Source organism: Triticum aestivum, chromosome 4D (genome assembly GCF_018294505.1).
Source record: "Triticum aestivum cultivar Chinese Spring chromosome 4D, IWGSC CS RefSeq v2.1, whole genome shotgun sequence".
Lineage (NCBI taxonomy): Eukaryota > Viridiplantae > Streptophyta > Magnoliopsida > Poales > Poaceae > Triticum > Triticum aestivum.
Window position 1 is genome coordinate 337,604,992 of NC_057805.1, and position 72,089 is coordinate 337,677,080.

At 44.6% G+C, this 72,089-nt stretch overlaps 1 protein-coding gene across 1 annotated transcript; it reads right to left on the minus strand.

Moving 5' to 3' along the window:
• Positions 1-21,324: 21,324 nt before the first annotated feature.
• LOC123097773 (mitochondrial succinate-fumarate transporter 1) lies at positions 21,325-24,691 on the minus strand. Its single transcript, XM_044519596.1, has 2 exons — positions 24,129-24,691; positions 21,325-22,052 (listed from the first exon to the last, which is right to left on the minus strand). Exons 1-2 carry the CDS (start codon positions 24,573-24,575, stop codon positions 21,519-21,521), a joined length of 981 nt encoding a protein of 326 aa, XP_044375531.1. The 5' UTR covers positions 24,576-24,691; the 3' UTR covers positions 21,325-21,518.
• Positions 24,692-72,089: the final 47,398 nt, after the last annotated feature.

Here is a 72,089-nt window from a genome sequence, read left to right on the forward strand (position 1 = left end):
CTGAGTGGGAGTTCATTTAATAATCAGATGAACTTAATTATCATGAACATAGTCAAAAGGTCTTTGCAAATTATGTCATAGCTTACGCTTTAGTTCTACTGTTTAAGATATGTTCCTAGAGAAAATTTAGTTGAAAGTTGATAGTAGCAATTATGCGGACTGGGTCCGTAAACTGAGGATTGTCCTCATTGCTGCACAGAAGGCTTATGTCCTTAATGCACCGCTCGGTGTGCTGAACCTCGAGCGTCGTCTGTAGATGTTACGAAACATCTGACATACACGTTTTGATGACTACGTGATAGTTCAGTGTGTGATGCTAACGGTTTAAAATTGTGGCGACAAGACGGTTTTGAAACGTCGCAGAACATATGAGATGTTCCAAAGACTGAAATTGAGATTTCAGACTAATGCCCACGTCAAGAGGTATGAGACCTCTGACAAGTTTAAGCCTGCAAACTAAGGGAGAAAAGCTCAATCGTTGAGCATGTGCTCAGATTGTCTGAGTACTACAATCACTTGAATCGAGTGGGAGTTAATCTTCCAGATGAGATAGTAATGGTTCTCCATAGTCACTGCCACCAAGCTATTAGAGCTTCGTGATGAACTATAACATATCAGGGATAGACATGATGATCCTTGAGCAACTCGCGATGTTTGACACCGCGAAAGTAGAAATCAAGAAGGAGCATCAATTGTTGATGGTTAGTAAAACCACTAGTTTCTAGAAGGGCAAGGGCAAAAGGGATACTTCATGAAACAGCAAATCATTTGCTGCTCTAGTGAAGAATCCTAAGGTTGAACCCAAACCCGAGACTAAGTGCTTCTGTAATGAGGGGAACGGTCACTGAAGCAGAACTACCCTAGATACTTGGTAGATGAGAAGGCAGGCAAGGTCGACAGAAGTATATTGGATATACATTATATGAATGTGTACTTTACTAGTACTCCTAGCAAAACCAGGGTATTAGATACTGGTTCGGTTGCTAAGTGTTAGTAACTCGAAATAAAAGCTGCGGAATAAACGGAGACTAGCTAAAGGTGAGATGACGATATGTGTTGGAAGTGTTTCCAAGGTTGATGTGATCAAGCATCGCATGCTCCCTCTACCATCGAGATTGGTGTTAAACCTAAATAATTATTATTTGGTGTTTGCGTTGAGCATAAACATGATTGGATTATGTTTATCACAATACGGTTATTCATTTAAGGAGAATAATGGTTACTCTGTTTATTTGAATAATACCTTCAATGGTCTTGCACCTAAAATGAGTCTCGATCGCAGTGATACACATGTTCGTGCCAAAAGATATAAAATAGTAATGATAGTACCACATACTTGTGGCACTGCCATTTGAGTCATATTGGTATAGAACGCATGAAGAAGCTCCATGTAGATGGATCTTTGGACTCACTCATTTTTGAGAAGATTGAGACATGCGAACCATGTCTATTGGTATATATGCATGAAGAAACTCCATGCAGATGGATCGTTTGGACTCACTTGATTTTGAATCACTTGAGACATGCAAATCATACCACATGGGCAAGATGACTGAAAGGCCTCGTTTTCAATAAGATGGAACAAGAGAGCAACTTGTTGGAAGTAATACAATTGATGTGTGCAGTCCAATGAGTGCTGAAGCACGCAGTGGATATCAATATGTTCTTACTTCACAGATGATTGGAGTAGATGCTGAGAATATTTACTTGATGAAACACAAGTCTGAATTATTGAAAGGTTCAAGTAATTTCAGAGTGAAGTTGAAGATCGTCGTGACAAGAGGATAAAATGTCTATGATATGATCATAGAGATATCTGAGTTACGAGTTTGGCACACAATTAAGACATTGTGGAAAGTGTTTCACAATTAATACCGCCTGGAACACCACAATGTGATGGTGTGTCCGAACATCATAACTGCACCCTATTGGATATGGTGCATACCATGATGTATCTTTACCACTATCGTTTATGGGTTAGGCATTAGAGACAACCGCATTCACTTTAAATAGGGCACCACGCAATTCCGTTGAGACAACACCGTTTAGAGAAAGCTAAGTTGTCGTTTCTTAAAAGTTTGGGGCTGCGATGCTTATGTGAAAAAGTTTCAGGCTGATAAGCTCGAACCCAAAGCGGATAAATGCATCTTCATAGAATACCCAAATAGTTGGGTATACCTCCTGTTTCAGATCTGGAAGTAAACATGTCCTTTCTCGAGAAAAAGTTTCTCTCGAAAGAATTGAGTGGGAGGATGGTGGAGACTTGATGAGGTTATTGAACCATGACTTCAACTAGTGTGTAGCAGGGCACAAGAAGTTGTTCCTGTGGCACCTACACCAATTGAAGTGGAAGCTTATGATAGTGATCATGAAACTTCGGATCAAGTCACTACCAAACCTCGTAGGACGACGAGGATGCGTACTACTTCAGAGTAGTACGTGATCCTGTCTTGGAAGTCATGTTGCTAGACAACAATGAACCTACGAGCTATGGAGAAGCGATGGTGGGCCCGGATTCCGACGAATGGCTCGAGGCCATGAAATCCGAGAGAGGATCCATGTATAAAAAGCAAAGTATAGACTTTGGAAGAACTACTTGATGGTCGTAAGGCTGTTGGGTGCAGACGGATTTTAAAAGGAAGACAGACAATGATGGTAAGTGTCACCATTAAGAAAGCTCCACTTGTCGTTAAGATGTTTTCCGGCAAGTTCAAGGAGTTGACTGCGATGAGACTTTCTCACTCGTTGCGATGCTAAGAGTCTGTTGGAATTATATTAGCAGTTACTGCATTATTTATGAAATCTTGCAGATAGGATGTCAAAACATTGTTTCCTCGACGATTTTCTTGAGGAAAGGTTGTATGTGATACAACCAGAAGGTTTTGTCAATCCTGAAAGATGCTAACAAGTATGCAAAGCTCCAGCGATCCTTCTAAGGACTGGAGTAAGCATCTCGGAGTTGGAATGTACGCATTGATGAGATGATCAAAGATTTTGGGTTTATACAAAGTTTATGAGAAACTTGTATTTCCAAAGAAGTGAGTGGGAGCACTATAGAATTTTTGATGAGTATATGTTGTTAACATATTGTTGATCAGAAATGATGTAGAATTTCTGGAAAGCATCCAGGGTTATTTGAAAAGTGTTTTTTAATGGAAAACCTGGATTAAGCTACTTGAACATTGAGCATCAAGATCTATAAGGATAGATAAAAAATGCTTAATAGTACTTTCAAATGAATACATACCGTGACAAGATTTTGAAGGAGTTCAAAATAGACCAGCAAAGAAGGAGTTCTTGGCTGTGTTACAAGGTGTAAGTATTGAGTAAGACTCAAGACCTGACCACGACAGAAGAGAGAGAAAGGACGAAGGTCGTCCCCTATGCTTTAGACGTAGGCTCTACAGTATGCTATGCTGTGTACCGCACCTGAAGTGTGCCTTGCCATGAGTTAGTCAAGGGGTAAAATAGTGATCCAGGAATAGATCACATGACAGCGGTCGAACTTATCCTTAGTAACTAGTGGACTAAGGAATTTTCTCGATTATGGAGGTGGTAAAAGAGTTCGTCGTAAAGGGTTACGACGATGCAAACTTTGACACTAATCCGGATGACTCTGAGTAGTAAACCGGATTCGTATAGTAGAGCAGTTATTTGGAACAGCTCCAAGTAGCGCGTGGTAGCTGCATCTACAAGATGACATAGAGATTTGTAAAGCACACACGGATCTGAATGTTGCAGACTCGTTGACTAAAACCTCTCTCGTAAGCATAACATGATCAAACCCTAGAGTGTCAATCACATGGTGATGTGAACTAGATTATTGACTCTAGTAAACTCTTGGGTATTAGTCACATGGCGATGTGAACTTTGAGTGTTAATCGCATGGTGATGTGAACTAGATTATTGACTCTAGTGCAAGTGGGAGACTGTTGGAAATATGCCCTAGAGGCAATAATAAAATGGTTATTATTATATTTCCTTGTTCATGATAATTGTCTATTGTTCATGCTATAATTGTATTAACTGGAAACCGTGATACATGTGTGGATACATAGACAACACCATGTCCCTAGTAAGCCTCTAGTTGACTAGCTCGTTGATCAATAGATGGTTATGGTTTCCTGACCATGGACATTGGATGTCGTTGATAACGGGATCACATCATTAGGAGAATGATGTGATGGACAAGACCCAATCCTAAGCCTAGAACAAGATCGTGTAGTTCGTCTGCTAAAGCTTTTCTAATGTCAAGTATCATTTCCTTAGACCATGAGATTGTGCAACTCCCGGATACCGTAGGAATGCTTTGGGTGTACCAAACGTCACAACGTAACTGGGTGGCTATAAAGGTGCACTACAGATATCTCCGAAAGTGTCTGTTGGGTTGGCACGAATCGAGACTGGGATTTTTCACTCCGTGTAAACGAAGAGGTATCTCTGGGCCCACTCGGTAGGACGTCATCATAATGTGCACAATGTGACCAAGGAGTTGATCATGGGATGATGTGTTACGGAACGAGTAAAGAGACTTGCCGGTAACGAGATTGAACAAGGTATCGGGATACCGACGATCGAATCTCGGGCAAGTACTATACCGGTAGACAAAGGGAATTGTATACGAGATTGATTGAATCCTCGACATCGTGGTTCATCTGATGAGATCATCGAGGAGCATGTGGGAGCCAACATGGGTATCCAGATCCCGCTGTTGGTTATTGACCGGAGAGTCGTCTCGGTCATGTCTGCATGTCTCCCGAACCCGTAGGGTCTACACACTTAAGGTTCGGTGACGCTAGGGTTATAGAGATATTAGTATGCGGTAACCTGAAAGTTGTTCGGAGTCCCGGATGAGATCCCGGACGTCACGAGGAGTTCCGGAATGGTCCGGATGTAAAGATTTATATATGGGAAGTCTTATTTTGGTCGCCGGAAAAGTTTCGCGCATTATCGGTATTATACCAGGAGTGCCGAAAGGGGTCCGGGGGTCCACCAAGGGGGTCCACCAGCCCCGGGGGGCCACATGGGCTGTAGGGGTGTGCGCCTTGGCCTATATGGGCCAAGGGCACCAGCCCCAAGAGGCCCATGCGCCAAGAGATAAGGGAAAGGGAGAGTCCTAAAGGGGGAAGGCACCTCCGAGGTGCCTTGGGGAGGATGGACTCCTCCCTGGCCGCACCCTTCCTTGGAGGAAGGGCCAAGGCTGCGCCCCCCCTCTCCCTTGGCCCTATATATAGTGCGGGGGGAGGGAGGGCAGCAATACCTAAGCCTTGGCGCCTCCCTCTCCCTCCCATGACACATCTCCCTCCTCCCGCAGCGCTTGGCGAAGCCCTGTTGGAATCCCGCTACTTCCACCACCACGCCGTCGTGCTGCTGGATCTCCATCAACCTCTCCTCCCCCCTTACTGGATCAAGAAGGAGGAGACGTCGCTGCTCCGTACGTGTGTTGAACGCGGAGGTGCCGTCCGTTCGGCGCTAGGATCATCGGTGATTTGGATCACGACGAGTACGACTCCATCAACCCCGTTCTCTTGAATGCTTCCGTTCGCGATCTACAAGGGTATGTAGATGCACTCCCTTCCCTCGGTGCTATAATACTCCATAGATTGATCTTGGTGATGCGTAGAAAATTTTGAATTTCTGCTACGTTCCCCAACAGAACATTGTATCAGGATCTCGTTTAATTCGAGATGGCTACTCATTTAAATCCAAGAATAATGGTTGTTCTATTTATATGAGAGATATGTTTTATGGTCATGCCCCGCTGGTCAATGGTTTATTCTTAATGAATCTCGAACGTGATGTTACACATATTCATAGTGTGAATACCAAAAGATGTAAAGTTGATAACGATAGTCCCACATACTTGTGGCACTGCCGCCTTGGTCACATTGGTGTCAAACGCATGAAGAAGCTCCATGCAGATGGACTTTTGGAGTCTCTTGATTACGAATCATTTGACACGTGCGAACCATGCCTCATGGGTAAGATGACCAAGACTCCGTTCTCCAGAACAATGGAGCGAGCAACCAACTTATTGGAAATCATACATACTGATGTGTGCGGTCCAATGAGTGTTGAGGCTCGCGGTGGCCATCGTTATGTTCTCACTCTCACTCATGACTTGAGTAGATATGGGTATGTCTACCTAATGAAACACAAGTCTGAAACCTTTGAAAAGTTCAAGGAATTTTAGAGTGAGTTTGAGAATCAACGTGACAGGAAAATAAAGTTCTTACGATCAGATCGTGGAGGAGAATATTTGAGTCACGAATTTGGCACACACTTAAGGACATGTGGAATAGTTTCACAACTCACGCCGCCTGGAACACCTCAGCGAAATGGTGTGTCCGAATGTCGTAATCGCACTCTATTGGATATGGTGCGATCTATGATGTCTGTTACCGATCTACCGCTCTCATTTTGGGGCTATGCTTTAGAGATTGCCGCATTCACTATAAATAGGGCTCCGTCGAAATCCGTTGAGACGACATCGTATGTGTCGTGAAATTAACACGTCAGATGTCCTAGGTGTAAGGACTTAGTCGTGAGGCCAACGCATCTTTGTAGTAGCTTGAGAGGGGTTGATTGGGATGAGAGACGCAGGGCGGTTCAATGCACAAGACAAGGGTTTAGACAGCTTCGGGCCCCGGGAAACATCATCCGGTAACAACCCTACGTGCTGTTTGAGGCTAGGTCTCGTTATGGTTACGGGAGAGTCGCCGGCTCCGGCTCTCGGTGTTTAGCCCTAGGGATTCTTTCTTGTTGCCTCCCTCGCCTTTGGGGAGCCCTGCCCCTCCTTATATAAGTTAGAGGGGCGGGTTACATGTGGAGTCCTAGTAGGACTAGGACTAGTCTATCTTCTCTTACAAGTTAATTACAAGTCCGGGTCTTGCTCCCTCGTAAAGGAAATATTCGTCATCCCTTTCTCCTTAAGCCGGCCCATCATAAACGTGAGCCGGCCTTCTGGGCCTTGGGCCTTGTCTTCTATCTGACCCTCCATCGGGGTCATCCGTGAGTCGTCCGGCTCATGAGTCATCTGACAGTGAGCCGCCAGACCCGTGAGTCGCCAGTCCTCCGGCGGGTCACGGTGAAGCGCCAAGTCCGACCGGGTCATTCCGCGGGGTATATCCCCGACATTAGCCCCCAGTTTAATTTGGATTTATCCATGTTAAACTAATCTGCAATATAAACACAAGAACAAATTTGACAGGTTGTGTTCCGGGTTAAATATTCTTTGTAAGCCGGCACTTGATCATCCTTAAGTCCTTGTCATCTTCCTTCTTGATATGTATCCATAATCTCATAGCAAATCTCTTTAGCAGATATGTTCAAATTTTGCCAATGCAAAAAAATCCAGATACTTCCTTTGAAAATCCGGGTCAACAGGCCAGCTTCAGAGTCGATTTGCTGACATTGGTCTCTTGTTGAGAAATATTGTAAGAGATAATCCACTTGAGTCGGCTTTCAATGCTCTGACTTGACAAAAATATTGGTCTTCAAATATTCAACTTATATTCATCCGGCTTAAAGATATAAAACTTGCCGGTTTATGAGTACCAAAATTGCCGGGTTATAAATAGATGATGCCAAGTCATAATTGTCGCCGACGCCGGTTTATGATTTTTGCAGACACCAGGTCAATCTGATTTACTCAAAACTAAGAATTTGAAGATATTTCTCCCTTATATCCATATTACCTGTAGCCCCCAAGGGCCGGTTTAATCAGCATGAATAAGCCGGGACTTATCACCATGGCTTTAAATAAAATCCAGTTGTGTAGCCCCCATGAGTCGGCTATAGTCATAGTAGTGTAGCCGGGTCATCCTAGAATTGTCTTGAATTGTTGCCAGGAGCAATTGGTAGCCCCCAAGGGCCGGCTCATTACGATGTGATGATTCGGGTCTTCAATGAAGTGAGCAAAAAATGACTTTGCATTAGCCCCCAAGTGCCATGGTGCATGCTGGCAGTGACATGGGACTTGCATATTTGATGTAATCTCAACTTGAATAATGTAGCCCCCAAGTGCCGGGTTGTAAGCCTGCAGCGACTCGGGACTATTCCTATCATTGTAGAATAAATCATATCCATTGATAAAATAATAGCCATTGCGCTGAAGCGACTTTGAAAACCTCAATCATAATATTAGTTTCTGATAACCATAAAAATCCAGCCATGTTGGCTATTAAAGATTTGACTAACCCGGTTGGAAAACCTCAATCATTCAAATCATAATGAAAATCCAGCCAAGTTTGGCTATTTAAAGATTTCAAATACCTTATCTGTTGACAAGTAAATCCGGAGTTTAAATACCCGGCGGCTCTTGGCCGATGGTGATTTATTACGCCTCCATTATAAGCCGGAATTTTTATAACCCGGCTATTTATAGCCTTTGAGAAAATCAAGAATTGATACCCTTTTGAGACACCAATGCCAATCTTTGATGATGGGCTTGAACTTAATCAGCTCTGTAAATCCTGCATAGATTTTAAACAACATACGCCCTGGCGACTTAATGTCAAAAGCCAGGGCGGGTAACTACCCAAATGTAGTCTTATCCTGCACACAAGTAGATCACAAGAAACCTTGGCGGTTTACCGCAGGGCGGGTCATAATATCTTACATATGACCACTGATGTGTAAAAAAGGAGTCACAGATAAGCCTGTTACGAATCATAACTTTGAAACATAACTATAATATCATACTTGTGATATTGAATTTGCATTGTCGGTTATATGACCTGCACAATAAGGGTGATAACCCAATCTTTGATACGCGCATAATTCCAATGGCGCAATTCAAAACATACCGGCGGCTTAAAGTCCATAGCCAGGGCCGGTTTAAACATAATCATGTATAAACAATATCATACCTGTGATATTGAATTGTACTGCCGGCTTATGATACCTGTGTAGTAAGTGTGATAACCCAATCCTTAGAAGCCAATGCTTCCACATAGATGATGATTGTCATAAGCCGGCGACTTATCATCAAAAATCAAGCCGGGTTAAATAGCAACCACTCATATACACTTTAGATATGATCAAAAGAGCTTCAAATAAAATCCGAAAGCTGTTTGCAAAAAGAGACTTCAAAAATTTTGAGGCTTCTGATTCGAATACGATCAGAAAACCGTCCCAAAGGGGTTAAGCTAAGATTCGAATACGATCATATAGCCCCCAGTGGCTTTGGCGTTGCCGATCAAGAGGGTACCGACAGCTATGTTCTCTTTGGTTCGAATACGACCTATGTTTGAACAGGAAGCCCCCAAATGACCTTGAGAGTTGTTTAACGACGCTGATTCAAATACGATCCACGTCGGTTCCCAAAGGGGGTTGAGCTATGGTTCAAATATGACCAAGAAGCTCCCCAATGAGCTCGGCAGTGTGCCGATCAAAAGGGTATCGACAGCTATGTTCTCTTTGGTTCGAATACGACCTATGTTTGAACAGGAAGCCCCCTAGTGATCATGAGAATATTTAACGACTCTGATTCGAATACGATCAGGGTCACACCAAAAGGGTTAAGCTAAATTCAAATACGATCAGCTCCCAATGGTCATTAAAGCAGGGTACCTATATTTGAGTTGTGCTTTGTAACAGACTCTCTTTGGTCCCTTTAATTTTTCCTGAGAACTCGAACTTTGCGAGAGATAACCTCTTTTTGAACCGGAAATTTGTAAACCGGATATTAAGAGCTTCAAAGCTTTATAAGATACAAATTTACCTTGAGCCGGACGTTTGAACCGGATTTGAGAGCTTCCAAACTTTGCGGGAGAAAGATATCTCTTGAACCGGATTTTAAACCGGAATCTTTATTTGAACCGGCAATTTTCTGACGGCCTTTAAAGTTTCATCAATATGTTAGCAGCCTCCGGAACCGGGTTGTCATTCCCTCCAACGACCCGGGGTTCCCGAGTCATGTCATTGTAGCCCCCGAGTCTCAAGATGACTCGAGGAGTTGGCTTGATATTCTCCATATTTAACCGTGATATAAACCGGCATAACTTGTATATCATTGGTGTTGATAACACGATGTGTATCCACAGAAGGTTGAGGTGACTGCGGCGGGTTACAAATGATCCCGTATGAGCCGTGTCAGCAACACGGCCAATGGTTCCTTCCAACTGGCTGTTTGAATTTTAACCAAACTGTAGTGATGGCGACTTGTGCGCATGTCCATTGAGCCGTCCAGGTGCAGACGGCGGTTGATAGTATATGATAATTTGCTTCCATTTTGTTGAAAGAAAACTAGGCTACCCAAGCTGTGACTTGCTCATACTCAATAAACAGCTCATGCACACGGGTGCTGCCCGGTGTGTTGATGTAGACCAGGCCGCGAGAGACGGATGGAAAAGACAACCGCCGCGTCAGAGGCAGCTCAAACAGATGATCCGGCCGTGGCGTTGTAAGCCAGCGCGGATGAGCGAGTTAACCACATCGTTTTGACATAGTGAACAATTGTCCTGCATCAACACTAGGGTGAACCGGCCGCGGCGTGGTAAACCGGTGTAGACGGGTGAGTCGACCGTGGCGTTGTAAGCCGGCACGGACAGCGAGTCGGCCACGGCGTTGTAAGCTAGCACAGACACGTGAACCAGCCGCGAGGGCGGACGGGCGAGTCGTCTGTGGCGTTGTAAGCCGGTGCAAACAAGCAAATTGTCCTCCTCATTGTAAACCGGCGCGGTCGCAAGAAACGGCCACGGCGTGGTAAGCCGGCGCGGTCGCAAGAGACGGCTACGGTGTTGTAAGCCGGTGCGGGGGTCCGTTGAATAACGAAGACCACCTGTGCCAAAAGATGTTGGCGTGCCTCCATCTCCGCAGTATAATATCACTTTTTGTCATAAATAATTGCCCTGCATAAACAATATTGCAGATCAAGGCAGAGATAAGCTTGTTCTTTGACAAAACAACATGTGCTAATAAAACAAACTTGGATGGATATCACCTGATTTGTTTGGACGACGGATGATCCGTTTATCATGACAGAGGTGGCTCAGGTAGACCAGCGACTCCATATAGTTCCAGCGGCTCAGAGCGGCAAGGGCGGCTCAACACGGCTCCGGCGGGTTGATGTAAATTAAGCTGCACGGGCGGCGACTTGCGCACACCTATGCACGTCTACTGTAGCACCAGCACCCACATGAGTCTTCCTCTGTCCCCCTTTTCTGAATAACAATCGGCTTTGAATGCCTTGAGATCCAAGTCACCCTTGGCCTGTCCCTTGTTCACATGCTAATGCACCAGAGAAGTAGCCCACAGCGCGAGCGTCCATCAAGAAAACTGTCACAATTTTTCCATGCCCGCACCTCCGCGCGGGGCGAACCCAGCGGCTCAGAGGCCATAGGCACGGCGGCTCAGCGCAGGACCACAGTAGAGGTGGAAGTGACGTGTAAGACCCAGTCGGCGGCTCCATGCAACGGTGCATTTGTTTTACGCGGCAATCTGCAAGTACTACTTCAGGGAGACACCTTTCTGATGGATTTGACGTTGACCCGGAGTACTAGTAGTATTGTTTGACCAATCAATTGGCTGGTGTACGTAAAGACCATGTCCAACTCATATTCTGATTAGCCTACGCATCACGTCACTGATTAGGAAAATGAAAATCAATTGACCCGCAGGTGACAGATAGACGATTATCAAACGGAGTTTTTTGGAAGCCGGTGCGGACGTGGTTGCTGGCACGACCCGGTTCCAAATCCTGGCATAACCGTGCGGTTTGTTGGAGTTTGCACGGGGCGGTGCACACCGGTGCACTGTTGATCTGATTCTTCCTCCATGGGTTCTGTCCCAGTTGGGATCTCTGGATCTCATAACTCCACGCTGTAGTATTTTCTTGTCTCCACTAATAATAGTCCACCGATATGGTGTGGAGGTTGTACGAGAAAAAGCAACCAAAACACGCGGAGTCACCCGGCGTCCGCAACAAAAATACACGGGGTGTCAACGCGCCGGTAAAAAACAGGCTGCCACCGAACGCTGCCACGGGACTTGATCCGGTATGTTCTGGCATACAGAGTAATATTCGGACTACTGCACCGGAATCTGTTGACCCTCTCCGATCAGCAACTTGCGGCGGCCTTTCGAAACGATCTGGCTGGCGGATCACCACAACGCGTGCGGCGATTTATGCAACCCTAGCTTGCCTCGATCTCAAATCTTGTATATGCCGTTTTGACTATTCATCGCCGATGTAGATTCTTCCTTACCGGCTCTTCTTCATCCGGAAAGTTGTGAATTTCTCGATCCCTAGGAAAAATCCCTCCAAGAACTCAACACCACCATGCACAGCCCCACGGTGGGCGCCAACTGTCGTGGAATTAACACGTCAGATGTCCTAGGTGTAAGGACTTAGTCGTGAGGCCAACGCATCTTTGTAGTAGCTTGAGAGGGGTTGATTGGGATGAGAGACGCAGGGCGGATCAACGCACAAGACAAGGGTTTAGACAGCTTCGGGCCCTGGGAAACATCATCCGGTAACAACCCTACGTGCTGTTTGAGGCTAGGTCTCGTTATGGTTACGGGAGAGTCGCCGGCTCCGGCTCTCGGTGTTTAGCCCTAGGGATTCTTTCTTGTTTCCTCCCTCCCCTTTGGGGAGCCCTGCCCCTCCTTATATAAGTTAGAGGGGCGGGTTACATGTGGAGTCCTAGTAGGACTAGGACTAGTCTATCTTCTCTTACAAGTTAATTACAAGTCCGGGTCTTGCTCCCTCGTAAAGGAAATATTCGTCATCCCTTTCTCCTTAAGACGGCCCCATAAATGTGAGCCGGCCTTCTGGGCCTTGGGCCTTTTCTTCTATCTGACCCGCCATCGGGGTCATCCGTGAGTCGTCCGGCTCGTGAGTCATCTGACAGTGAGCCGCCAGACCCGTGAGTCGCCAGTCCTCCGGCGGTTCACGGTGAAGCGCCAAGTCCGGCCGGGTCATTCCGCGGGGTATATCCCCGACAGTATGAATTATGGTTTGGGAAGAAACCTAAGCTGTCGTTTCTAAAAGTTTGGGGATGCGATGCTTATGTCAAGAAACTTCAACCTGAAAAGCTCGAACCCAAGTCGGAAAAATGTGTCTTCATAGGATACCCTAAGGAAACCATTGGGTATACCTTCTACCTCAGATCCGAAGGCAAAATCTTTGTTGCCAAGAACGGGTCCTTTCTGGAGAAAGAGTTTCTCTCGAAAGAAGTGAGTGGGAGGAAAGTGGAACTTGATGAGGTGATAGTCACCCCTTCCGAACCGGAAAGTAGCGTAGCGCGGGAAGATGTTCCTGTGGTGCCTGCACCAACTGGGGAGGAAGTTAATGATGATGATCATGAAGCTTCAGATCAAGTTACTGCTGAACTTCGTAGGTCCACAAGGACACGTTCCGCACCAGAGTGGTACGGCAACCCTGTCATGGAAATCATGTTGTTAGACAACGGTGAACCTTCGAACTATGAAGAAGCGATGGCGGGCCCGGATTCCAACAAATGGCTTGAAGGCATGCAATCCGAGATAGGATCCATGTATGAAAACAAAGTGTGGACTTTGACAGACTTGCCCGATGATCGGCGAGCAATAGAAAACAAATGGATCTTTAAGAAGAAGACAGACGCGGATGGTAACGTGACCATCTATAAGGCTCGACTTGTCGCTGAGGGTTATCGACAAGTTCAAGGGGTTGACTACGATGAGACTTTCTCACCCGTAGCGAAGCTGAAGTCCGTCCGAATCATGTTAGCAATTGCCGCATTCTATGATTATGAGATATGGCAAATGGACGTCAAAACGGCATTCCTTAACGGCTTTCTTAAGGAAGAATTGTATATGATGCAGCCGGAAGGTTTTGTCGATCCTAAGAATGCTAACAAGGTATGCAAGCTCCAGCACTCCATCTATGGGCTGGTGCAAGCATCTCGGAGTTGGAACATTCGATTTGATGAGATGATCAAAGCGTTTGGGTTTACACAGACTTATGGAGAAGCATGTGTTTACAAGAAAGTGAGTGGGAGCTCTGTAGCATTTCTCTTATTATATGTGGATGACATACTATTGATGGGAAATGATATAGAATTCTTGGAAAGTATAAAGGCCTATTTGAATAAGTGTTTTTCAATGAAGGACCTTGGAGAAGCTGCTTATATAATAGGCATCAAGATCTATAGATATAGATCAAGACGCCTCATTGGTCTTTCACAAAGTACGTACCTTGACAAGATATTGAAGAAGTTCAATAGGGATCAGTCCAAGAAAGGGTTCTTGCCTGTATTGCAAGGTGTGCAATTGAGCACGGCTCAATGCCCGACCACGGTAGAAGATAGAGAAAAGATGGGTGTCATTCCCTATGCCTCGGCCATAGGGTCTATTATGTATGCCATGCTATGTACCAGACCTGATGTAAACCTTGCCGTAAGTTTGGTAGGAAGGTACCAAAGTAATCCCGGCATGGAACACTGCACAGCGGTCAAGAATATCCTGAAGTACCTGAAAAGGACTAAGGATATGTTTCTCGTATATGGAGGTGACGAAGAGCTCGTCGTAAAGGGTTACGTCGACGCTAGCTTCGACACAGATCTGGATGACTCGAAGTCACAAACCGGATACGTGTATATTTTGAATGGAGGGGCAGTAAGCTGGTGCAGTTGCAAGCAAAGCGTCGTGGCGGGATCTACTTGTGAAGCGGAGTACATGGCGGCCTCAGAGGCAGCGCAAGAAGCAATCTGGATGAAGGAGTTCATTACTGACCTAGGGGTGATTCCCAATGCGTCGGGCCCGATGACTCTCTTCTGTGACAACACTGGAGCTATTGCCCTTGCCAAGGAGCCCAGGTTTCACAGGAAGACAAGGCATATCAAGCGTCGCTTCAACTCCATTCGAGAAAGTGTTCAAAATGGAGACATAGATATTTGTAAAGTACATACGGACCTGAATGTAGCAGATCCGTTGACTAAACCTCTCCCTAGAGCAAAACATGATCAACACCAGAACTCTATGGGTGTTCGATTCATCACAATGTAACTAGATTATTGACTCTAGTGCAAGTGGGAGACTGTTGGAAATATGCCCTAGAGGCAATAATAAAATGGTTATTATTATTATTATATTTCCTTGTTCATGATAATTGTCTATTGTTCATGCTATAATTGTGTTATCCGGAAATCGTAATACATGTGTGAATACATAGACCACAACATGTCCCTAGTGAGCCTCTAGTTGACTAGCTCGTTGATCAACAGATAGTCATGGTTTCCTGACTATGGACATTGGATGTCATTGATAACGGGATCACATCATTAGGAGAATGATGTGATGGACAAGACCCAATCTTAAGCATAGCACAAAGATCGTGTAGTTCGTTTGCTAGAGCTTTCCCAATGTCAAGTATCATTTCCTTAGACCATGAGATCGTGTAACTCCCGGATGCCGTAGGAGTGCTTTGGGTGTACCAAACGTCACAACGTAACTGGGTGACTATAAAGGTACACTACAGGTATCTCTGAAAGTGTCTGTTGGGTTGACACGGATCGAGACTGGGATTTGTCACTCCGTATGACAGAGAGGTATCTCTGGGCCCACTCGGTAATGCATCATCATAATGAGCTCAAAGTGACCAAGTGGTTGGTCACGGGATCATGCATTACGGTACGAGTAAAGTGACTTGCCGGTAACGAGATTGAACAAGGTATTGGGATACCGACGATCGAATCTCGGGCAAGTACTATACCGGTAGACAAAGGGAATTGTATACGAGATTGATTGAATCCTCGACATCGTGGTTCATCTGATGAGATCATCGAGGAGCATGTGGGAGCCAACATGGGTATCCAGATCCCGCTGTTGGTTATTGACCGGAGAGTCTTCTCGGTCATGTCTGCATGTCTCCCGAACCCGTAGGGTCTACACACTTAAGGTTCGGTGACGCTAGGGTTGTAGAGATATTAGTATGCGGAAATCCGAAAGTTGTTCGGAGTCCCGGATGAGATCCCGGACGTCACGAGGAGTTCCGGAATGGTCCGGAGGTGAAGAATTATATATAGGAAGTCCAGTTTCGGCCAACGAGAAAGTTTCGGGGGTCACCGCTATTGTACCGGGACCACCGGAAGGGTCCCGGGGGTCCACCGGGTGGGGTCACCTATCCCGGAGGGCCCCATGGGCTGAAGTGGGAGGGGAACCAGCCCCTGGTGGGCTGGTTCGCCCCCCTTGGGCCTCCCCTGCGCCTAGGGTTGGAAACCCTAGGGGTGGGGGCGCCTCCCACTTGGCTTGGGGGGAAGCCACCCCCTTGGCCGCCGCCCCCCTTGGAGATCAGATCTCCTAGGGCCGGCGCCCCTCCAGGGGCCTATATATAGGAGGGGGAGGAAGGGCAGCCGCACCACAGCCCCTGGCGCCTCCCTCTCCCCCACGCTGAGCTTGGCGAAGCCCTGCTGAGATCCCCGCTGCTTCCACCACCACGCCGTCGTGCTGCTGGATCTCCATCAACCTCTCCTTCCACCTTGCTGGATCAAGAAGGAGGAGACGTCACTGCTCCGTACGTGTGTTGAACGCGGAGGTGCCGTCCGTTCGGCGCTCGGTCATCGGTGATTTGGATCACGACGAGTACGACTCCATCAACCCCGTTCACTTGAACCCTTCCGCTCGCGATCTATAAGTGTATGTAGATGCACTCCTCTCTCTCGTTGCTAGATGACTCCATAGATTGATCTTGGTGATGCGTAGAAAATTTTAAATTTCTGCTACGATCCCCAACAACTCGCATCTTCTATGATGTTTTCGATGTTGGCGGTTATGCCGGTTCTTCTCGCTGTTTTGATGCTACTCGTTGTCTTGTATCCAACAAGCTTGAGTTTGCTCAATTCGGAGCTCATATGAAGAAGTTTTGGCAGTTCTGTTTTTCTCCCTGCGGTAGTACCGCGGTGGCTGCGGTAGTACCGCTTGTAGCGTCAATCGGTAGTACCGCTCCAGTACCGCTCTACTACCGCCTCGATTTTGGGTCTGCTCTTTTCGTGTCGGGTTCAGCGGTAGTCGCGCGTCAGTAAGGCACGGTAGTTCCGCCTATAAGCGGTAGTACCGCTCCGGTCGAGCGTAGTACCGCTACTGCACTACTGCCACCGTACTCTGCCCTATCCTGCCTCCTTTTGTCCCGTGTTCTGCTCCTCCAGCGGTAGTACCGCTTATCGGCGGTACTACCGCCCCAAGGTTCTTGTTGTTGCTCCTTTTCACTGCTTCTTCCGCCCGAGCGGTAGTACCGCTCGTGGAGCGGTAGTACCGCTCGTGTGCGGGCTGAACACTTAACGGTTGGATTTTCCCCCTCCTGTAAAAGGGGGTCTTCTTCCCCAATGAACCTTATCCTTTGAGCTCGTGTTCTTCTCCCATTGTTGACCTTCTTCGAGCTTGCTATCTCTCAATCCCTCCATGGATTCTTGCTAGTTTTTGGGGGAAAAGAGAGAGGAGATCTAGATCCATATTTCCACCAATCACTTTCTCCTCTTGGTGAGGGGAACCCCTTGGATCTAGATCTTGGAGTTCTTTGTGTTCTCCTTCTTGTTCTTCCTCTCTTTTCCCTCCCTAGCATTAGTTGCTTTGGTGGGATTTGAGAGAGAAGGACTTGGGCACTCCGTGTGCCCTTACCATTGCATTTGGTGCATCGGTTTGAGTTCTCCACGGTGATACGTGGAAGTCACAAGTTGAGAAGCTTATTACTCTTGGGTGCTTGGTACCCTTGAGCTTGTTCTTCTTGGGTGCTTGGGCGCCCTAGACGGTTGGTGGTGTTCGGAGCTCAATAATTGTGGTGTAAAGCTCCGGGCAAGCGTCGGGGTCTCCAATTAGGTTGTGGAGATCGCCCCGAGCAATTTGACGGGTTTCGGTGACCGCCCCCAAGGTTGCCAAAGTGTACGGGTTCGGTGACCGCCCCCAAGGGTTGCCATTTGTACGGGTTCGGTGACCGCCCTCAAGGGTCCCTTAGTGGAATCACGGCATCTTGCATTGTGCGAGGGCGTGAGGAGATTACGGTGGCCCTAGTGGCTTCTTGGGAAGCATTGTGCCTCCACACCGCTCCAAACGGAGATTAGCATCCGCAAGGGTGTGAACTTCGGGATACATCGTCGTCTCCGCGTGCCTCGGTTATCTCTTACCCGAGCCCCTTTACTTATGCACTTTACTTTGTGATAGCCGTAGTGTTCCTTGTTATATATCTTGCTATCACCTAAGTAGTTTTTCTTGCTTAGCATAAGTTGTTGGTGCACATAGGTGAGCCTAGTTGTTGTAGGTTTTGTGCTTGACAAATTAACCGCTAGGTTTATTCCGCATTTGTTCAAGCCTCAACCGTAATTATTTTAAAGCGCCTATTCACCCCCCCCCCCCCCCCTCTAGGCGACATCCACGATCTTTTAGCATCCTATCTTGATAACTTTGGCAACCGGGGAGAGGGCGGGGGCTTGATGAAATATCCCCTTGATATTTGTACATAAGCTACCGGGGGTAGATAAAACATCCCCTCGATAGCTTTTGTGTGAATAGCATGGTAAGTCACACATCGCATACTTGATAACTTATGTACCTGACCCTGATAAAAAGTCACAAAGGAGTCTCTTTATACATTCACACGTATAGTACATCATCATTTATGCAGTGGAAAAAACTTGAGGAAAATACCTTTCTTTTTGTCATCTGACAATGGTGAGAAAGAGTTTTAAAAGATTTTGTTTTCAAGTATTGAACAACAGTGTAGGTTGGTGTAATGGTTGTTGGTCTTGGCATTAGGCGTGTCCTTGCTATCCGACGCAGGTTCGGATCCCATGTGAATTACCATGGTGTTTGTGCATGAGTTATCAGGTTCGTGACATATAAATTATCATTCTCTTTACAGCAACTTTTTTCCCCATAAAAAAACAATTTTTTCTCTGGGCCCAAAGTTACTGCAGTGTTTGTGAGTGAGTTATTAGGTTCGTGACGTATATATTACCATGCTCTTTATAGAGAGTTATTGGGGTGTGTTACAAAAGAAATTCTTTTTCTTTTGGGTCAATAGTTACCACGGTGTTTGTGAGTGAGTTATCAGGTTCGTGACATATAATTACCACACTCTTTTACAGATAAGCTATCGGGTGTGTTGCAACAATTTTTTACCTAGGGTAAAAATATTACAGCATTGCGTGAGTTATCAGGTATATGATGCACGAATTACTGTGTACAAAAGGGAAGAAAAATTGGTAAAAAGAAAGAAAGGAAACTGGCTTGTTTTTCTAGTCGCGTATGTATCAGTATAAATATTTATCGATCTTCTTTGTAACCACAAGTTGAAACCAGACCAGGTAGATATGACAAGTGATGATGGACCAAGAGGTAGTGAGTTTGACTCCCGCCTCCTACAATATTTTTATCATGTTTTTTCTACCACGCCTGAAAATAAAAAAGAAGCGGGAGAAGTGGTGAGATTGCCAGAAAAATCAGAAATCGCGCGGGACGGAAGGAGATCGCGCGCGGGAGGGGGAAGGAGTGGATCACGAGAGATCGCGCGCGGGGCGGAAGGAGTGGATCACGAGAGGATCACGCGGATCTGTTGCTTAACGTCTAATCGACTGGGCGTTAGCACAGTCCACTTTTATAGAAGGCAGAAATAAGTTACAATTACGGAGGTCCTATTTTTTAGTTAATAAAACTCATTCATCATAACCTCAGGCGACAATCCTGTCAGCACAGGCAGCATCGCTGTCTCTCTTTTCCGGTGACGAACTGACAATGCAATTTGATCCTGCTTTGTTGAGACGACATACACGGAAGCAACTTTGTAAACATCTTTTCCTTTCCACTTTCAGAGTGCCGGTGCAACTTTGGAAGAAAAAAAAAACGCTTGCTTAACGAGCAGTCAATTCACCGCTGATCACTTCTTCGATGCTCTTTCTCATTTACTACCAGCTGATCTCGCCACACAAACTCTCCCTTGGTCCTTATCCAAGTACGAAATCCCTTTTCCCGATAAAGAAAAAGATGTATATACAATTCCTGGAGGAAAGACATACCAAACCAAAGCAGGGGCCTTGGTATTTGCTGCAGATAATGCGTGATTGTATACATACATATATCCATAAGGTGTAACAGTATCACACCCTCGGACAATTATTCGAGTTTACACACACACACACACACAGATGAGAATGGATAAAGATTGCTTTGAGGAGTGTGGGATGAATCACTCGCACCACTGGCAGGCATGCATGCATGATGAGTGCATGATCAGCCGGCGGAGCACAAGAGAAAAAGTTCCAGATTTGGCATAGCATGTGCATCCACCTCCACCGTAGTTTCAGAAAAGTGGAGAGGCTGCATGTTTGAGACGAAACCAAACCAGGGCATTTGATTTGGAGACAGGAACCCTGTTTCTTGGTCTGTGCTCGATTCCGTCCTGTGTGGCCGGCAAGTGACCACGCCATATGTGTTGTGTGCACTGCACTCTGGTGAGGGTTCGTCGGAGCCAATCGGGCGCTGAAGATTCCCTTTAATTTAATATAAGAAACACAAGGGGAAAGAAACATATGTGGCCATCGAGGAAAGTATAACACTGATTCATGCATCTACCGATTTGCTTGCTGCTGGGCTCCGTTCCTCCTGGGTGTCTCGAGGACAGATAAGAACGTGCACGGCACAGCGCATGCATGGATGAAAACAGAGCTGCCTGCCGGGAGACAGCAACCGGGTGCAGAAAGCGTGCAGCAACTTGGGCGATCCGCGGCAGAAGCACCGGAGCTTTTTCTCAAGCTGAGGGTTTGTGGCGAGGACATGGACAGGGTTGAATGGCTGAACGACTCTCATCTGCAACAACAGAAGGAGAACCAGATGCCTTCCCTTGATGAGGTGTTTTCACAAGAAAATGCGAGTGAACAAAAGAACCGCAACGGCGTCACCACCTGGAATTGGATGCCTTCTGAGGTCCGGTCAGGTAGTGCGCAAGCTGATCGGCGCAGCGCAATGCTAAAAGCCCGGTGATCGTTGCGTCAGCGGCAGCATCTCTCTGTCTCGGATTTGGAGGTCAGTCAGGGACCCCCATGTCGCAAGGAAATTCCATGAGGTTGCTGAATCTACAGTACAGCCAACTGCCTACTGAGTGAAAGTTGAAGCTCCCAAAAGGCAATCGCCAATATAATCATGCAGACTGCAGAGAGTGACACCCATCGGGCCGAAATAATGCATTGGAGGGAGAGTCCAGGTTTGCTCATCGTCCGTCATGGGCTTTTATCGCTTCTTACATCTGGCCCATGGCCTGGATATGAACATCATCAGCCCAGTAAGCAGATCTATGCTAGTATTCAACTTCACATAACAGTCAGTCATCAGAACATTCTTATCCATAACAGTCAGTCATCAGAACATTCTTATCAAAATTGGAAGGGGTTTAATCATTATTTGTTGTACTACTAAAGTACATGGGCTCATTGCTCCGACCAATACCAGTCTCTCAAGCAATGAACAAATGAATATCCAGGATTCCAGGCAACCCAAAATGGTGACGACTAACCAATCAATTCGGTGCAGCAGCTTCGAAAGCAGGCGGGTTACACATTAGCCGACTGCAGATATGTTCGCTCGTAGAGGCCCATCACCTGATCAGCCACTGTCCACATTATGGCCTGACCAGGTGGAATCCTCATGAGCCTGGGAAGCAGGCCTTTCCACAGGGCTCGGAGGCCCTCTTCCGCGTGTATCGTCCGTATCGCATGGAACATGCCCTTGTACTTGATGTCGCCGGTCCTCCCTTGGGCCATCAGCCTGGTCTTCACAACGTCGAAAGGCCCGGTGCAGATCGGCCCTGCGGTTCCTGCAAGGAACCCAGAGACCATTGACTGCCATGGCTGGAGAACCTTGCCGTCTCCTTCATGCTTCTTCCAGAGAAGAATGTCTATCGTGTTCTTGGCTGTGAACATGGCAGCTTGGTTTGTACCGTTACGCATGACGGTTGGTGATGCTCCAGACCACAGACCAAAAATGCCTTCCTCACGAACAATTGTCTTCGCACAGTGTATGGGCCCTTTATATTTCAGTAGGTCCGTGCTTAGTCCTTTTTGTTGCTGCAATCTAATCTTTACCACCTGCATCCATCATATAGAAACATTATAGCAATTCCCTCAACAAAACAAGCTTGAAATAAGACATAATCACAGTGACAGAATGTACATTTCAGTTTTCCCAATGAATATGAGAAGGTACAGCAACATAAGTCAAAATTAATACTCCCTACGTTCCTAAATATAAGACCTTTTAGAGATTCCACTATGGATATGTTGGTCCATAGTGGAATCTCTAAAAGGTCTTATATTTAGGAACGGAGGGAATATAATTTTTCCTCTTTTCCTTCCTGGAATATCTAATACTACCTCCGTCTTGGTGTAACACAATGCTTGGTGTAACTGAAAAAACGTCTTATATTTTGGGACGGAGGTTAAGCAATGCTTGGTTGTCTTGGTGTAACACAGTTTTCCTCGCGCACTGATGATTCAACTATAGAACACTGCACTTCCAGTCGAAGATGAAAAAAGTGAATTTGAAAAAAATATACAATGGTGGTTTTCGGTTTAAGTATCCATTTCAATGCAGTTACAGTGTTGGAGTCTATTTTCACATAGTTTTGTAACTTCAAGCAACATCTACTGTAGTACTAATTAAGAGCATTTTCTTAATATTTCCATGCAGTATAATTAGGCAGGCACTCTACACGTAAACACTAGAGGAACCTCAGAACCAATATTCACAATGCATCACTCGTGTTATAAGATCAAGCTCCGCTTCCCTGTTACAATACCAAAAAAGCTGCGCCTTTTGTCCCAAACTAGGTAATGTTTGAATTCTGATCCTAGCACCTTATCACTATAGTTTTCTAGTCCTTGCTGATAATACAATGCTACAACTGAGACTAAATATGTTTGGATTGTAGCTAGTGTGGTGCTGGGAGTGAAACATAAGCCGGTGAATATGAATGATCTTTTTTCTGGTTCGTTTAATGTTTCTGTAGGAAGAGACAAAAAGTTTCTTAACATTGGTGTGGCTGCTATCTTCTGGGCCTTATGTTAAAACTAGGAATAAAATCATGTTTTCAATGTGTGCTCCGGGAGATACCACCAATATAGTTCTATATGTTTGTCATTTCTTAACATCCTGGGCGCCCCTGCAGTAAGGTGGCTGTTGCGGCAGGGATGCTATAGACTGACAATGTTGGCGCAGGAGGTGTATGGACGTTGGCATGGCTGGAATCCTACCACCATGGTACAAGCAATGTAGTCGTCGCTCCCTTTACTTCCTCGTGTCCATTGGTGCCTGTTCTGGATGATCTTCTGTCTGGCTTTTGATGTAAACAGCAATTCGTTCGTGACTTTTATTTCTACCTGAATGTTATTTTCAGTTTTATCTTGTAGCTGCAGTGCTTTTAGCTTTGCAGGGTCTGGGTGGTTTGTATCCAGCCCTGGTTCTGGGTGGAGTGTGTGTGATACTTCTCTGATTTCTGAAATGATCAAATGAAATCAGGGCCGGTGGGCTCCATCCATCGGAAAAGAACAGCTGAGACTAAAGATGCCACAACTACACAGCATTCTCGGTCAAATGCACTTAATACTACCTCCGTACCAAAATATAAGACGTTTTGGTAGGCCATTTTAGCCTACCAAAATGTCTTATATTTTGTGAAGGAGGTAATATCATTCTAGCGGACATCATTAACAAGAGGAGCAGGTGCTTCTGGGTCAAACGTGTTTGACAGCATTCTAATAGGGCAGGGTAGGTAGACAAATGCCTCATCACTTCCTTGCGCATGTTACTAGCAGACCACAATTGGACCGCAAATCACAGAGCTTTCATGTTTTAATCCCAACGGGCAGGTTGTCAGAAATGCATCAACATCATGTGCACACAATATTAAATAGCTGCCGGGATCTGGTTTATGTTTTCGTTCTTTTTTTATCAGATATGCTAATTTGAACGATGCAACTTTTGTATCGGTAAACTACACTTTAAGATCCCGGCAAGGAATCATCTAGAGCTGTCCAGATTATATACGAATAAAAAATGTGAACACATCGTACTCACGGAAAGGAAGCACGAACGATCTGGGAACTCATAGAAGTACGATAGTACACATACAAGAAGTAAAAAAGAAGAGGGATGTGCAATCTGACCTCGAATGGGGTAACGATGACGAGGGCCTCGAGGACGCCAGCGCCGAAGCCGGAGGCGAGGCGGCCCTGCGCGGAGACCTTGCCGGTGACGGGGTCCTTGAAGGCGGACTGCAGCATGGCATTGGAGCCGAGGCGGAGCGCGTACTTGAGCGTGAGGTGGGTGGCGAAGGGCGTGAGGCCCTTCCAGAGCGCCGGCACGCCCTCGGCGCGCGCGACGGTGGTGCCGCAGTGCGCGATGCCGCGGTAGGCCCCCGCGCGGTCGAGCTGCAGCCTTGTCTTGACCACGTCGATGGGCTGCAGGCAGCACGCCTCCATCACGCCGCCGAGCGACCCCGCCGCCGCCTTGACGTAGGGCGGGATCGGCGCCCTGCCCCCGCCGCTGCGTGGCTCGTCGGCCGGTGGCGGCGGCGAGGGCGGGGGCGGGGGCGGGGGCGGGGGCGAGGCCATTCGGGACGCGGCGTGGGCCGATAGGCGGGCCTCAACGGGTGGCAGGCGCGGCGGAGAAGAGGGTCTTGGATTGTTCCTCCGTTGCTCTTTTTCACCTACTTTTCTGCGGGGATCCGAAAAGGAGCGGCGCTGGTTATATGGAATCGGCGAGACAAGAATGAAGAAGGGCACGTACTTGTCCCGGGACACGTCAGCGGTCAGGGTTTGGTCTATGGTGAGAAAGGAAACTGGCCCCACCTGGACCAGCGTGTTGTTGCGGAGGCGTAACTCTTTGGACCCACACGTCAGAGACCAATTCGGTAAGGAATTTGGCGGAGCCCTCTGAGCCACGGAGGGTGTGCCACTCGACAAATTTGACAATTTTAACCTCTGAATAAAATTATTTTATAAAATGAACTGTTTCTAAAAGAATTTCACTCAGCTGACTTTTTTGAGTGGCGTCCGACACGAAGGCGCCACACTACACTGTGCAACGTCTGACTGACAGGCGCTACACGTCTGGCCAACATCGCACCCCGAACTGCCCAAAAATTACTAAGTCAGTGTGCAACGCCTGAGAGCATCGCTGCAGGCTCTTAGGCGCTGCACATTGACTTAATAATTTTTTGGATCATCCGGGTGAGACGCTGGCTAGGCGTGCAGCGCCTGCAGCGCCTGTCAGTCAGGCTCTGCACAGTGTAGTGTGGGGTCTTCGTGTCGGGCGCCACTCAAAAAGGTCAGCCGAGTGAAATTTTTTAAAGGCAGTTCATTTTGTGAAATGATTTCATCCACAGGTCAAAATTATCAAATTTGCCTACACGGCCCGGGTTGCTCTCGCTTGCGTGGCGGCTATGCAGTGCACCAAGAGGTTGCTACTTCGATTGATTTGTGGTCCCTGGGCGGCTCATCGTCGAACCGTCGCTACATCCGTTGATTTGCTTTTGCGGGGGGTCTGTTTTGGACGATTCGTCGTGGGTTTCTCTAGGCGGCTAATTTAGTAGGGACAAGCCAGCGGTTCTCCTCTCTTTCACCCACATTTTTCATTTCAGAAATTGGGTAAACTTAGCTGCAGTGAGATATGTTTGCACTTCTTTTTAATTTACCAAAAAGCACATTGATCTATCGACCAAATCAGTAGTAAAAATAGGCCAAATAAACTAAAATTATATTGATGTCCTCACGCTCGACCGACCGTTGTCTCCCTCTCGAAGCGGCAAATGGCGGACCATCCAACCCCACTCAAACATCAGGGCCAACCTAACATTGTTGACCCCGGTCCTACAGGATCATCATCATTGAGAAGTAGCCGTCACAACAGGAAGAATCACATATTCAGTGCATGACCTTCATTACATCTCGCAGTCCTCATGTAGGCAACCGAGGGCGCATCAACGTGACGGAGATGAGGTCAGAGGACCCAACTGCGAAGGAAGTCACCGCCGCGTTGGCAAACCCTACAAACTCTAGTCTCATCTCCAGAGTGGACGACATGAATCTACGCCCACAAACCATTGACGCTACCACAAAAAACATTGTCGAGATGTAAAGGTCTAAGGAAGAATAATTCTCCAAGAAGGATCAAAGAGATGGACGGCGAAGGAGTATCTAAATACACAAAACGGTGGGAACTACATCATCATCTCATAGATCGGGGTTTCCACGCACGCCCACACCGGCAGGGCCAATAAGGTAGGAGAGGGCAGCAACCTACCGATGGTGGGAGAAGTGGTAGTGTGGCGGCGCGACGCGCCCAAGGTCTCCTCTCGCTAGGGTTAGAAGCAGAAAGGGTTCGGGGAATAGTTTCATGGACAAGATGAGAACCCTATATACCTAAATAGTTCATCCTCAGTAACTCAATTATCTTGACATGCAACTATGCCAACTCATCATGTTACTATGCATGCACCACTAAATTTAATTCTCTAGCCATGCAACTATGGCAACTCACCATGCCACTATGCATGTGAAGACCGACCTAACATACATCATCCATGTTATTTATATTAAGTAAATGTTTTACAACTATATAATAATCAAATATAATATATTATATGTAATTTAATTTCAATGCTCATGTTGCTAATTACTCAAGGTTCAAACCACAAACTTTCATAGAAATAATGGCATCCAATTTCTGTTGCAACGCACGGGGTATCATCTCTAGTTAGCTTATGCACATGGGATCAAATAGTCCCTAAAATCATTGTTTTCAAACCAAATTCGAGTAGATGATGAAGATATGATGTCACAAGCTATCAATCTTTGAGTCGATCCACAACTTGAGAAACAAAAAAGACAAATCATATTATGAAGGATAGACAATACAAATAGAAAAGGCTCGTGTAAAAATATATCTCATCTGGTCTTTTTGTGCCTATTTGGACTAGATAACATGCATCATATGCACTTGAGGCTAGAACGCATTGCTGGAAAACAAATACCCTTTGTTGACGGGCCTCCACTAACGGACGAGCTTGCTCTTGTCAATGATGTGCCTCATCACCGACGGGCGCACAAATACCCATCAATAGAAATGACTCGAGGACAAATAATGGATTCTCTACTGATGGGTGATGTCACACATCAATTCTACATGACCAAATGCCCTTTTTTGTCACACCGCTGATGAGCACCACCCACACCCTATTAAAGCTGATATCATCACCACTGGCGGGAGTTGTTTTGGCCAATGGTGTCATTGATCACAAGTTGATGACCTAGATGTTACATATTCATTGATAGGGGATCACTTGCACTTGACAGGATCTTCGATGACCAAGTAGGTGATCTTCGATCCCGTACAAACTCTCTAGTCCATCTCACGGAGAACCTGACAGGATCTCAAGTGTACCCTAACCGTCTAGGATGCGCACGCCATCCAAGAGTAACAAAAAAAGCAAAGTCACTTGGTAACAACTCCTTGAGTGATCTTCGATCAAAGATTCTCTCAAAAAATCCAAAGGATCACTTTGCCACAAGAATAGGATATTGTTGTGGAAGAGATGAACTTGTGGTGTAGGGATTCAGGAAAGGGGAGTTCTTGGCCTTCAAAGAATCAAATAAGTGAACATGGAATCACCCAACACTTCTTTCCTTATTATCTTGCCTTGGATCTCTTTTCCTTTATGGTGGAGATGGAAGGAGTGGTGTGGAGTGGGATTGAGTGGAATGGCTTGCAATTGGTGGAATGCATGAGCGAAATGACTAAAGTTGGAATGGATTCGAAGGAGCCATGAAAGGGTATGAGAGGATCCAAAATATGAAGTTACTCGAAAGTAAGAAAGGTTGTAAAGTGTCAGAAGAAAACTAGAAGAACTACCAAGACAGTTCAAATAAATTTGCACGACCAAGGCAACATTGAAAAACTAAACATAATATAGCACTCGAAAGTACTGAAAAATTATGTGCAATTGTTCAAAACTAAATAGATTGCTTCTTTCTGCGGGAATAGGATAACTTTGGAATATCGGGTAAAACCAATTAAAAAGTCATCAAAATGAGAAGTTGCAGGAAAAACTCTGAATCACAACTGGAATTTCCGAAGGAAAAATAGTGAAGGTACCAAATTTATAATGTGACTCACAAGAAAAATGAAACAACTTCGAAGTGATGATGGTAAAAAATTATGCTCAGAAGTGATAGAGCAAACAAAGAACGTTTCAAAGTGGATTAGATCAGTAGTTCCGAAACAAAATGAATGGAGGTTTCAAACTATTGAAGCATAGTTTTTTTCTCTAAACTTGAATAACTCTAAGTGGCTCGGTAGTACCAAAGATAAAATGTTGGAAGTATTGGGCTTAGAGATTCATACAAAGGAATGTGTAGAGAGTGATTTTTTAGGACTTCGGGTTTAGGATATGTTCTTGGAGTTCAAACCAAAGTACTTTGTTTTTGCCCCTTGTTCATAGCAATGTTTGGGATATCGCTCCTCAGTAAATTAGCAGTCGACCCAAGATAAGAGATAAATCAGCTTATTGGCCGATTTATCAATTTTATCAGGCGCCTATTTATCGACAAGGTTTTTAAAATATATCAGGTTTTTGTATCATCAGGATCAATCAACATGGCAAACTTGTAAGCCATGTCATCCATATTCCTCTTAAACGACATGAGATGTACCGGAAGTAGCCATCTACACAAACAGGAGGCATCAAGACTGCAAAACCTCAATCAAAATAAAAAAAATTGGGAGCTAAATCGGTTGGTTCCCACAGATTAACCGTGAATATTGACTAAATATCAGTGATATATAGGCTTGTAGTATTTTAGTATTTCTGTTACAGAGATTAAAACTTAATAAGCATGATTTGAGTATGTTAGTATTTTTGTTACTGAGAAGGTTTGTTGTGTTCGAGTCTGTAAGAGTTGTCGATAGGGCATAATAATGACATGTTGTTCTTGGCTACTCTTTTAGAATATATTCTAAACTTATATCTCATAGGCGAGATGCCATGAGATGGCTAAAAGGAGGAACATGCAAGACCGCAAGAGGGAACTGTTGGGCTCCAGAGGCGAGGTTGGTACGAGTGAGCGTGAGACGCAATACATACCCAGGTTTGGGGCTCTCCGGAGAGATAACACCCCTAGTCCTGGCGAGTGTGGTTTATATGTGGAGGATACAAGCTTGCTCCTGGAGCTGTTTATAGGTGGAAGGAAGACTGGCCAGTGCATAGGGAGCTCCTTCTCCGTGTGTGTGTTCCACTGGATCCCAGCCCTTTGCATGGAGGGGCACCGGGGGGTCTTATAGGCTACCCCCCCAGGGTTACAATGGTCATATTACATGGGCGCGGGACCCTAGTGTCAGTCTCTAGGAGCCGGCAATAGGGGCCGTCGGGTCTGCCGGGTCCGTCAGGTACGGGTCTTGCTGGGTCCGCTGGGTGCGGGCCGTACCGGGGCCGCCGGACGCGGGTACGGCCGGCTGCTGGGGACTGTAGGCATGCCTTGCCAGACATCACAGGATGGTGGCGCGGTCTTGCTACAGGGTCATGCCTCCGAGATGCCGCCCGCCCTGGGCGGTGGCTTTGTCGACACGGCTGCCGCGCCCGGCGGGGCCGACGTAAAGGGCAGATCACTCTAGCCGGCTGGAGGTCGGCTCCTTGGGACCAGCCGGCATGCGCCAGCCGATTGGCCGGGTTGCGGCACCTGGTCGGGTTGCGCTGGGAAGCCGGCCAGGGCGTGCTGGATTGAGGGGCGTTGCTGGCCCCAATGTTTTTGAAAAAGATCCGGGTTTCGTTGCCTGCCCGGGGTCTATCCCCCCGATAGTAGTCCTTGAAGCTGTGAAGGCCAGTCGTCTTCAAGCAGGGGGCCTTCGCAGTTTCATCCCCTAAGAAGGCGGCTAGTGTTGATGAAGCTTACGACCGCCGGGTCCCGGCAACACCCATTGTGTGTCGGCTTCCGAAAGCCGGATCGCAGCACCCCTGCATGGGCGGGAAACCGAGGCGTCCGCCGAGTCTTGGAGGGGAAGGGACGCGCCCCTCGCGGCCCGACGCATGCACCACGTGTTGAACAGGGGCCGACGAGGCCCTGGGAGGCCGCGCGCGTAATGGGACGCGACGGCCGGCTGGGCCCCGCCAAGCCGCGCCCTCGGCCCATGCGTGAGGATTGATTGTGGTCGCCGCGGACGGTTGTGCTTCTCCAAGTAATCAAGTCGTGGGGGAAAACGTGCCCACATGATGCTGGGAAGTGGAAACATGGGCGCAGCTGATCCCACTTCCCCACGCTTTGCCGCGGTTAAAAATCAGAGGGAGGGGCGACGGAAACACTCACGCACGCTCCCCCTGCCCTGTTATCTGATACGTCTCCGTCGTATCTATAATTTTTTATTGTTTCATGCCAATATTTTACAACTTTCACATACTTTTGACAAATTTTTATATGATTTGTTGGACTAACCTATTGATCCAATGCCTAGTGCCAGTTCCTGTTTTTTGCATGTTTTTTGTATCACAGAAAATTGATATCAAACAAAGTCCAAACGCGATAAAGTTTTACGAAGAATTATTTTGGAATATATGTGATTTTTGGGACTTGGAATCAACGCAAATGGGGCCCATAGTGTAACGCCCGGATAATTATGCTACAGTAAACCGCTGTTAATGGTGCCATGTCATCGATTTTACTGTTGTTAAGTTCGCGTTGATTCAAAGTCGGTTGCAAAATCAAATTTAAAATCAGTAAAAAAAGGGGAGAAGGCATTTAAAAAAAGCAGTAAAAGAGAGAAGCCCCTTCCCCCACTGGGCCGTGGCCCAGCTGGACCACCAGACCACCTGGCTGGCCCACCTCTCCCTCTCCCTTACCCCCCCACGCACCTAAAATATCTGGAGAGATCGCCCCACTCCTCCCACGTCTTCCTCTCGTTCCCCTCCTCTCGATTGGATCGGGATCGAGCCCGATCCCGTCCTCGGCACCATCGCCCCGACGCTCCCCACCGCTGCCGGTGCCACCTCGCCGGAAGCCTCGCCCTCCTCCCAAAGCCCCCCTCGCTGCGACGCCTCGGACGCCACTGCCTCGTCCCGATCTGGCGCCGCGCCACCCCGACGCTGCACCGTCACCCGTTGCCGGACTGCCCCGTCCCCGCCTCTCCCTCGCGCTACTCCTTCCCTGAGCTGGACATTGTCGTCGTCGCGCACCGTCGCCCCGCTACTCCGGCCCTCCCCCGAGCGCGCCTTTGCACCTCTACAGGGCTGGTGAGCCCCCCCGTCCGACTCCCCTCCTGAAGCCCCCATAGCGCTGTGCGCTCCGGCCCGCGTCCTCGCACTTACCGCGACCATCCCAACGCCCGCGCACGGCCACCGCGCTCCGGCCGTGCACTGGGCTCGCCCGGCTCGCGCCCGTCGCCCCCGCACCCGCTGTCGCCGCTGCTGCCGCAAGCTGTTGCTGCTGCTCCCGAACTGCTACTGCAGCTGGTGCCGCCACACAGCCCCCGCTTCGGCTGCCGCCGCCCGGCAACGGCCCCTGCTACCCCGGCCTGACCTCGCCCTTCCCCCGTCGGCGCCGTGCCCGCCGGTGCCCCTCTGGGTGCCGCGGCGCCCGCTCCTGGGCTGCACAACGCCTAGCCTTGTGCCACTGACCAGGGGGCCCCATGCCCCTGTTAAAAAAATGAAAATAAGAAAAATAAATAAATAAATAATAATTAGTTAGTTAAATAAATAATTAACTTAATTAACCTGCTACTTAACCTAATTGACTAGTTTAGCTAACCTAGCAGCCTATGACATGTGGGGTCTGCTGAACCTGTTGACCAGTCAATGTTGACTAGTCAACTGCTGACTGTGCATGTTGACTAGACCCATGGACCCCACTTGTCATCCACTAGGGCTAGATCCTAGTGGGTACAATAGGTATATTCTGGTTTATTCAGGATTAATTTTAAATTTCGGAATATTGTTTAAACTTCAGAAAATCATATAAATTAATCCATAACTCGGATGAAAATACTTTGTACATGAAAGTTGCTCAGAATGACGAGACGAATCCGGATACGCTCTCCGTTCATCTGTCACATGCCTCTAGCATAGCAAACATGCAACCGTCCCCTCTCTTTCATCTGTCCGGAAAATTCCAAACTTCGGGAAAACATTCCCGGATGTTTTTCCGCCTTCACCGGTATCGTGTGACACCGCGTTAGAACACCCTAGCGCTCCTTATTGTCTTGTCATGCGTTTGTTGCTTGTATTTACTGTTTCTTCCCCCTCTTCTCTCCGGTAGACCCCGAGACCGCTGCTGAGCCCCTTGTGATCGACTACATCGACGACGACCCTTCTTCCCTTTCAGCGGAGCTTCCAGGCTAGCCCCCCTTTGCTCATCCCGATATCGCCCATTCCATTCTCTCATGCTTGCATTAGATTTTTCTACTGTTATTGATTGCTCCTATTCTGATGCATAGCCTGTTTTTGTAACCTGCTTATTGTTACCTACCTGCTTATCCTAAACTGCTTAGTATAGGTTGGTTAGTGATCCAGCAGTGACCCCCACCTTGTCCTTGTTGCCCCTGCTTCATCATCGACAACTCGATCAACGTGATCGACGACCAGAGCCCAACACCTCACATCACATCACGCCCTTTTTGTTGCTCGACTCTGCAGAGTTACCATCGAGTGCCGAGGGTGGAACCTCTTACATCACTCCTGATGAGATCTCTGTAGCGTAGCTATTCGATCGTGGTCAATGAGGGTGATTTCCTCTTTCACCATTCCCGATACGGCTCTGTCGTGCAACACCTCAAGTGTGAACCTTGAGGGTGGATCCTCTTACGTTCACCTTGATGATCACATCGAGTGGAATCCTCCGGGGGTGATTCCTCGGGTTTTCCCCTTGATGTTTGGACACACGGTTACCTTGACTTTACTTGAGCCATTGGTGAAAGTCAGGCGGGCTCGGAGAGCACCCGCAAGATGATTACGAGGCACGGCCGGGCCGGCAGGCCGCCCCCGAGTGGGCTGGGCTAGCCCCTGCCGTATTTCATCGAGACGGGGTGACGGGGTCACATTATCGTGAGTCTGTGCTCGTCTCCGCAAGCTAATAATACACAATGGTTTGGGTATTTGTTCTGAGTTGGCCTTTGGCCTTTACGCACTAACCACCACGTGAGAATAGTTATGGGCCTCGACGTCGCAGTATCAGCCAAAGCTTTGTCAGACGTCTAGTTCAGCATTGCGGCACGGCTGGGCCGGCACCCCAGAGGTGGTGCCTAGGTCCGCCCTATGCGTAACGACCTGGAGTGCTACGGGCGATGGGCCCAGACCCCGGAGTGCTTAGGATGTAGACCGGCGGGGACCTCTCTGCTGAGCCTAGGTAGGGCTACGACGTGTTGATCTTCCGAGGCCGGGCATTGACCCCAGAAAGGTGTGTCCCGCCAGAGTGATCGAGCGTGTTGGAAAACGTGGTGCACCCCTGCAGGGAAGACATATATTCAAATACCGTGTCCACGGTAATGGACGTTTAGACTTATATCCTGATCTTTTACAACTAGAAATGGATACTTGAGATATGTGGCTCCGGGATTGCTTTGTCGCAGGGAGTCGAGGAAGGATCTCTGGGCATTAATACTACAACATGCTTGTTAATTATAAACTGCTATTCTTTACTCTTCTACATGCTGCAAGATGATTGGAGTTGCTTGAAGATTCTAGTCTTTGATAGGCTAGGCCTTCCCCTCTATTCTGGCATTCTGCAGTTCAGTCCACAGATACAACCCTTCCATTTTATACCAATGCATACTTACTCTAGATATGATGCTTGTGAGTACTTTGGATGAGTACTCACGGTTGCTTTGCTCCCCCTTTTCCCCCTTCTTTCTTCTTTCTGGTTGTTGCAACCAGATGTCGGAGCCCAGGAGCCAGATGCCACCGCCGACAGATACTACTACATGGAGGCCGCTGAAGATCAGGAGTAGTTAGGAGGTCCCAGGCAGCAGGCCTTGCCTCTTCGATCGTTGATATTTGTGCTAGCCTTCTTACGGCATCCTTGTTTAACTTATATCTGTACTCAGATATTGTTGCTTCCGCTAAATCTTGTGTATCGAGCTTGTATTCGAGCCTTCAAGGCCCCTGGCTTGTAATATGAAGCTTGTATTATTTCAATTTGTGTCTAGAGTTGTGTTGTGATATCTTCCCGTGAGTCCCTGTTCTTGATCGTACACATTTGCGTGTATGATTAGTGTACGGTCGAATCGGGGGCGTCACAAGTTGGTATCAGAGCCGACTGCCTATAGGATCCCCCTTTCCAACTCCTTGGCCGAAGTTGAGTCTAGTCTTTGAAAAAGTTATTTACTAACATGGCTGTGTGGCTTACGGGCCCACGTCGCCAATTGGGTGGTATTAGGATCTTTTGTTCCTCGTCTATACTCTGGGACTCTGATCTCTCTTCTATTCCGGTTAAATGTTTTTGCTAACTCTATCCTAGGTTCACGTGATCACATCAATCCGGAGATTTGTATTACGCCTTTCTTGAATTGGGAGCCAGGATCTGCTTCACATTGTTCACGGGCCGCAGGATCCTTTTATCGAGGGCACCCTGCATCGTCCCCTGCAGATTCCTCGCTCTAGTGGTTTTCTCCGACGTGGATGTAGCCTTTGCTATGTCCCGTTGTTGTATCCCTCCATCGCGTGCCAGCGTGCCGCCTAGTATGTCTAGGATGATTCTCTTGTCCGAACTCATACTAACAATGTGTGAATGGCTCTGTATATATATATATATCTGTCTTTAATGACTACTGTTTTGTACATACTGTGCCTTTCAAGTTACATCATGGATGACTCCATACACCTGCTCCACCCCTTGTTAAACTGCTCCCTGATGTTTTTAGCAGGTGATACGTCCATTTTGCATCATGCTTTTATATCGATATTTATTGCATTATGGGCTGTTATTACACATTATGTCACAATACTTATGCCTATTCTCTCTTATTTTACAAAATTTACATAAGGAGGGAGAATGCCGGCAGCTGGAATTCTGGGCTGGAAAAGGAGCAAATATTAGAGACCTATTCTGCACAACTCCAAAAGTCCTGAAACTCCACGAAAGTTATTTTTGGAAATAATAAAAAATACTGAGCGGAAGAAATACGTCAGGGGGGCCTCCACCTGTCCACGAGGGTGGGGGCGCGCCCTACCCCCTGGGCGCGCCCCTGCCTCGTGGGCCCCCTGTTGGCCCTCCGGTGCCCATCTTCTGCTATATGAAGTCTTTCGTCCGAAGAAAAATCATAAGCAAGCTTTCGGGACGAGACTCCGCCGCCACGAGGCGGAACCTTGGCGGAACCAATCTAGGGCTCCGGCAGAGCTGTTCTGCCGGGGACACTTCCCTCCGGGAGGGGGAAATCATCGCCATCGTCATCACCAACGCTCCTCTCATCGGGAGAGGGCAATCTCCATCAACATCTTCACCAGCACCATCTCCTCTCAAACCCTAGTTCATCTCTTGTATCCAATTCTTGTCTCTAAGTCTGGGATTGGTACCTGTAGGTTGCTAGTAGTGTTGATTACTCCTTGTAGTTGATGCTAGTTGGTTTATTTGGTGGAAGATCATATGTTCAGATCCTATATGCATATTAATACTCCTCTGATTATGAACATGAATATGCTTTGTGAGTAGTTACGTTTGTTCCTGAGGACATGGGAGAAGTCTTGCTATTAGTAGTCATGTGAATTTGGTATTCGTTCGATATTTTGATGAGATGTATGTTGTCTATCCTCTAGTGGTGTTATGTGAACGTCGACTACATAACACTTCACCATTATTTGGGCCTAGAGGAAGGCATTGGGAAGTAATAAGTAGATGATGGGTTGCTAGAGTGACAGAAGCTTAAACCCTAGTTTATGCGTTGCTTCGTAAGGGGCTGATTTGGATCCATATGTTTCATGCTATGGTTAGGTTTACCTTAATACTTTTGTTGTAGTTGCGGATGCTTGCAATAGAGGTTAATCATAAGTGGGATGCTTGTCCAAGTAAGGACAGCACCCAAGCACCGGTCCACCCACATATCAAATTATCAAAGTACCGAACGCGAATCATATGAACGTGATGAAAACTAGCTTGACGATAATTCCCATGTGTCCTCGGGAGCGCTTTTCTCTATATAAGAGTTTGTCCAGGCTTGTCCTTTGCTACAAAAAGGATTGGGCCACCTTGCTGCACTTTATTTACTTTTGTTACTTGTTGCTCGTTACAAATTATCCTATCACAAAACTATCTGTTACCTATAATTTCAGTGCTTGCAGAGAATACCTTGCTGAAAACCGCTTATCATTTCCTTCTGCTCCTCGTTGGGTTCGACACTCTTACTTATCGAAAGGACTACGATAGATCCCCTATACTTGTGGGTCATCAAGACTCTTTTCTGGCGCCGTTGCCGGGGAGTGAAGCGCCTTTGGTAGGTGGAATTTGGTAAGGAAAAATTTATATAGTGTGCTGAAATTTACTGTCACTTGTTACTATGGAAAGTAATCCTCTGAGGGGCTTGTTCGGGGTATCTTCACCCCGACCAGTAGAGCAAAGAGTTGCTCCTCAACCTACTGAACCTACTGAAAATGAAAATGTCTACTTTGAAATTCCTTCGGGTATGTTAGAAAAACTGCTAGCTAATCCTTTTGCAGGAGATGGAACAAAGCATCCTGATGAGCACCTAATATATGTGGATGAAGTTTGTGGATTATTTAAGCTTGCAGGTATACCCGGTGATATTATTAAGAAGAAGGTCTTGCCTTTATCTTTGAAGGGAGATGCATTGACATGGTATAGGCATTGTGATGATACGGGATCATGGAACTACAAACGATTGAAATTGGAATTTCATCAGAAATTTTATCCTATGCATCTTGTTCATCGTGATCGCAATTATATATATAATTTTTGGCCTCGCGAAGGAGAAAGCATCGCTCAAGCTTGGGGGAGGCTTAAATCAATGTTATATTCATGCCCCAATCATGAGCTCCCAAGAGAAATAATTATTCAAAATTTTTATGCTCGGCTTTCTGATAACAATCGCACCATGCTCGATACTTCTTGTGCTGGCTCTTTTATGATGAAGACTATTGAATTCAAATGGGATTTATTGGAAAGAATTAAACGCAACTCTGAAGATTGGGATCTCGACGAAGGTAAGGAGTCAGGTATGACACCTAAGTTTGATTGTGTTAAATCTTTTATGGATACCGATGTTTTCCGTAAATTTAGCACTAAATATGGACTTGACTCTGAGGTAGTAGCTTCTTTCTGTGAATCTTTTGCTGCTCATGTTGATCTCCCTAAGGAGAAGTGGTTTAAATACCATCCTCCCATAGAAGTAAAAGTAGCTGCACCTATTAAAGTTGAAGAAAAGACTATCACTTATAATGATCCTATTGTTCCTACTTCTTATGTTGAGAAACCACCTTTCCCTGTTAGGATAAAGGATCATGCTAAAGCTTCAACTGTGGTTCGTAAAAGCAATATTAGAACTTATACACCTCCTGAGCAAATTAAAGTTGAACCTAATATTGCTATTGTTAAAGATCTCTTGTCTGATAATATTGATGGGCATGTTATTCATTTCTGTGATGAAACTGCTAGAATTGCCAAACCTTGTGCTAAAGATAAACATAGACCTGTGGTAGGCATGCCTGTTATTTCTGTTAAAATAGGAGATCATTGTTATCATGGCTTATGTGATATGGGTGCTAGTGCTAGTGCAATACCTATTGACTTATACAAAGAAATTATGCATGATATTGCACCTGCTGAGTTAGAAGATATTGATGTCACAATTAAACTTGCCAATAGAGATACTATTTCACCAATGGGAATTGTTAGAGATGTTGAAGTCTTGTGTGGGAAAACTAAATATCCTGCTGATTTTCTTGTTCTTGGTTCCCCACAAGATAGCTTTTGTCCCATTATATTTGGTAGACCCTTCTTGAACACTGTTAATGCTAAGATAGACTGCGAAAAGGATGTTGTTACTATTGGTTTGGGTGATATGTCTCATGAGTTTAATTTCTCTAAATTTCGTAGACAACACCGTGAAGAGGAATTGCCTAGTAAGGATGAAATTATTGGTCTTGCTTCTATTGCCGTACCTCCTAGTGATCCTTTAGAACAATATTTGCTAGACCATGAAAATGATATGTTTATGAATGAAAGAAGGGAAATAGATGAAGTATTCTTTAAACAGGAACCTATCCTGAAACACAATTTGCCTGTTGAAATCCTAGGGGATCCTCCTCCACCCAAGGGTGATCCCGTGTTTGAGCTTAAACCGTTACCTGATACTCTTAAATATGCTTATCTTGATGAGAAAAAGATATATCCTGTTATTATTAGTGCTAACCTTTCAGAGCATGAAGAAGAGAGATTATTGAAAACTCTGAAGAAGCACCGTGCTGCTATTGGATATACTCTTGATGATCTTAAGGGCATTAGTCCCACTCTATGTCAACATAAAATAAATTTGGAGAAAGATGCCAAACCAGTTCGTGATCATCAACGACGGCTGAATCCTAAGATGAAAGAAGTGGTAAGAAAGGAAATACTAAAGCTCCTTGAGGCAGGTATAATTTATCCCGTTGCTGATAGTCAGTGGGTAAGTCCTGTCCATTGTGTCCCTAAGAAGGGAGGTATTACTGTCGTTCCTAATGATAAAGATGAATTGATCCCGCAAAGAATTATTACAGGTTATAGGATGGTAATTGATTTCCGCAAATTAAATAAGGCTACTAAAAAGGATCATTACCCCTTACCTTTTATCGATCAAATGCTAGAAAGATTATCCAAACATACACATTTTTGCTTTCTAGATGGTTATTCTGGTTTCTCTCAAATACCTGTGTCAGCCGATGATCAATCAAAGACCACTTTTACTTGCCCTTTCGGTACTTTTGCTTATAGACGTATGCCTTTTGGTTTATGTAATGCACCTGCTACCTTTCAAAGATGCATGATGGCTATATTCTCTGACTTTTGTGAAAAGATTTGTGAGGTTTTCATGGACGATTTCTCCGTCTATGGATCCTCTTTTGATGATTGCTTGAGCAACCTTGATCGAGTTTTGCAGAGATGTGAAGAAACTAATCTTGTCTTGAATTGGGAAAAGTGCCACTTTATGGTTAATGAAGGTATTGTCTTGGGGCATAAAGTTTCTGAAAGAGGTATTGAGGTTGATAAAGCCAAGGTTGATGCTATTGAAAAGATGCCATGTCCCAAGGACATCAAAGGTATAAGAAGTTTCCTTGGTCACGCCGGTTTTTATAGGAGGTTCATTAAGGACTTCTCAAAAATTTCTCGGCCTCTGACTAATTTATTACAAAAAGATATACCATTTGTCTTTGATGATGATTGTGTAGAAGCATTTGAAATACTTAAGAAAGCATTGATCTCTGCACCTATTGTTCAGCCACCTGATTGGAATTTACCCTTTGAAATTATGTGTGATGCTAGTGATTATGCTGTAGGTGCTGTTCTAGGGCAAAGAGTTGATAAGAAATTAAATGTTATTCAATATGCTAGTAAAACTCTAGACAATGCTCAGAGAAATTATGCTACTACTGAAAAAGAATTCTTAGCAGTTGTATTTGCTTGTGATAAGTTCAGACCTTATATTGTTGATTCTAAAGTAACTATTCACACTGATCATGCTGCTATTAAATATCTTATGGAAAAGAAAGATGCTAAACCTAGACTTATTAGATGGGTTCTCTTGCTACAAGAATTTGATTTGCATATTATTGATAGAAAGGGAGCTGAGAACCCCGTTGCAGACAACTTGTCTAGGTTAGAAAATGTTCTTGATGACCCACTACCTATTGATGATAGCTTTCCTGATGAACAATTAAATGTCATAAATGCTTCTCGTACTGCTCCATGGTATGCTGATTATGCTAATTACATTGTTGCTAAATTTATACCACCTAGTTTCACATACCAGCAAAAGAAAAAGTTTTTCTATGATTTGAGACATTACTTTTGGGATGACCCACATCTTTATAAAGAAGGAGTAGATGGTGTTATTAGACGTTGTGTACCTGAGCATGAACAGGAACAGATCCTACGCAAGTGTCACTCCGAGGCTTATGGAGGACACCACGCTGGAGATAGAACTGCAAATAAGGTATTGCAATCCGGTTTTTATTGGCCTACTCTCTTCAAGGATGCCCGTAAGTTTGTCTTATCTTGTGATGAATGTCAAAGAATTGGTAATATTAGTAGACGTCAAGAAATGCCTATGAATTATTCACTTGTTATTGAACCATTTGATGTTTGGGGCTTTGATTATATGGGACCTTTTCCTGCCTCTAATGGATATACACATATTTTAGTTGCTGTTGATTACGTTACTAAGTGGGTAGAAGCTATTCCAACTAGTAGTGCTGATCATAACACTTCTATTAAAATGCTTAAAGAAGTTATTTTTCCGAGGTTTGGAGTCCCTAGATATTTAATGACTGATGGTGGTTCACACTTTATTCATGGTGCTTTCCGTAAAATGCTTGCTAAGTATGATGTTAATCATAGAATCGCATCTCCTTATCACCCACAGTCTAGTGGTCAAGTAGAATTGAGCAATAGAGAGCTCAAATTAATTTTGCAAAAGACTGTTAATAGATCTAGAAAGAATTGGTCCAAGAAACTTGATGATGCATTATGGGCCTATAGAACTGCATATAAAAATCCTATGGGTATGTCTCCGTATAAAATGGTTTATGGAAAAGCATGTCACTTACCTCTCGAACTAGAACATAAGGCATATTGGGACACTAAAGAGCTCAATTATGATTTCAAACTTGCCGGTGAGAATAGGTTATTCGACATTAGCTCACTTGATGAATGGAGAACCCAAGCCTATGAGAATGCCAAGTTGTTTAAAGAAAAAGTTAAAAGATGGCATGGCAAAAGAATACAAAAGCGTGAGTTTAATGTAGGTGACTATGTATTGCTATACAACTCTCGTTTAAGGTTTTTTGCAGGAAAACTTCTCTCTAAATGGGATGGCCCTTACGTTATCGAGGAGGTCTATCGTTCCGGTGCCATAATAATCAACAACTTCGAAGGCACAAATCCGAAGGTGGTGAACGGTCAAAGAATCAAACATTATATCTCAGGTAATCCTATAAATGTTGAAACCAATGTTATTGAAACCGTAACCCCGGAGGAATACATAAGGGACACTTTCCGGAACGTTTCAGACTCCGAAAAGGAATAGGTACGTGGTATGGTAAGTAAACCGACTCCAAAACAGTTCTAATGGCAATATTTCTCCGTTTTGGAATATTTAGAAAAATAGAAAAATAAGAAGCAGCCCGGGAAGGACACGAGGCCTCCACGAGGGTGGAGGGCGCGCCCTACCCCCTGGGCGCCCCCCTACCTCGTGGGCACCTCGTGCGCTCTCCGGACTCTGTTTTCTTGCACAATACATATTTTGGTCCGTAAAAATTCATTATATAATCTCCCAAAGGTTTTGACCACGGTATCACGCAAATATCCTCTGTTTTCGTTTCAAGCTGTCCTGCTACAGATTAGAGCAACATGTCGTCCCAGGATTCTGAAGGAGAAAGCTATGTGGCTGATTACCTTGCAAATCCCAAGGTCTATGGAGATGTGGAGCATTGTGGTTGGACTACGGAAGAAGAAGAGGACTATGAACCCAAGAGGAGGGAGGAGACGAGCTCAGATGAAGATGAAGTCCCATTACCTCAACCTGGGGACATGCATGTGGAGTTCAAAAAGTCAAGCCTCCCTGATAGAGCAAAGAAACTTAAGATCGAGTTTATCCCTTTTCGTCTCTTGCAGGAAAACAAGCAGGAACTATGCAAAAAGATATTAAGCCTGGAGCAGGAGATTGATGACCTGAGGGATCAAAATTCTGTCCTCAAGCGCAAATTAAGGATGAAGCCTATGCCATCAACTAAACCATCATGTCCATCACCTCCGAAGAAGGAGACATAATCACATGGGTATGGGCACTCCCCTTGGCCACTGCCAAGCTTGGGGGAGGTGCCCCGGTATCGTATCACAACCACATCTCCTATCTTTACCGTTTTTCTTAGTTCGATCCTATTTAGTAGTATCTTGATCTAGTAGAATAAAGTTTTGGTATGATCTAGTTTTGAGTTTTGCTTTATGATCTCTCTATGTAATCGAGTCCGTGAGCTATATATAACAAAGATTAGTGTTGAGTCAAGGGCTTGATTATCTTGCTATGATCTTGAGGGAATAAAAGAAAAAGAAAAGAATAAAAAGAAACAAAGAGATCATATTGATCTTATTGAGAGTAATGACTTCACATAGAAAGAGTATGATGATTAAAAGTTGTTGAGAGTTGACAAACATAGCTTTGGTCATCGTTGCAATTAATAGGAAGTAATAAAGAAAGAGAGGTTTCACATATAAATATACTATCTTGGACATCTTTTATGATTGGGAGCACTCATTAAAATATGACATGCTAAAGAGTTGATGTTGGACAAGGAAGACAACGTAATGGGTTATGTTTTCTTATATCTGAGATAAAGTATATTGTCATGGATCATCCAACATGTTGAGCTTGCCTTTCCCCCTCATGCTAGCCAAATTCTTTGCACCAAGTAGAGATACTACTTGTGCTTCCAAAAACCCTTAAACCAGTTTTGCCATGAGAGTCCACCATATCTACCTATGGATTGAGTAAGATCCTTCAAGTAAGTTGTCATCGGTGCAAGCAATAAAAATTGCTCTCTAAATATGTATGATTGATTGGTGTGGAGGAAATAAGCTTTATACGATCTTGTGATGTGGAAGAAATAAAAGCGACGGACTGCATAATAAAGGTTCATATCACAAGTGGCAATATAAAGTGACGTTCTTTCGCATTAAGATTTTGTGCATCCAACCCTGAAAGCGCATGGCAACCTCTGCTTCCCTCTGCGAAGGGCCTATCTTTTATTATTATCTTCTACCTTATGCAAGAGTCATGGTGATCTTCACCTTTCCTTTTTACATTTTATCCTTTGGCAAGCACAGGATGTTGGAAAGATCCTGATATATATATCTAATTGGATGTGGGTTAGCATGAACTATTATTGTTGACATTACCCTTGAGGTAAAAGGTTGGGAGGCGAAACTATAAGCCCCTATCTTTCTCTGTGTCCGATTAAAACTCCGTAACCACAAGTATTGCGTGAGTGTTAGCAATTATGAAAGACTAAATGATAGTTGAGTATGTGGACTTGCTAGAAAGCTCTGACATAGACTCTTTCTGATGTTATGATAAATTGCAATTGCTTCAATGACTGAGATTATAGTTTGTTAGTTCTCAATAAAGTTTCTGATTCATACTTTGCATTGTGAATAGATTATTACTTGAGCATAAGAAATCATATGACAATATCCATATATGTTGCTGTTATGAGAATAATCATGATGCCCTCATGTCCGTATTTTATTTTATCGACACCTCTACCTCTAAACATGTGGACATATTTATCGTTATCGGCTTTCGCTTGAGGACAAGCGAGGTCTAAGCTTGGGGGAGTTGATACGTCCATTTTGCATCATGCTTTTATATCGATATTTATTGCATTATGGGCTGTTATTACACATTATGTCACAATACTTATGCCTATTCTCTCTTATTTTACAAGATTTACATAAGGAGGGAGAATGCCGGCAGCTGGAATTCTAGGCTGGAAAAGGAGCAAATATTAGAGACCTATTCTGCACAACTCCAAAAGTCCTGAAACTCCACGAAAGTTATTTTTGGAAATAATAAAAAATACTGAGCGGAAGAAATACGTCAGGGGGGCCTCCACCTGTCCACGAGGGTGGGGGTGCGCCCTACCCCCCTGGGCGTGCCCATCTTCTGCTATATGAAGTCTTTCGTCCGAAGAAAAATCACAAGCAAGCTTTCGGGATGAGACTCCGCCGCCACGAGGCGGAACCTTGGCGGAACCAATCTAGGGCTCCGGCAGAGCTGTTTTGCCGGGGACACTTCCCTTCGGGAGGGGGAAATCATCGCCATCGTCATCACCAATGCTCCTCTCATCGGGAGAGGGCAATCTCCATCAACATCTTCACCAGCACCATCTCCTCTCAAACCCTAGTTCATCTCTTGTATCCAGTTCTTGTCTCTAAGTCCGGGGTTGGTACCTGTAGGTTGCTAGTAGTGTTGATTACTCCTTGTAGTTGATGCTAGTTGGTTTATTTGGTGGAAGATCATATGTTCAGATCCTATATGCATATTAATACTCCTCTGATTATGAACATGAATATGCTTTGTGAGTAGTTACGTTTGTTCCTGAGGACATGGGAGAAGTCTTGCTATTAGTAGTCATGTGAATTTGGTATTCGTTCGATATTTTGATGAGATGTATGTTGTCTATCCTCTAGTGGTGTTATGTGAACGTCGACTACATAACACTTCACCATTATTTGGGCCTAGAGGAAGGCATTGGGAAGTAATAAGTAGATGATGGGTTGCTAGAGTGACAGAAGCTTAAACCCTAGTTTATGCGTTGCTTCGTAAGGGGCTGATTTGGATCCATATGTTTCATGCTATGGTTAGGTTTACCTTAATACTTTTGTTGTAGTTGCGGATGCTTGCAATAGAGGTTAATCATAAGTGGGATGCTTGTTCAAGTAAGGACAGCACCCAAGCACCGGTCCACCCGCATATCAAATTATCAAAGTACCGAACGCGAATCATATGAACGTGATGAAAACTAGCTTGACGATAATTCCCATGTGTCCTCGGGAGCGTTTTCCTTTATATAAGAGTTTGTCTAGGCTTGTCCTTTGCTACAAAAAGGATTGGGCCACCTTGCTGCACTTTATTTACTTTTGTTACTTGTTGCTCGTTACAAATTATCCTATCACAAAACTATCGGTTATCTATAATTTCAGTGCTTGCAGAGAATACCTTGCTGAAAACCGCTTATTTCCTTCTGCTCCTTGTTGGGTTCGACACTCTTACTTATCGAAAGGACTACGATAGATCCCCTATACTTGTGGGTCATCAGCAGGATGGCTGACGATCCTCCACCCTATATTGTCGCAATGATGCAGCAGTTTGAGCTGAATCGTCAGTTTTTGACTGGGGTAATGGCCCAGTTCCCGAACCAGAATGCTTATCAATAGCCTGCCCCAATAACACTGCCAGAATTTGTGTGCCTCAACCCGTCCATTTTCCGCAACTCCACCAATCCTATGGATGTTGATGATTGGCTTCGTGACATCATGTTTGAGATGGAGTCAGCTAATGTTGCCCCTGCCAGTTATGTCACCTTTGCGACATTTCACCTGAAGGGTTCAGCTGCTCAATGGTGGGAAAGCCAAGGGGTATGCTGCCCGCAGAGACTGTAACCACTTGGCAGGAATTTCAGTTAGCCTTCCGTGCACGGCACATTCCTCAAGGTCTGATGGACCAGAAGAAGAAGGAGTTTCGCAAACTCTCACAAGGCACAATGACTGTGGATGAATATCAGAGGAAATTCCTTGAATTATCTCGCTATGCTGCGGATGACGTCTGCACCGACGCTCGCAAGCAGGAGAAATTCCGTGAAGGACTGTGTCCCGATATAAAGCTCACACTTGTTGCTCATGATTGCGCGGACTTTGCGACGCTTGTCAGCCAAGCTTTCCGAACTGAAACTGGTGTGACTGAGTACCAGGAGTCGCTCAAGCGTACTCGAGAGGTTGGCCCATCCTCGAGGCAGCCTGCTCAAAAACGTCGAGTCTGGATCCCACACAATGTTCATCACCGACCTGCTCCAACACCAAGGCCGTCTTATGTTGCACCTCGTCTGCCTCCGCCGCCGAGACAACTAACAATTCACGGTGGACAGTCCAATGCTGTAGGTCATCCCTATAATGATGGTTTATGCCGCAAGTGTGGACAGCCAGGGCACCTTGCTATCAACTGCCGCCAGGGTCAACCCCAAAATGCTTCACATCCTCTTGTTGGCCATGGGAAGGGCCGTCGAAACCACCCTATCCGAAATTGTAGTGCCAGACCGCCTGCTATGAGTGGTGGTCAAGTCACCCATGTCAAAATTGAAGGAGCTCATGAGTCCCCCAAAACCGTGATGGGTACCCTTCGCGTTAATTCAGCGCCAACTTCTGTTCTCTTTGATTCAGGAGCATCACATGCTTTTGTGTCCCAACAATTTGCTCAGTCACATGAGTTATACCTAGAAAAATTGCCCACTCCTCTAACGGTTCAATCCCCGGGGTCCAAGTGGCAAACCACAATGGTAAGCCCTCGCAACCAAATCAAGATTGGAGGACTACTTTTTCCGGCTTCTCTCATTGTACTCGGACCTTCCAACATAGACATCATTCTTGATATGGATTGGTTGACAGCCCATAATGCTTTGATTGACTGTGCTACCAATGCAGTCCAGCTCACTCACCCTTCTGGCCAGTTAGTCCAATACTCAGCCCGAGCAGCTCAGGATGCCGAGAATCAAATATATGTTCTGAATGCATTGAATGCTTCACCTCTTGAGGGAATAGAGAACATTCCAGTTGTTCATGAATTCAAGGATGTCTTCCCAGAAGAACTTCCAGAAATACCCCCTGCTAGAGTTGTTGAATTCGTCATAGACTTGAAACCGGGCACAACTCTTATTGCCAAGCGACCCTACAAGATGCCGCCACATGAACTCCTTGAACTTAAGGAGGAAATCGACAAATATCTTCACAAGGGATTCATTCATCCTAGTTCCTCTGCTTGGGGAGCACCTTCTCTCTTTGTCAAGAAGAAGGATGGTACAAATCGTTTGGTCCAAGATTACCGACCTATCAACTAGGCAACAATTCAGAACAAGTATCCGCTTCCCAGAATCAACGATCTGTATGATCAACCTGCTGATTCCTCAGTATTCTCTAAGCTTGATACGTGTTCGTGAAGAAGATATTCCCAAAACCGCCTTCGTAACTCGCTATGGTTCATACGAGTACACCGTCATGTCTTTCGGCTTAACCAATGCTCCAGCAACGTTCTCCCGATTGATGAACTATATATTAATGGAATACCTCGACATGTTTGTCGTGGTTTATCTGGATGATATCCTTGTATATTCCAAGAACAAAGAAGAACATGCTGAACATCTTCGTCTTGTTCTAGAAAAGCTTTGAGAACATCAACTATATGCCAAGTATTCTAAGTGTGAATTCTGGCTTCCCGAAGTGACCTACCTTGGGCATGTCATCTCCAAGGATGGTATTGCCGTCAACCCCGAACGAGTTCAGGCTATTCTCGATTGGACTCCTCCGAAGAATGTCAAACAAGTCAGAAGTTTTCTCGGACTCGCCAGCTATTGCCGTCGATTTGTCGAGAACTTATCCAAGATTGCCAAGCCCCTGACTGGTCTGCTTCACAAAGGCGTCAAGTTCGAGTGGACAGAAAAGTGTCAGGAAAGTTTCCAAGCACTCAAAGACAAGCTGACTTCTGCCCCAGTGCTTGCTCCTCCCAATACTAGGAAGGATTTCGTCATTTACTGTGACGCTTCACGACAAGGATTAGGATGTGTCCTAATGCAAGAGCGCAGAGTGATTGCCTATGCCTCTCGTCAATTGCGCCCTCACGAAGAGAACTACCCAGTTCACGACCTCGAACTTGCTGCCGTTGTACATGCACTAAAACAGTGGCGACATTACCTTCTTGGTAATCGTTGCGAGATCTTCACCAACCACCAAAGTCTGAAGTATCTGTTTACCCAGCCAGACCTGAACCTCCGTCAGCAGAGATGGATGGAGATGTAGCCGATTTTGACTTGGGTATTTCCTATACACCAGGCAAGGCTAATGTAATGGCTGATGCCTTGAGCCGCAAGTCATATTGCAACCATCTCGAGGTTTGCAAAGTTCAGCCCTCGCTTGTTGAAGAATTCAGAAAGCTGAACCTCCATATTGTTCCTCCGGGTGCACTCGCTCCCCCTCCTAAGGAGTTTTGCAAGATGAACCTCCATGTTGTTCCTCAGGGTTCCCTCAATACACTAGTTGTCGAGCCAGATCTCATGGAGAGCATCAAGAGACTGCAGAAGTATGACTCTCAAGTTGAGAAGATTAAACGCTACCTCGCAGAAGGAAGGCCGTCATTCTTCATTGTTGATAATGCTGGCGCTTTGTTCTTCAAAGGTCGCCTAGTGGTTCCTTCAAAAGAAAATCTGAATATGACTAAGGAGGTTATGAAAGAAGCTCATGATACGCCTTTGTCTATTCATCCCAGTAGCACCAAGATGTACCAACTACCAAGACATTCGTTAGAGATTCTGGTGGTCAAATATGAAGCAAGACATTGCTCGTTATGTTGCCGAATGTGACGTTTGCCATCGTATCAAAGCAGAACATCAAAGGCCTGCTGGAACTCTGCAACCTATCTCTATTCCTGAATGGAAATGGGACCATGTTGAAATGGACTTCATCACTGGATTTCCCAAATCGCAGAAAGGTAATGATGCTATTCTTGTCGTCATTGACCGGCTTTCTAAAGTTGCACACTTTCTGGCCGTCAAAGAAATGATCACTGCTAGTCAGCTGGCAACTCTCTATATGTCCAGAATTGTTTCACTTCACAGTATTCCACTGGTAATCAGCTCAGACCGTGGCAGCTTATTCACTTCAAGATTCTGGGCAAGTTTCCAAGAAGCTATGGGAACTCATTTGTCATTCAGCACCACTTTTCACCCCCAGTCTCAGGAACAAGTTGAACGCGTCAATCAAGTTCTCGAAGACATGCTTCGAGCTTGTGTCATTTCCTTCGGCAAGAAATGGGAGGAACCTCTCCCGTATGCTGAGTTCTCCTACAACAATAGCTATCAAGCTAGTTTGAAGATGGCCCCCTTCAAAGTGTTATATGGATGAAAGTGTCGAACCCCTCTGAACTGGTCAAAAACTAGGGAACGTCCACTCTTCAGTCTGGATATTATCCAACACGCCAAAGAACAAGTCCGCGTCATTCGCGAGAATCTCAAGACTGCTCACTCACGTCAAAAGAGTAATTATGACCGTCACCATAAAGACATGGTCTATCAACCTGGTGAAAAGGCTTATCTTCGGGTCACACCAATGAAGGGTGCACACCGCTTCGGGATCAAGGGCAAGCTAGCTCCTTGCTATATTGGTCCTTTCACTATTCTCGAAAGGCGTGGAAAAGTGGCATACCACTTGGAGCTTCCATCAAACCTTTCTCTGGTTCATGATGTGTTCCACGTGTCACAACTTCGCTGCTGCTTCAAGGACCCAATCCGAGTAGTGGATCATGAAGTGCTCAAGTTGCAACAGGACCTCTCCTATAAAGAGCATCCGGTCCGCATTCTCGACCAAGCTGAACGCCGCACACGTCAGAAGGCGATCAAGTTCCTCAAAGTCCAGTGGTCACATCATTCTGAAGATGAAGCCACTTGGGAACGCGAGGATTGCTTGCGTGATGAATACCCCGCTTTGTTTCCTTCTAAATCTCAGGACGAAATTTCTTGTAGTGGAGGAGAATTGTAACACCCGGATAATTATGCTACAGTAAACCACTGTTAATGGTGCCATGTCATCGATTTTACTGTTGTTAAGTTCGCGTTGATTCAAAGTCGGTTGCAAAATCAAATTTAAAATCAGTAAAAAAAGAGGAGAAGGCATTTAAAAAAAGCAGTAAAAGAGAGAAGCCCCTTCCCCCACTGGGCCGTGGCCCAGCTGGACCACCAGACCACCTGGCTGGCCCACCTCTCCCTCTCCCTTATCCCCCCACGCACCCAAAATATCTGGAGAGATTGCCCCACTCCCCCCACGTCTTCCTCTCGTTCCCCTCCTCTCGATTGGATCGAGATCGAGCCCGATCCCGTCCTCGGCGCCATCGCCTCGGCGCCCCCACCGCCGCCCTTCCGCCGGCTCCACCTCGCCGGAAGCCTCGCCCTCCTCCCAAAGCCCCCCTCGCCGCGATGCCTCGGACGCCACTGCCTCGTCCTGATCTGGCGCTGCGCCACCCCGACGCTGCACCGTCACCCGTCGCCGGACTGCCCCGTCCCTGCCTCTCCCTTGCGCTACTCCCTCCCCGAGCTGGACATCGTCGCCGTCGCGCACCGTCAGCCCGCTACTCCGGCCCTCCCCCGAGCTCGCCTTTGCACCTCTACAGGGCTGGTGAGCCCCCTCCGTCCGACTCCCCTCCTGAAGCCCCCATTGCGCGTGTGCACTCTGGCCCGCGTCCTTGCGCTTACCGCGACCATCCCTACGCCCGCGCACGGCCACCGCGCTCCGGCCGCGCACTGGGCTCGCCCGGCTCGCGCCCGTCGCCCCCGCACCCGCTGTCGCTGCTGCTGCTGCTCCCGAACTGCTACTGCAGCTGGTGCCGCCCCGCAGCCCCCGCTTCGGCTGCTGCCGTCCGGCAACGGCCCCTGCTGCCCCGGCCTGACCTCGCCCTTCCCCCGTCGGTGCCGTGCCCGTCGGTGCCCCTCTGGGTGCGCGGCGCCCGCTCCTGGGCTGCACAGCGCCCGGCCTTGTGCCATTGACGAGGGGGCCCCATGCCCCTGTTAAAAAAATGAAAATAAGAAAATTAATTAAATAAATAATAATTATTTAGTTAAATAGATAATTAACTTAATTAACCCGCTACTTAACCTAATTGACTAGTTTAGCTAACCTAGCAGCCTATGACATGTGGGGCCTACTGAACCTGTTGACCAGTCAATGTTGACTGGTCAACTGCTGACTGTGCATGTTGACTAGACCCATGGACCCCACTTGTCATCCACTAGGGCTAGATCCTAGTGGGTACAATAGGTATATTCTGGTTTATTCAGGGTTAATTTTAAATTTCAGAATATTGTTTAAACTTCGGAAAATCATATAAATTAATCCGTAACTCAGATGAAAATACTTTGTACATGAAAGTTGCTCAGAATGATGAGACGAATCCGGATACGCTCTCCGTTCATCTGTCACATGCCTCTAGCATAGCAAACATGCAACCGTCCCCTCTCTTTCATCTGTCCGGAAAATTCCAAACTTCGGGAAAACATTCCCGGATGTTTTCTCGCCTTCACCGGTATCGCGTGACACCGCATTAGAACACCCTAGCGCTGCTTATTGTCTTTTCATGCGTTTTTTGCTTGTATTTATTCTTTCTTCCCCCTCTTCTCTCCGGTAGACCCCGAGACCGCTGCTGAGCCCCTTGTGATCGACTACGTCGATGACGACCCTTCTGCCCTTTCAGCGAAGCTTCCAGGCAAGCCCCCCTTTGATCATCCCGATATCGCCCATTCCATTCTCTCATGCTTGCATTAGATTTTGCTACTGTTATTGATTTCTCCTATTCTTATGCATAGCCTATTTTTGTAACCTGCTTAATTACCTACCTGCTTATCCTAAACTGCTTAGTATAGGTTGGTTAGTGATCCAGCAATGACCCCCACCTTGTCCTTGTTGCTCGACTCTGCAGAGTTACCATCGAGTGCCGTGGGTGGAACCTCTTACATCACTCCTGATGAGATCTCTGTAGTGTAGGTATTCGATCGTGGTCAATGAGGGTGATTTCCTCTTTCACCATTCCCGATACGGCTCTGTCGTGCAACACCTCAAGTGTGAACCTCGAGGGTGGATCCTCTTACATTCACCTTGATGATCACATCGAGTGGAATCCTCCGGGGGTGATTCCTCGGGTTTTCCCCTTGATGTTTGGACACACAGTTACCTTGACTTTACTTGAGACATTGGTGAAAGTCGGGCGGGCCCGGAGAGCACCCGCAAGATGACTACGAGGCACGGCCGGGCTGGCAGGCCGCCCTCGAGTGGGCTGGGCTAGGCCTTGCCGTATTTCCTCGAGACGGGGCGACGGGTCACATTATCGTGAGTCTCTGCTCGTCTCTGCAAGTTAATAATACACTATGGTTTGGGTATTTGTTCTGAGTTGGCCTTTGGCCTTTACGCACTAACCACCACGCGAGAATTGTTATGGGCCTCGACGTCTCAGTATCAGCCGAAGCTTTGTTAGACGTCCAGTTCAGCATTGCGGCATGGCTGGGCCGGCACCCAAGAGGTGGTGCCTAGGTCTGCCCTACATGTAACGACCCGGAGTGCTATGGGCGATGGGCCCAGACCCCGGAGTGCTTAGGATGTAGACCGGCGGGGACCTCTCTGCTGAGCCTAGGTAGGGCTACGACGTGTTGATCTTCCGAGGCCGGGCATTGACCCCAGAAAGGTGTGTCCGGCCAGAGTGATCGAGCGTGTTGGAAAACGTGGTGCACCCCTGCAGGGAAGACATATATTCGAATACCGTGTCCACGGTAATGGACGTTCAGACTTATGTCCTGATCTTTTACAACTAGAAATGGATACTTGAGATATGTGGCTCCGGGATTGCTTTCTCGCAGGGAGTCGAGGAAGGATCTTTGGGCATTAATACTACAACATGCTTGTTAATTATAAACTGCTATTCTTTACTCTTCTACGTGCAGCAAGATGCGTGGAGTTGCTTGAAGATGCTAGTCTTCGATAGGCTAGGCCTTCCCCTCTATTCTGGCATTCTGCAGTTCAGTCCACAGATACAACTCTTCCATTTTATACCAATGCATACTTAGTTTATATCTGATGCTTGCGAGTACTTTGGATGAGTACTCACGGTTGCTTTGCTCCCCCTTTCCCCCTTCTTTCTTCTTTCTGGTTGTTGCAACCAGATGTCGGAGCCCAGGAGCCAGATGCCACCGCCGGCAGATACTACTACATGGAGGCCGCTGAAGATCAGGAGTAGTTAGGAGGTCCCAGGCAGGAGGCCTTGCCTCTTCGATCGTTGATATTTGTGCTAGCCTTCTTAAGGCATCCTTGTTTAACTTATATCTGTACTCAGATATTGTTGCTTCCGCTGACTCTTGTGTATCGAGCTTGTATTCGAGCCCTTGAGGCCCCTGGCTTGTAATATGAAGCTTGTATTATTTCAATTTGTGTCTAGAGTTGTGTTGTGATATCTTCCCGTCAGTCCCTGATCTTGATCGTACACATTTGCGTGTATGATTAGTGTACGGTCGAATCGGGGGCGTCACACATAGTGCCCACTAGACACCAGGGCACGCCCCAGGAGCCAGGCGCGTGGTGGTGGGTTTTGCTCACCTCGTACTTCGGTTGGGGATCTACTTCGGGCGCAAGGAAGCTTATATCCGAAAAAATCGTGTTCAAGTCTCAGCGCAATCGGAGATACGGATCTCCGGGAATATAAGAAACGGCTTTCGGCCAGATCTGGGGACGGCGACACAGAAGAGAACAGAGAGGGAGATCCAATCTCGGAGGGGCTCCCGCCCCTCTGCCGCCATGGAGGCCAGGAACCAGAGGGGAACTCTCCTCCCATCTAGGGGGAGGCCAAGGAAGAAGAAGAAGGAAGGGGCTCTCTCCCCCTCTCTCCCGGTGGCGCCGGAGTGCCGCCGGGGCAAGGATCATGACGGCGATCTACATCAACTATCTTGCTACCGTCAACACCAACTCTCTCCCCCTCTATGCAGCGGTGTAACTGACACGTCTCCATCGTATCTACTTTTACAAACACTTTTGCCCTAGTTTTGGACTCTAACTTGCATGATTTGAATGGAACTAACCCGGACTGACGCTGTTTTCAGCAGACTTTCCATGGTGTTATTTATGTGCAGAAACAAAAGTTCTCGGAATGACCTGAAACTCCATGGAACATCTATTTGGAAAATAAGAAAAATACTGGCAGAAAAAGCCATGTCAGGGGGCCCACACGCTGTCCACGAGGGTGGAGGGCGCGCCTGGCCCCCTAGGGCGCGCCCCCCTACCTCGTGGGCCCCCTGACGCTCCACCGACCTCAACTCCAACTCCATATACTCACTTTCGGGGAGAAAAACATCAGAGAGAGGGATTCATCACGTTTTACGATATGGAGCCGCCGCCAAGCCCTAAAACCTCTTGGGAGGGCTGATCTGGAGTCCATTCGGGGCTCCGGAGAGGGGAATCCGTCGCCATCGTCATCATCAACCAACCTCCATCACCAATTTCATGATGCTCGCCGCCGTGCGTGAGTAATTCCATCGTAGGCTTGCTGGACGGTGATGGGTTGGATGAGATCTATCATGTAATCGAGTTAGTTTTGTTAGGGTTTGATCCCTAGTATCCACTATGTTATGACATTGATGTTGCTATGACTTTGCTATGCTTAATGTTTGTCACTAGGGCCCGAGCGCCATGATTTCAGATCTGAACCTATTATGTTTTCATGAATATATGTGAGTTCTTGATCCTATCTTGCAAGTCTATAGTTACCTACTATGTGTTATGATCCGGCAACCCCGAAGTGACAATAATCGGGACCACTCCCGGTGATGACCATAGTTTGAGGAGTTCATGTATTCACTATGTGTTAATGCTTTGTTCCGGTACTCTATTAAAAGGAGGCCTTAATATCCCTTAGTTTCCATTAGGACCCCGCTGCCACGGGAGGGTAGGACAAAAGATGTCATGCAAGTTCTTTTCCATAAGCACGTATGACTATATTCGGAATACATGCCTACATTACATTGATGAATTGGAGCTAGTTCTGTGTCACCCTATGTTATGACTGTTACATGATGAACCGCATCCGGCATAATTCTCCATCACCGATCCAATGCCTACGAGCTTTTCATATATTGTTCTTCGCTTATTTACTTTTCCGTTGCTACTGTTACAATCACTACAAAACACCAAAAATATTACTTTTGCTACTGTTACCTTTGTTACCGTTACCACTACTATCATACTACTTTGCTACTAAATACTTTGCTGCAGATATTAAGTTTCCAGGTGTGGTTGAATTGACAACTGAACTGCTAATACTTGAGAATATTCTTTGGCTCCCCTTGTGTCAAATCAATAAATTTGGGTTGAATACTCTACCCTCGAAAACTGTTGCGATCCCCTATACTTGTGGGTTATCAAGACTATTTTCTGGCGCCGTTGCCGGGGAGCATAGCTCTATTCTTTGAGTCACTTGGGATTTATATCTGCTGGTCACTATGAAGAACTTGAAAGACACTAAGACAACAATTTATCCCTCAACTACGAGGGGAGGTAAGGAATTGCCATCTAGCTCTGCACTTGATTCACCTTCTGTTTTGAGTAAGCTTGCGACACCTAAACCTGCTTCTGCTATTCGTTCTAATATGTCGCATGTTATTGATGATGCCACTTTTGCTATGCATGATAGTTATGATGAAACTACTTCTATGCTGGATACTACTGTGCCACTTGGTGAATTTCTTGATGAACAACGTGCTAGGGCTATAGAGAATGAAATTATTGATAATATTGATGAAAGTGATGATGAAGATTCTTCCCCTAATAAATATGAATTGCCTGTTGTGCCTGAGGGCTATGTTATGGATGAAGCAGTTGCTAACGGAATTTTTGCTTGCAAAGATAGACATGATGTTAAGAAATTATTGGCTAAATGGAAGCAGCAATCTCTTAATGCTAGAATGAAACCTGACCCTACTTTTGCTACTTCACCTATCTGTGTTACTGATAAGGATTATGAATTCTCTGTTGATCCTGATATAATTACTTTGGTTGAATCTGATCCTTTTCATGGCTATGAATCTGAAACTGTTGTGGCACATCTTACTAAATTAAATGATATAGCCACCCTATTCACTAATGATGAGAGAACCGGCTACCTTTATATCCTTAAAATATTTCCGTTCTCATTAAAGGGTGATGCTAAGATATGGTTCAATTCTCTTGATCTTGGTTGTGTGCGTAGTCCCCAGGATATGATTTATTACTTCTCTGCTAAATATTTCCCTGCTCATAAGAAACAAGCTGCTTTGAGGGAAATATATAATTTTGTGCAAATTGAAGAAGAGAGTCTCCCACAAGCTTGGGGGAGGCTTCTCCGATTACTTAATGCTTTGCCTGATCATCCTCTTAAGAAAAATGAAATACTTGATATCTTTTATAATGGACTAACCGATGCTTCCAGAGATTACCTGGATAGTTGTGCTGGTTCTGTTTTCAGGGAAAGAATGCCGGATGAAGCTGAAATTCTATTGAATAATATGTTGACAAATGAAAATAATTAGACACTTCCTGAGCTAGCTCCTGAGCCAATTCCAGAGCCTATTCCTAAACCAACTCCGAAGAAGAGGGGTGTTCTATTTCTCAGTCCTGAAGATATGCAAGAGGCAAAGAAATCTATGAAAGAAAAAGGTATTAAAGTTGAAGATGTTAAGATTTTACCTCCTATTGAAGAAATACATGGTCTTAATTTACCGCCTGTTGAAGAAACATATGATCTTAATCCATCACCTATCAAAGAAACTCATGGTCTTGATAACCCGGCACAGGTAGTAAAGGTATATTCTCTCTATAGATTTGATGAAGGTGATATTCCTCACTATAAGTCTGCTAGGCAATGCTTAGAAGAGTTTGATAATTTTGTTGTCAAACAAGAAAACTTCAATGCTTATTTTGGTAGACAATTGAAATACAATTCCGATACGCTTGAACACTTGGGTGATTATATGTCTAGAGTTAAAGGTGAACTTAAACTCATTACTAAACATGCTTCTATGGTTACCACTCAAGTAGAACAAGTACTCAAAGCTCAAAATGATTTGCTCAATGAATTGAATAGTAAGAATAATGATTATGCTGTTAGAGTGGCTACTAGAACTGGTAAAATGACTCAGGAACCTTTATATCCTGAAGGCCACCCTAGGAGAATTGAACAAGATTCTCAGAGAAATAATATTGATGCACCTAGTCCTTCTAAAAAGAAGAAAAAGAAAAATGATAGGACTTTGCATGCTTCTAGTGAACCTATTGCTAAACCACCTGAGAATCCAAATGATATTTCTATCTCTGATGCTGAAACACAATTTGTTAATGAACATGAGCCTAGTGATAATGTTAATGATGATGTTTATGATGATGCTCAACCTAGTAATGATAATGATGTAGAAATTGAACCTGCTGTTGATCTTGATAACCCACAATCAAAGAATCAACGTTATGATAAGAGAGACTTTGTTGCTAGGAAACATGGTAAAGAAAGAGAACCATGGGTTCAGAAACCCATGCCTTTTCCTCCCAAACCATCCAAGAAAAAGGATGATGAGGATTTTGAGCGCTTTGCTGAAATGATTAGACCTATCTTTTTGCGTATGCGATTAACTGATATGCTCAAAATGAATCCTTATGCTAAGTACATGAAAGATATTGTTACAAATAAAAGAAAGATACCGGAAGCTGAAATTTTCACCATGCTTGCTAATTATACTTTTAAGGGTGGAATACCTAAGAAACTAGGAGATCCAGGAGTACCAACTATACCATGCTCCATTAAAAGAAACTATGTTAAAACTGCTTTATGTGATCTTGGAGCCGGTGTTAGTGTTATGCCTCTCTCTTTATATCGTAGACTTGATTTGAATAAGTTGACACCTACTGAAATATCTTTGCAAATGGCTGATAAATCAACTGCTATACCTGTCGGTATTTGTGAGGATGTGCCTGTTGTGGTTGCAAACGTTACTATTTTAACGGACTTTGTTATTCTTGATATTCCCGAGGACGATAGTATGTCTATTATTCTTGGAAGACCTTTTTGAATACTGCAGGGGCTGTTATTGATTGCAACAAAGGCAATGTCACTTTTCATGTTAATGGTAATGAGCATACGGTACACTTTCCGAGGAAACAACCTCAAGTCCACAGTATCAATTCTATTGGAAAAATTCCATCGATTATTTTTAGAGGTTTTGAATTTCCTCTTCCTACTGTCAAGAAGAAATATGATATTCTTATTATTGGGGATGTGCATATCCCCGTTGAGGTAACATACTGGCATTCGAAATTTCTCCGGTTCCATGTTATTCGGAATGAGTTTGTTAACAAGACTTGATCAACCTTGTTAGTGGATTCCTTTTGATGAGCATGAGATGGATGAAACTAGAAGGCACAACCTTCTGCACCCTCTCTCTACTTTCTGTTATTTAGTTGAAATAAAGTAAAAATAGTATTTTCCTGTCTGTTTTCTGATTAATCCATGCAATATAAATATACCCCAAAAATAAAAGTTCTCCAAATGCCCTGAAAATGAAATATGATTTTTTTCTGGAATATTTGAGAATATCTGGCACTGAGAACACAGCAGGAGGGGCAAGCACCTGGCCACGAGGGTGGAGGCTCGCCCACCCCTACAGGGCGCGCCCCTGGCTCGTGGGCCCATGGTGGCTCCCCTCCACTTATTCCTGCACCCACACACTTCTTCTTCCTCCCAAAAAAATCACCATCCAGCTCAAGCACAAGTTCTAGCTCATTTTGCTGCGATTTTCGATCTCCTTGCTCAAAGCACCTCTCACAAAACTGCTTGGGGAGATTGTTCCTTGGTATGTGACTCCTCCATTGGTCCAATTAGTTTTTGTTCTAGTGCTTTATTCATTGCAAATTTGTGCTGCATGGGTGACCATGTTCTTGAGCTTGCATGTCAAATTTATATGTTCCAAGTAGTTCTAATGCTTGATAAGGGCTCTAGGCACTTGTAGGAGTAGTTGCTATCAATTTTGTTGAGCTTGGTTCACTTTTATTTTGAAGTTACTAAAAATTTCAGAAATTTTTCAGAGGAAGAAACATGCTTAGGAAAATGTTCCAAGGTAGTTCTTCAAGGAAGCAAGGACCCAGGCTTGCAATGCGTGATGCTGACGATGAGCCACCAAGGGACGCTCCAGTGCGGCCTTGTGAATGGCCTTCAGAAAACTTTATGGATCGAGCGGGAATCAAGGAAGAATTTAGCGCATATTTGCATAATGCTGATCTTGTGAGCTTCGAGGCAGAGAAGTGCCGCCAATACCACTATCTCACTAGTTCATTTGTGAGGAGGTTTGAATTTTCATCTTCACGTAATTCTCCAACTGTCCTGTTTGATCTCTATGAAAAATCTTATACTATGGACTTAGAGGATTTTACCACTGCTTGCAAACTTCCACAATGGGGTAGTGCTAGTGAACCTCGCAAATCTGAATTTAGAAATTTTCTCGCTAGTATAACTGTGGGGGAATCTAGAGATATAGCACAAGCTACCATAGGGAGCATTCATTTTCCTGCTATACATTATTTTGCTCTCTTCATAGGTAGGTGCATAAATGGTAAAGATGAAGCATGTCACATGTGTGTCCCTGATCTCAGTATTCTTAGGAGTGCTGTCTTAGGAGACAAATCTTATAATTTGGGAGCCATTGTTGCACGTAGGTTGCATCATAATAGATTTAATGGAGATTTCTTTGGAGGAATTTATGCAACCCGCTTAGCTGATTTTCTTGGTGTGGACATTCGTGAGGAATATATCTAGTTTCCTCCTACTTATTTAGACTATAATGCTATGGTCCATCACCAGTTTATCGAGAGGAATGAATCACCTCTCCGGTATCGCTTAATCTTTGATAGACGTCGTGCTGTCCGTATTACTCTCCCTGCTCCTGCCTTCTTTGATTATCAGGCAAAAGGAACATATGTTATTACCAGAGAGGAGGCAGATGAGTACGAGAGGAGGGCGGAGGCAGCTCGCCGCCACGCTGCAGCTCAGGAGGCAATAACTGCCGCAGCTCAGTACGACCCCGGCTACAACTACGGATATCCGCCAGGCCATCCGTGGCAATAAACCAACTTAGGCCAAAAGCCTAAGCTTGGGGGAGTACGTATTTCCCACCGAGATTACATTTATGTTCACACACTCATTGCTAGATGTCGGGGCTCATACTATTTCACTATAATATCCATGCTAGTTTATTTTCTTTTTCTCGCTTTCTTCTTGTGTGTTTAATAAACCTTAAGAAGAACCAAAAAATCAGTGTAGCTTTTAGTTAGTTTACTTTTCTTGCTGTAGTAGTAATAATTAAAAAGAAAACCCAAAAATATTTCCTGTTCTTCTTTTGCTTGTTAGGAGCTTTCCCGTGTAAATAGTTTTATTTCTTTTCTTTTCTTTGAGGGTCGATAGGAGAAGACCATAATTAAATTGTTGAAGTGGCTCTTATGTGCATTATTGTTGATTTAACCAAGAGCCCATATTTCCTTGTCTTCTCCTGTTTAATGAATGCTCGCAGATTCCAGCTTAGTCCAATGCACGTGCACTCTTATTATTTTCACATCGTTCGGTCGTGCAAGTGAAAGGCAATTATGACGGTATATGATGGACTGACTGAGATGAGAGAAGCTGGTATGAACTCGGCCTCTCTTGTTTTTGTAAATATGATGAGTTCATCGTTCCTGATTCAGCCTATTATGAATAAACATGTTTGCAATGACAATTAGAGATCATAGTTGCTTATGCCATGCTTGATTAGCTATGAGTTATAATGGTTTACCTTGCGTGCCAACATGCTATTAAAATGGTTGTGATGTGGTATCCTCCTTTGAATGATTTAAGTGACTCGACTTGGCACATGTTCACACACGTAGTTGAAACAAATCAACATAGCCTTCACGATATTTATGTTCATGGTGGATTATATCCTACTCATGCTCGTACTCAATGTTTATTAATTTTAATGCATGTTCATGACTGTTGTCGCTCTCTAGTTTGTCGCTTCCCAGTCTTCTGCTAGCCTTCACTTGTACTAAGCGAGAATACTGCTTGTGCATCCAATCCCTTAAACCCCAAAGTTATTCCATATGAGTCCCCTATACCTTCCTATATGCGGTATCTACCTGCCGTTCAGAGTAAATTTGTATCTGCCAAACTCTAAACCTTCAAATAAACATTCTGTTTTGTATGCTCGAATTGCTCATGTATCAACTAGGGCTGTCCGTATCTTCCATGCTAGGCGGGTTATTCTCAAGAGGAGTGGACTCCGCTCCTCATTCACGAGAAAATGGCTGGTCACCGGGATGCCCAGTTCCATGCTTTATGCAAACTAAATCAAAATAATTGCAAGAAAAACTCCCCCTGGGACTGTTGCTAGTTGGAGGCACTCGTTGTTTCGAGCAAGCCATGGATTGGTGCTTGTTGGTGGAGGGGGAGTATAAACTTTACCATTCTGTTTGGGAACCGCCTATAATGTGTGTAGCATGGAAGATATCGCCATCTCTTGGTTGTTATGTTGACAATGAAAGTATGCCACTCAAAATATTATTTATCTCCATTTCAAAACCGAGCTCTGGCACCTCTACAAATCCCTGCTTCCCTCTGCGAAGGGCCTATCTATTTACTTTCATGTTGAGTCATCACCCTCTTATTAAAAAGCACTAGCTGGAGAGCGCTGCTGTCATTTGCATCCATTACTATTAATTTATATTGGGTATGACTATGACTGGATCTCTTTTACCATGAATTACAATGTCTAGTCAGTCCTTGATCTTTAAAGGTGCTCTACATTTATGTTTTGCGGCCTCAGAAAGGGCTAGCGAGATACCATCCTGTTATATCATATTATGATTGTTTTGAGAAAGTGTTGTCATCCGAGATTTATTATTATCGCTCGCTAGTTGATTTTGCCATTGATATGAGTAAACATGAGACCTAAGAGTTATTGCAAATATGGTTAGTCATAATATTTGCTGAAAACTTGAATGCTGGCTTTACATATTTACAACAACAAGAGCAAACAGAGTTTGTAAAAGTTTTTCTTTATCACTTTCAGTTTATCAACTGAATTGCTTGAGGACAAGCAAAGGTTTAAGCTTGGGGGAGTTGATACGTCTCTGTCGTATCTGCTTTTCCAAACACTTTTGCCCTTGTTTTGGACTCTAACTTGCATGATTTGAATGGAACTAACCCGGACTGACGCTGTTTTCAGCAGACTTTCCATGGTGTTATTTATGTGCAGAAACAAAAGTTCTCGGAATGACCTGAAACTTCACGGAACATCTATTTGGAAAATAAGAAAAATACTAGTAGAAAAAGCCACGTCAGGGGGCCCACACCCTGTCCACGAGGGTGGAGGGCGCACCTGCCCCCTAGGGTGCGCCCCCTACCTCGTGGGCCCCCTGACGCTCCACCGACCTCAACTCCAACTCCATATATTCACTTTCGGGGAGAAAAAATCAGAGTGAAGGATTCATCGCGTTTTACGATATGGAGCCGCCGCCAAGCCCTAAAACCTCTCGGGAGGGCTGATCTGGAGTCCGTTCGGGGCTCCGGAGAGGGGAATCCGTCGCCATCGTCATCATCAACCAACCTCCATCACCAATTTCATGATGCTCACCGCCGTGTGTGAGTAATTCCATCGTAGGCTTGCTGGACGGTGATGGGTTGGATGAGATCTATCATGTAATCGAGTTAGTTTTGTTAGGGTTTGATCCCTAGTATCCACTATGTTCTGAGATTGATGTTGCTATGACTTTGCTATGCTTAATGCTTGTCACTAGGGCCCAAGGGCCATGATTTCAGATCTGAACCTATTATGTTTTCATGAATATATGTGAATTCTTGATCCTATCTTGCAAGTCTATAGTCACCTACTATGTGTTATGATCCGGCAACCCCGAAGTGACAATAATCGGGACCACTCCCGGTGATGACCATAGTTTGAGGAGTTCATGTATTCACTATGTGCTAATGCTTTGTTCCGGCACTCTATTAAAAGGAGGCCTTAATATCCCTTAGTTTCCATTAGGACCCCGCTGCCACGGGAGGGTAGGACAAAAGATGTCATGCAAGTTCTTTTCCATAAGCACGTATGACTATATTCGGAATACATGCCTACATTACATTGATGAATTGGAGCTAGTTCTGTGTCACCCTATGTTATGACTGTTACATGATGAACCGCATTCGGCATAATTCTCCATCACCAATCCAATTCCTGTGAGCTTTTCATATATTGTTCTTCGCTTATTTACTTTTCCGTTGCTACTGTTACAATCACTACAAAACACCAAAAATATTACTTTTGCTACTGTTACCTTTGTTACCGTTACCACTACTATCATACTACTTTGCTACTAAATACTTTGCTGCAGATATTAAGTTTCCAGGTGTGGTTGAATTGACAACTCAACTGCTAATACTTGAAAATATTCTTTGGCTCCCCTTGTGTCGAATCAATAAATTTGGGTTGAATACTCTACCCTCGAAAACTGTTGCGATCCCCTATACTTGTGGGTTATCAGTAACCTCCCTTCTCCCTGCTGTAATCTCTACTTAAACATGGTGCTCAACTCCATATATTATTTCCCAATGATCTATTGTTATCCTATGATGTTTGACTAGATCCATTTTGTCCTGTGGGTTAATCGTGATCTTGGTTGGTATGATTGTATATTTTATTATGGTGTTGTCCTACGGTGCCCTCCGTCTCGCGCAAACATGAGGGATCCCCGCGGTAGGGTGTTGCAATATGTTCATGGTTCGCTTATAGTGGGTTGCGAGAGTGACGGAAGCTTAAACCCGAGTAAGTGGGGTATGGCATATGGGAGTAAAGAGGACTTGATACGTAATGCTATGGTCGGGTTTCACGACCTTAATGATCTTTAGTAGTTGCGGATGCTTGCTAGGGGTCCAATCATAAGTGCATATGATACAAGTAGAGAAAGTATGTTAGCTCATGCCTCTCCCTCATATAAAATTGCAAGAATGATTACCAGTACTTGTTATCGATTGCCTAGGGACAAATGACTTTCTTGTTGACAAAAGCTATCTACTTTTATCACCTTGCAATTTATTCGTAGTTTTATTCGCGCAAAGTACTCATAGTTTTATTCTTGCAAAATAGTTTCATACTTGTTCTAGGTAAAGCAAACACTAAGTGTGCGTAGAGTTGTATCGGTAGTCGATAGAACTTGAGGGAATATTTGTTCTGCCTTTAGCTTCTCGTTGGGTTCGACACTCTTATTTATCGAAGAAGGCTACAAACGATCCCCTATACTTGTGGGTTATCAAGACCTTTTTCTGGCATCGTTACCGGGGAGCAATAGCGTGGGGTGAATATTCTCGTGTGTGCTTGTTTGCTTTATCACTAAGTAGTTTTTATTTTCTATTCTAAGTTGTTCTCTATCTTTAGTTATGGGTAGGAAACGCAAAATACCAAAAAAATTAGTCGTACATGCTAAAGCAATGGTTGAAGAACCACCCAAAATCTATCATACTACTGGAGCTTTCTATTTGGATCATCTTCGATCCATGTGTGCTCGTGCTGAAAACCCAACTAGCTTAGTCGAGGGAAAATCATTAAATGAGCATGCTTATTTTGTGCGACACCGCATATCTCAAAAAGGGAAACTTTTGTGGCATCATATTAATAGTTTGTATTGCTATGCTTTGAATTTATGCGAAATATATGATTTTACTTGTTGTTCTGAAGACCCTAAAAAACACCTTCCCTTCCAATGTGAGTTTAAGGATAATGGAATCTTATCTTCTTATGCCAAGGGTGTTTATAATTACTTTGATATTGAACAAATTGAAGAATTTGCTGTTTTTAAGGGTGCTTATGAAATTGCTTCTTTGATTGAAATGATGCTACTCTTTACCAATCTGAAAATTTTGCCATACTTAAATATTGCTTTGAATATTTTGCTTCTAATGCTTATATTAAACCATATATTGAGGACTTCTCCGCTGTCCAAGAAGAGATTAATATTTTGCAGGAGTCTATGGAAGAAGAAATTGATGAAACTGTGAGCTCATTGGATGAAAAAGATGAGGAGGAGAGCGAAGAACAAAAGGAGGAAGAGTGGATTATCTACCCGTGCCCACCTTCCAATGAGAGTAACTCTTCAACTCATACATTATTTAATTTCCCTTCATGCTTACCGAAGGATGAATTCTATGATAATTGCTATGATCTTGTTGATTCGTTTGAAATATCCCTTTTTGATGATGCTTGCTATGCTTGTGGCCAAGATGCCAATTTGAATTATGCTTATAGAGATGAACTTGCTATAGTCCCTGATGTTAAAAATGAAATTGTTGCTATTGCACCCACACATGATAGTCCCATTTTTTTCTTGAATTCTCCAAACTACACTATATCAGAGAAGTTTGCTCTTGTTAAGGATTATGTTGATGGGTTGCATTTTGCTACTACACATGATGATTTTGATGAATATAATATGCATGTGCATGCTGCTCCTACTTGCAATTATTATGAGAGAGGAACTATATCTTCACCTCTCTATGTTTCCAACATGATAGAATTGCAAGAAACTTCTTATGCTATGTATTGGCCTTTACTTGATGTGCATGAATTGTTCTTGTATGAGATGCCGATGCATAGGAAGAGAGTTAGACTTCGTCATTGCATGATATATGTTGCTTTGTGCTCATTACTAAATGCCAAATCATTGTTAATTAAAATTGGCTTTGATAAACCTTGGGATCCGGGTGGATTCATTACTTGAGCACTTTATGCCTAGCTTAATGGCTTTAAAGAAAGCGCTGCTAGGGAGACAACCCTGAAGTTTTAGAGAGTCATTTATTTCTGTTGAGTGCTTTCATATAGTTTAAAAAACAAAAAATATAGAGGGGAACTTAAAAACTTTTTCACGAAAGAGAAGCGATTGGAAGTTATGCATTGGAGAAGTGAGGGTCGACCTTGAACACTTGTGTTCATGCTCATGGAAACAATGTAGCATTTTTTCATGAAGATTATCACAAAAATAATTATCCCCTTGTACAATTCCATTGTATTATAAAAATAATGTGCCAAGATTTGCCTTTAGGATGAGTAGATTGCTTATTGGTATGTGCGGTGCAAAAATAGAAACATTGGCTGTAGTGCGTGATTTTACATTTTTTACTGGAACGTCGAAAGTTTATGAAACTTTTTGCAAAGTCTTTCTATTTTTTTTTAATTTTGTCGTAATTTTTTCAGAATTTTTGGAGTAGCAGAATTATGGTGAATGTTCAGATTACTACAGACTGTCCTGTTTAAGACAGATTCTGTTTTTGATGCATTGTTTTGCTTGTTTTGATGAAACTATCAATTCTATCGGTGGTATAAGCCATGGAAAAGTTATATTACAGTACCTGATACGTCTCCAACGTATATACTTTTCCAAACACTTTTGCCCTTGTTTTGGACTCTAACTTGCATGATTTGAATGGAACTAACCCGGACTGACGCTGTTTTCAGCAGAATTGCCATGGTGTTATTTTTGTGCAGAAATAAAAGTTCTCGGAATGACCTGAAAATCCATGGAGACACATTTTGGAAATAATAAAAAATACTAGCGAAAGAATCAACATTAGGGGGCCCACACCCTGTCCACGAGGGTGCAGGACGCGCCCACCCCCCTGGGCGCACCCCCTGCCTCGTGGGCCCCCTGAGACTCCACCGACCTCAACTCCAACTCCATATATTCACGTTCGGGGAGAAAAAAATAGAGAGAACGATTCATCGCGTTTTATGATACGAAGCCGCCGCCAAGCCCTAATCTCTCTCGGGAGGGCTGATCTGGAGTCCGTTTGGGGCTCCGGAGAGGGGAATCCGTCCTCATCGTCATCATCAACCTTCCTCCATCACCAATTTCATGATGCTCACTGCCGTGCGTGAGTAATCCCATCGTAGGCTTGCTGGACGGTGATGGGTTGGATGAGTTTTACCATGTAATCGAGTTAGTTTTGCTAGGGTTTGATCCCTAGTATCTGTTAGGTGCTAAGATTGATGTTGCTATGACTTTGCTATGCTTAATGCTTGTCACTAGGACCCAAGTGCCATGAATTCAGATTTGAACCTATTATGTTTTCATGAATATATGTGAGTTCTTGATCCTATCTTGCAAGTCAATAGTCACCTACTATGTGTTATGACCCGGCAACCCCGAAGTGACAATAATCGGGACCACTCCCGGTGATGACCGTAGTTTGAGGAGTTCATGTATTCACTATGTGTTAATGCTTTGGTCCAGTACTCTATTAAAAGGAGGCATTAATATCCCTTAGTTTCCAATAGGACCCCCTGCCACGGGAGGGTAGGACAAAAGATGTCATGCAAGTTCTTTCCATAAGCACGTATGACTATATTCGGAATACATGCCTACATTACATTGATGAACTGGAGCTAGTTCCGTGTCACCCTATGTTATAACTGTTGCATGAGGAATCGCATCCGACATAATTATCCATCATTGATCCATTTCCTACGAGCTTTTCACATATTGATCTTTGCTTAGTTACTTTTCCGCTGCCACTGTTACGATTACTACAAAACTGCTAGTGTTACTTTTGCCACTGTTACCGTTACTTCCATACTACTTAGCTACTAAATACTTTGCTGCAGATATTAAGTCTTTTAGGTGTGGTTGAATTGACAACTCAACTGCTAATACTTGAGAATATTCTTTGGCTCCCCTTGTGTCGAATCAATAAATTTGGGTTGAATACTCCACCCTCGAAAACTGTTGCGATCCCCTATACTTGTGGGTTATCAAGACTATTTTCTGGCGCCGTTGTCGGGGAGCATAGCTCTATTCTTTGAGTCACTTGGGATTTATATCTGTTGATCACTATGAGGAACTTGAAAGACGAAAAAACCAAGATTTATCCCTGAACTACAAGGGAAGGTAAGGAACTACCATCTAGCTCTGCACTTGATTCTCCTTCTGTTTTGATTAAACTTGCGACACCTAAACCTACTCCTGCTATTGATTCTGATATGTTGCATGTTATTGATGATGCCACTTCTGCTATGCATGATGCGTATGATGAAACTACTTCTGTGCCATTAGGTGAATTTCTTGATGAACAACTTGCTAGGGTTAGAGAGAATGAAATTATTGAAACTGATAATATTGATGAAAGTGATGATGAAGATTCCCCCCTAGATATGAAATGCCTGATGTGACTGAGGGTTATGTTATGGATGAAGAAACTGCTAGAGATCTTTTTGCTTGCAAAGTTAGATATGATCTTAAGAAACCATTAGCTAAGCTGAAATAAAAATCTTTGAATGCTAGAATGAAATATGACCCTGCTTTTGCTACTTCACCTATTTGTATCTCTGATAAGGATTATGATGTCTCTGTCGATCCCGAGTTGATTACTTTGGTTGAATTTGATCCTTTTTATGGCTATGAATCTGAAACTGTTGTGACACATCTTACTAAATTAAATGATGTAGCCACCCCATTCACTCATGAGGAAAAAATTCGTTACTACAATATCCTTAAGCTATTTCTGTTCTCGTTAAAGGGTGATGCTAAAAAATTGTTTAATTCTCTTACTCCTAGTTGTGTGTGTAGTCCCCAGGATATGATTTATTACTTCTCTGCTAAATATTTCCCCACTCATAAGAAACAATATGCTTTAAGGGAAATATTTAATTTTGTGCAAATTGAAGAAGAGAGTCTCCCACAAGCTTGGAGGAGGCTTCTCCAATTACTTAATGCTTTGCCTGATCATCCTCTCAAGAAAAACAAAATACTTGATGTCTTTTATAATGGACTAACCGATGCTTCCAGAGACCACCTGGATAGTTGTGTTGGTTGTGTTTTCAGGGAAAGAACTGTTGAGCAAGCTGAATTGCTATTGAATAATATATTGAGTAATGATAATGATTGGACACTTCCTGAACCAACTCCTAGGCCAACACCGAAGAAAAGGGGTATTCTATTTCTCAGTCCTGAAGATATGCAAGAGGCAAAGAAATCTATGAAAGAAAAGGGTATTAAAGCTGAAGATGTTAAGAATTTACCACCTATTGAAGAAATACATGATCTTCATAACCCGACACAGGTAGTAAAGGGTGATATTCCTCGTAATAAGTCTGCTAGCCAATGCTTAGATGAGTTTGATAATTTTATTGTTAAACAAGAAAACTTCAATGCTTATGTTGGTAGACAATTGAAACGTGATGCTTATATGATTGAACACTTGAGTGATTATATGTGTAGTGTTAAAGGTGAATTTAAACTTATTAGTAAACATGCTTCTATGGTTACCACTCAGGTAGAACAAGTGCTTAAAGCACAAGATGATTTGCTCAACGAATTAAATAATGATAATACTGTTAGAGTTATGATTAGAGGGGGTAAAATGACTCAGTAACCTTTGTATCCTGAGGGCCACCCTAAGAGAGTTGAGCAAGATTCTCAGAGAACTAATGTTGATGCACCTAGTCCTTCTAAGAGGAAGAAAAAGAAGAATGATAGGACTTTGCATGCTTCTAGTGAACCTGTTGTTGACCCACCTGAGAATCCCAATGATATTTCTATTTCTGATGCTAAAACACAATCTGGTAATGAACATGAACCTAGTGATAATGTTAATGAAGATGTTCATATTGATGCTCAACCTAGCAATAACATTGATGTAGAGATTGAACCTGTTGTTGATCTTGATAACCCACAGTCAAAGAATCAACGTTATGATAAGAGAGACTTTGTTGCTAAGAAGCACGGTAAAGAAAGAGAACCATGGGCGCAGAAACCCATGCCTTATCCTCCTAAACCATCCAAGAAAAAGGATGATGAGGATTTTGAGCGCTTTGCTGAAATGATTAGACCTATCTTTTTGCATATGCGTTTGACCGATATGCTTAAAATGAAATCCTTGTGCTAACTATCTGGAAGATATTGTTACAAATAAAAGAAAGATACCAGAAGCTGAAATTTCCACCATGCTTGCCAATTATACTTTTAAAGGTGGAATACCAAAGAAACTAGGAGATCCAGGAGTACTAACTATACCATGCTCCATTAAAAGAAACTATGTTAAAACTACTTTATGTGATCTTGGAGCTGGTGTTAGTGTTATGCCTCTCTCTTTATATCGTAGACATGATTTGCATAAGTTGACACCTACTGAAATATCTTTACAAATGGCCGATAAATCAACTGTTATACCTGTCGGTATTTGTGAGGATGTGCCTGTTGTGGTTGTAAACATTACTATTCTAACGGACTTTGTTATTCTTGATATTCCCGAGGACGATAGTATGTCTATTATTCTTGGTAGACCCTTTTTGAATACTGCAGGGGCTGTTATTGATTGCAACAAAGGCAATGTCACGTTTCATGTAATGGTAATGAGCATACGGTACATTTTCCGAGGAAACAACCTCAAGACCATAGTATCAATTCGATTGGAAAAACTTCAACGATTATTATTGGAGGTTTTGAATTTGCTCTTCCTACTGTCAAGAAGAAATATGATATTTTTATTGTTGGGGACATGCGTATCCCCATTGAGGTAACCTAGTGTTATTCGAAAATTCTTCGGTTTCATGCGATTCGGAAAGGGTTTGTTAACAAGACTTGATCAACCTTGTTAGTGGATCCCTTTTGATGAGCATGAGTTGGATGAAGTTAGAAAGCACAACTCTCTATACCCTCCTTTTACTTTCTGTTATTTAGATTAAATAAAGCAAAAATAGTATTTTCTGTCTGTTTTCTAAATTATCCTTGCAATAAAAAATACCCCAAAAATAAAAGTTCTCCAAATGTCCTGAAAATGAAATATGAATTTTTGTAGAATATTTAAGAATATCTGGCACTGAGAACACACCAGAGGGGGCCACCACTTGGCCACGAGGGTCCAGGGCACGCCCACCCCCTAGGGCGCGCCCCCTGCCTCGTGGACCCCTCCACTTATTCCTGCACCCACTCACTTCGTCTTCCTCCAGAAAAAATCACCCACCAGCTCAAACCGAGCTCTAGCTCATCTTGCTGCCATTTTTCGATCTCCTTGCTCAAAGCTCCATTCACAAAACTGCTTTGGGGGATTGTTCTTTGGTATGTGACTCCACCAATGGTCCAAATAGTTTTTGTTCTAGTGCTTTATTTATCGCAAATTTTTGCTGCTTAGGTGACCTGTTCTTGAGCTTGCATGTCAATATTTATTTGGTCCAAGTAGTTCTATTGCATGATATGGCCTCTAGGCACTTGTAGGAGTAGTTGCTGTCAATTTTGTTGATTTGGTTCACTTTTATTAGTAAAAATTTCAGAATGTTTCAGAGAAAAATATTGCAAGGAAAATCCAAGTGGGAAGGAAAAGCAAGAACCAGGTTGCAATGACGATGGATGCTTCAGCCACCAAGAAGGATCCAGGCAGCCTTGAAGAGAATAAAGAAGCCCAAATATAATCTTCTCGCACTGCGAGAGGCAGCCGTGCGAATGCCTTTGACGAGTTCTTGAGCCGCCGGAATTCATGGATGACTTTTATTACTTGGCTGAGAATGCAGCCTCACCGATTCCTCCACGACCAGCGCGAACAGTATCTCCTACTTCTAATATTTCGTGCAAAATTTTTTATTTCCATGCTAGAAATCCACCACCTTCAGATTGGAGTTTCACTTATATGATGAAATTTAGTCGGGTCCTGCCGAGATACCTTTGTGGCAGCATCGAGGACCACACCGTAGTGATGAGGATGCATTTATTGTAGAATTGGCTGTAGGGAAATGAGAAAGTCTCTGATGGAGAATTACTAGTATTAACATTTTCTGTTTCTAATACTTTGTATATTATGCTAGTAGATGCTTAATAGTCGCGGAATAATGAAATCTTAGTGCTCCTGTTAGTCATTTTGCGCATGCTTTGTTTCGTGATACAGCTTTTCAGCCAGGCGTAATTATTGCTAAAAACGATTAAGTTTGAACCGTACAAAGGGCCCCATCTTCGGGGGCATCTTTGCTTTGCGCCTTGCTGCACACTTTGAGATACCTATTAGGCATTATGAGAAAGAGGAAAAGTTGTTGCCCCTGTTTTTCTAGATTCTAAGAGTATGGTAGGACATGACTTTATTGTTAAAAATAAGAAGAAACTGCTTAAGTCTAATTTGATATTTGGTAAAACTCACTGTGAGGTTATTACCTTGCCTGCACCCTCTTTGTTTAATATACTTTCAGGCATGTACCTCATCTTGCCAGAGGCCATTTATACATACTGGAGCTTGACACAAGTTCCAGAGCCAGAGCCTGAGCCACCACTTGACCCTTATTGACAGTCTGTTTATCAGTGGGATCCGGAGGAGATCGCCAACCAGTGGCACCCAGAGGACGCTCCTCCGTACACCGGAGAGAGTAGCTTCGATCAATGGCCATAGACCAATTCGGCCAAAAGCCTAAGCTTGGGGGAGTACGTATTTCTCACCGATATTACATTCATGTTCACACACTCATTTCTAGTTGTCAGTGCTCATACTTTTTCATTGTACTATCCATGCTAGTTTATTTTCTTTTC

Bases quoted from the DNA above. Each gene is read 5' to 3' on its own strand.
- LOC123097773 (XM_044519596.1), bottom strand. From the start codon at position 24,575: ATGGCCTCGCCCCCGCCCCCGCCCCCGCCCCCGCCCTCGCCGCCGCCA. The intron at 22,053-24,128 runs GTCAGATTGCAC...TGATGGATGCAG, and splicing joins TCATCGTTACCCCATTCGAG to GTGGTAAAGATTAGATTGCA.